The 71,749-nt window shown below is 42.7% G+C and overlaps 3 protein-coding genes across 8 annotated transcripts; 1 reads left to right on the plus strand and 2 right to left on the minus strand.

Moving 5' to 3' along the window:
• Positions 1–288: 288 nt before the first annotated feature.
• nup54 (nucleoporin 54) lies at positions 289–11,730 on the minus strand. 3 transcript variants are annotated; one of them, XM_080017475.1, is made up of 14 exons: positions 11,677–11,730; positions 10,366–10,446; positions 9,815–9,850; positions 8,604–8,687; positions 7,349–7,507; positions 6,702–6,922; positions 5,865–6,052; positions 5,448–5,644; positions 5,305–5,359; positions 3,335–3,428; positions 2,479–2,586; positions 1,858–1,977; positions 1,009–1,119; positions 289–899 (listed from the first exon to the last, which is right to left on the minus strand). In XM_080017475.1, exons 1-14 carry the CDS (start codon positions 11,717–11,719, stop codon positions 774–776), a joined length of 1,623 nt encoding a protein of 540 aa, XP_079873601.1. In that variant the 5' UTR covers positions 11,720–11,730; the 3' UTR covers positions 289–773. The 3 variants fall into 3 exon arrangements, with proteins under 3 accessions (XP_079873601.1, XP_079873602.1, XP_079873603.1); XM_080017476.1 differs by lacking the exon at positions 9,815–9,850; XM_080017477.1 differs by lacking the exons at positions 8,604–8,687; positions 9,815–9,850.
• Positions 11,731–17,371: 5,641 nt separating this feature from the next.
• On the minus strand, positions 17,372–38,190 carry LOC307242917 (lysosome membrane protein 2-like). Of its 2 annotated transcripts, none has more exons than XM_080017544.1 (13): positions 37,815–38,190; positions 37,556–37,726; positions 31,150–31,307; positions 29,927–30,074; positions 29,590–29,781; positions 28,620–28,711; positions 27,823–27,942; positions 23,562–23,740; positions 21,621–21,739; positions 20,670–20,743; positions 20,523–20,574; positions 20,312–20,365; positions 17,372–19,627 (listed from the first exon to the last, which is right to left on the minus strand). In XM_080017544.1, exons 2-13 carry the CDS (start codon positions 37,676–37,678, stop codon positions 19,484–19,486), a joined length of 1,455 nt encoding a protein of 484 aa, XP_079873670.1. In that variant the 5' UTR covers positions 37,679–37,726; positions 37,815–38,190; the 3' UTR covers positions 17,372–19,483. The 2 variants fall into 2 exon arrangements, with proteins under 2 accessions (XP_079873670.1, XP_079873669.1); XM_080017543.1 differs by having other exon boundaries at positions 20,213–20,365; positions 37,815–38,187.
• A 16,994-nt stretch (positions 38,191–55,184) lies between these two features.
• amacr (alpha-methylacyl-CoA racemase) lies at positions 55,185–63,776 on the plus strand. 3 transcript variants are annotated; one of them, XM_080017822.1, is made up of 6 exons: positions 55,185–55,274; positions 56,620–56,898; positions 58,682–58,825; positions 59,921–60,081; positions 62,653–62,839; positions 63,111–63,776. In XM_080017822.1, the coding sequence occupies exons 2-6, from the start codon at positions 56,652–56,654 to the stop codon at positions 63,515–63,517; spliced, it is 1,146 nt and encodes a 381-aa protein (XP_079873948.1). In that variant the 5' UTR covers positions 55,185–55,274; positions 56,620–56,651; the 3' UTR covers positions 63,518–63,776. The 3 variants fall into 3 exon arrangements, with proteins under 3 accessions (XP_079873948.1, XP_079873946.1, XP_079873947.1); XM_080017820.1 differs by having other exon boundaries at positions 55,215–55,325; XM_080017821.1 differs by having other exon boundaries at positions 55,220–55,329.
• The last annotated feature ends 7,973 nt before the right edge of the window (positions 63,777–71,749 follow it).

Genomic DNA, 71,749 nt, shown 5'->3' on the forward strand with positions numbered 1-71,749 from the left:
TCACTGACGACTGTTCTCATACCCATGTTGGGGAAACCAAAAAAAATTATAATTTCGCAGCAGGAAAGACTAGATTGACAATCCCTCGCATTTGAATAAAGGTAGAAATCTCAAAACGAGTCAACATGAAGACTGGGTGGCTCACGTGTTAATCAGCGGAACTTTTGACAATGGAAAATAGACAGGATTAAGAGGATGAGGGCATGTCAGATTAAGGAAGGTGTGCAAAATGCAGCAAAACAAAAAAACAAATAAAGATTCCATTCATCAGCAGTTGTTTTTTTTAACTTAACATTTTTTATTATTAAAACTATTGGGCTAGTTATGTAACCAAGGCAATGTAAACATGTATTTACAATCAATTCAACAAGACATACATTCCCTGTCCATACGCACATTATCCCGATTTGCAGCAGTGGGGAAAAGTTATGACACCATTCAATCTTTCCAGTAGAAATGAAAAGCAGTGAATAGTTTTGCTGGTGCAGATAATTTAAAGTGTGTGTGTCATGTAATTAATCGCTGGGCTGCCACCGTGGGCCTCCCTTTAAGAGACTATGAGCGGGTGTGGGGCAACTGAGGCAAATTTCACACCACAAAGAAGTAAAACCAATTCGTCCAACGACGGCGCCCTGCCCCTCTTTATTCCGTCAACGTGATGATAATGATTAGTAATAAAAGTACTTAAAAAAAAAAGAAGGAAGGAAGGAAGGAGACCCTTGTGCTTTTGAGGTGAATGCTATGTCACAGGAGGAGGCGGCGTTCCAGGGCGCTCAGCTGAGGACGCCCCCTCTGTGTCCGCTGTCGCTCAGCCCGTGCTCCACCAGCTTGATGTCCTCCAGGTCGTCTTTGATGACGCTGATCAGGTGGCTCAGCCCGTCCTGCTGCTGCTTGAGGTGCTGAGGGAAGAGAAAGGCGTTTTCACTTCATCCCGCCCAGCAGCCAGGACAAACAAAGCGCGGGCGAGCGGCCCGGGTCGGGCCGCGTCGCCGGGTTTGACGCGTTTACTTGTTTGATTTCTCGGAGGAGGTCCGCGTCCACGTTGTAGCGCTCTTCCGATCGCACGGCTCCGAAGTGGTTCTGCATCCGAATTTGGGACATCAGCTCATTCAACCGCCCCTGGGAAAATAAATAAATAAATAAATAATTATATAAATAAATAAATTAAATTAAAAAAAAAACCGGGGAGACATTTTGGGAAAATAATATTTATGCCAAGTTTAATGCTGTCTTCAGAACTGCATTACAGTAAAGCAATGCTATTTTCTGAATTCCACAGACTGCTCTCATCAATGCCTCTACCTGCTTGGACATTACTAAAGATTGTTTTTGGTTTCAGTGTAGGAAGGACTGAGCGTTCAGCTCTCTGCGCTCTGCGGGAGCAGCTTTCTGTGGACAAGTCCGACCTCATCTGGTCATTCCAGCAGTACGACCCTAAAAACACAGGTACTGGTCAACCACGCAAAACGCTAGGAAGGGCACAGCGATGGCCCCTATTTTTTTTTTTTAATGTACACATAAAGTGCATCAAATATCCAAAATAAAGCAATGCATCTATTCACGGCATAATATCAGGAAGGCCTCTTGAACTCAAGGCGATTCTAATTGCATTTTGTGTTATTAACAATAAGAGAGGAGCCGTCGCATGTGAATAATCCATTTCTCCCCGTTTCTTGTAGATCGTCTGCTGTAGTCAAAATGTTAAACGGAGCTTCTGCATTGATCTCTCACACACACACACACACACACACACACACACACACACACACACACACACACACACACACACACACACACACACACACACACACACACACACACACACACACACACACACACACACACACACACACACACCTTGAACTGTGTGGGGGCGTTGAGCTCAGACTGGATGGTGTCGAGCTGCACCCTGAGGTGCTCCTCGTCCACCTGGATGGCGTAACCACTTTTCCTCTGGATCTCCTGCTTTATAAGCACCTACCAGGAAAAGGGGAAGGAGCAAATATGAAGACAAGAAATGAAAGAAGGTGTGGCTGGGGAAACAAGGATGGGGGAGGGGGTCAAGACACTAAAATACCAGTTTATTTTCAACTGACCCAATGCACCGAAGTAAAGTGTCCATTAAGGAGCTTCACAAGTGATTTCAAGCATGTTAAACACAAACACCTACCTACATGAAAACAATTATTTGTAATTATTACTGCTTATATTTTTTTCAATCATTTGCGTGACAATCATCAACTTTTATTTCATCGAAGTGACAGACCTATGACTGGTGCGTGTGTTTTAATATGCGGCGCAAACGCTGGGAAAAGCAAACCGCAGAGAGCGCTTCCATAGAAACACACAGGCCATTTTCCTTTCCCGGGCGAAGAATTCACAGGAAACTCTGTGCTTCCGGAGGAACGCTCTTGTGAGACAACTAATTAAGTCAACGACATCTTTAAAAACGTTGCCGGGCGACGAGGCCTGGAGCACCTGCAGCACTCGATGAGAGAGGTCCATGAGCTTCCTTTTGTACTGGGCAATCTTCGCCACGGTGGTTGCCTGGTTCTTCTGCAGCTCACTGATGTCACTGGAGATGATCTGGGTTTGACAAAGAAAAAAAACCCGACACGTCAAGATCCGACACGGCAGAGGGCGCGGATGCAGAGACAAGAATTGCGTTGTCAACCGAGCTCTTCATTCTTTAGATGGGATCGATTGGTATTAAAAATACCAAGACAAAAAAAAAATGGTGAAATAGCTGAAACAGGTTCACGACAAAAAACTCGGGTGTTGATCGTTGTTGATAATTCAAAGGGCAAGCTGCCCGTGTCAAGTTGTACACAACATGGACAGAGGGGGAACAGCCAGATCCTCGTGTCACCGGTGCTACACTTTTTAAACCAAGTATTTGGAATACACACACACACGCACGCACACACGCACACACGCTCTCTGGCTAGTCAGCACGACTAGCTGGTGGTTGCTCTCAGAAGCTGGATATGAAACGCTCATGTGGGTTGTTGATTGAATAATAAATACTAAACACAATCTACTACTTTTATCACAATGTAAATTGTTGATAAAGAGGTTTATTGTATATTCAATTTCTTTTCTCTTTTCCATTTTTATTACTGTTGCCCATTGTTTTGACGTGGCAACACCGCAATTTCCCCCTGGATTGGAATAAAGCATATCCAAAGTATAGTTAGTTCGATTCAATCAAGTTATTCCAAAGACAACGCTGTATGAATCCACTGCAGAGCTGCGTTGGATGGAACCGTGGTAAATGTCCCAGAGTGTGAGGAATGTTCTGCATAATCTAGACAGTGAGTACGGCGTCACTCACGTCAACCCTGGTTTGATGCTGTTTGGTCATCTGCTCCTGGATCTTCAGTCTGCGGAGCAACTCTTTGAAACCCACCATGGGCACTGGTATCAATCTACAAAAGGGGGGACGACGACGACATAAAAAAATAAATCAATATATAAAAGTAATTTAACATATATACAACACATTATATCATAATGAGAACGCTTCTGGCTATGGTAGGGCTGTACCTCATAAGGAAAATACTATCGTCTAAGCCGCGTTTCCACCGCAAGTAGTTTTCGCAGGGACCAGGAACCTCTGGAGGAACTAAGTGGGTTTCCACCCCAGAGACCAGGGTCTTCATAGGTTCCGGGGTAGTACTTTTCAAAAGTACAGGAACTTTGGAAGTGGGGCTTGCAGCACTGAACATTTGATTGGCTGAGTACTCTCAGTACTTTATTTCAGCCATTGAAAAATAAATAAATACATCTGCAGGCACCACAAACAGACCAGTTTGTTTTTTTGTTCATCGCCTTGACGCATCGTTTGGCCGTTTAGCAGTGTACACGCTACAAGACAAAGCAGATTCTCTTCCCTTTGCCATTTTCATCACGTCCAAGAGATTTGTCTCGTGACACTTTTTTTTGAAACGTCAATCACACAATGTAACTTTTTTTTTGGAGGGTAGGGGTGGGGGGCTGTCAATTACACACCTAAGACAGCCAATGAGGGATCAATGTGATACTGGCCTGTTTCAACAGTTTTCTCGACAAGTAAGAGTAGGGAAATGACCCTCTCCATGGCACTTTAATTAAAAAAAATAATTATATATATATATATATATATATATATATATATATATATATATATATATATATATATATATATATATATATATATATATAAATAAAATAAAGATAAAATCTAGTGACTTTGAACGTAATGTTACTCAGAATGTCAGAAGCCAAATCACAGTTATGGGTGCTGCGGTGTTTGTATATTAACAGGGTTAAACCGACAAAGTTGTTATTTAGGCTACATATATAATCACAACACTGTGCAATATGATGATATCGTAAGATGATAGAAAAATGACCATCGTATATATTTTTGTAAATACCATTTGTATCACAATGTCACAAGCCAGCGGCAGAAGTGCTTTACACCAATATTTGATGACAGGGTGCTTTACGTGACTTGTTTACGCATGGGAGCAAGTGTAAACCAAATGGCGGAATGCAGCGCTCATAGGATGGATTATTACAACATTTGCTGTCGGCTCTCGCGCAGTGGCATCATAAGGTGAGGGTGAATTCAAGTTTACATCTTAAATTCTGAAACAATCTTATACCATTGGCGCAGTGATACAGGGAATGGCTTACGGTTCAAAACCGTGGTCGCTTGATACCGCCGAATACGTTAAAATGGTATAGCGTTAAATCCCTAAACACAACAGCAGCCATGGCCAAATGCCAACACTGCGAAGCATAAAGTTTGCACTAAAACATGTACAGTCTATATTCACACCTTCATCCATTGTTTATTTATCCCCTTGAGATTTTCTGTAAACAATCGTGCTAGAAATGGCATCGCTAGTTTTAGACCATTGTTGGCCATGTTTGTTTACTCTAAAGTTGCGTTTGATTGCGCAAGGTTTTCCGGTTTTGAGAGTCGGGAGTCTGTTAATCCTGCGTAGCCACAGCTCCGTGTCAACTCTTGTGTGGCTTCATGAGATTAGGACTCTGGTTGTTGGTGAATGGAATCTGTTAGCGTATGTTGGGTTGTTCAGCTCATCGTTGCTCACCACACACTATAGGAACAAGAGTGTTAAATGTATCATGATATGTCGTTATGTGTGGGGTATCTTACATTTTCACATCTATTAAAATTTGAGGAATCTTGTAGTGTGGTCCAGGCATTACCCATAAAGACCTTCGCTGTGTATGTCCGCAGACATTTACGTGTTCGTACGCAGAAGCACAAACAAGGCTTTACAACCAACTCACTTTTCAGGGTCGGGGTTATCCACCTTGGACTGCTCCCAAATGATAGGGTCCACTCCTGGGAAGGACATGCACAGCGGTGAGCTAATCTTCATTGCCCTTCGCAGGAGGGGAAAAACATTACGAGGACGCGAACACAAGCTCACCCGCAGGGGCGTTCTGCAGCAGCTGCTTCAGCTGCGTCTGAGAGAGCTCCGTGCGCGTGACCGACATGACCACGCCGAGCTGAGCGAGCTGAACCTTGACGTTGGGCTGCTCCACGTAGCTGTAGAGCGTGCTGGCGGGAATCCGCTTGGACGTGCCGTTCGGCGAACGCTCGACCACGTAAATAATAACCTCCGTCCTGCATGTGAGGACATAGGAGGAGATGAGGACAATCTACACTAAAGGTCCTTCAGTTAGTTTTGAAAAAATGTGGGCCAAAGCACAAATGGGCCTACATACATACGTATGTACGTACATACATAGATGCATGCTCTGGTAAACAAACTCGTGTTTATCTGGATACGAGTTACCAGGTCCAAGAGGTCACTTCACATCAAACATCTTATAAATTAACTCACTGGTCATCGGGCAGCGCTTTGACACCTTCTACATTGACGGAGAGCGTCTGGTTGCTTCCCATGACCTTGTGGATGGACTCAACAAGTTGCTGCTGCTGAGCACGCACGTCAGCCTCCTTTTTATTGAGAGCGAGAGCGACCAAGCCGTCCTCATCTTTACTGCCAGGGATGCAGCTGTAGCCCACTGCCTAGATGGAGACAGAGAGCATTCACAAGAAGCGGGAGAGAAACAGTGTTAAGACACCCCAAAAAGGTAGGAACCGATAAGCACCATAAAGCCAGTGAATGAGGTCTTCAAGTGATTTCAGATTTGTTGCATACACACAATATGAAGTACAATGCGTGAAAATGGTTTTGCTCTTATCGGGTTACACTCACTCATTGGAATCCTTAAATTACACCCGCAAATCGGAGCGCTAAAGACATTTAAAGATTCCCCTTTAGAAATTTCGAAGCAGGGCTGTCACATTCACAAAATTTTAGTTGAGGATCGTCACAGACATAATATCCCTTTATGCACAACCGTGACAATATAGCAAAGATGTGGACCCCAAAAAAAACAACTTGGTGATGCACGTGGCAGTCCAGATTTAGACTCAAAAAAGGAAATCCTCAGAATAAGGAAATTGTTTATCAACTACATAACTCATATCCACCTCAAGTGGTGACAGCAGTGTAAACGGTGGTATGGAGGCAACCAAAAACTGTCAAGTCTTAACGACAATTTACCATTGAAATGTTTTGAAACTGTCAATTTATTTTGGACAGCTATGTGGTTGATAATGTTGGTGTGGTCCTGCACACTAGTTCAAACCATTTGGCAATCATTGTGATTACCTTGAACCTGCAGAAGGGGTTCTCCAGAGTGAAGTCAACAGGTGGTGTGTTGTTGGTATAGTAGCCTTTGCCTGTTCCCCAGTAAGCCTGGAGTTGGTTCCATTTTGCCAAGATGGCGTCTCGCTCATCCCCCAGTAGTGTTGGAGCCGACAGAGCAGTCACCTGCTGGTAGAGCTGGGTGGGCTGAGCCTGACCCTGCTGGGCCTGCTGGCCAAATAAACCTACAACCGCGGCAGGGACAAGGACAAGAGTCAACCGGAGCGCAGGCGACCGCAAGGGGCGGCGCCACTATCGCCAAGTCAAGAGGAGGAACATATGTGTACAGCCATATTTTGTTGGAATGATTTTGAAATACTAGCTTAACGCGTTGTTTTCGTAATCGTTACGAGGCTTTAATACCATCTTAGCACCTTGCCTACAACCTCATGTCTGCTACAAAATTACAGGCGAACTTAAGTGTGATATTGCTTTTACATGATCAAGACTATTGCGGAATGAGATAGGATTATCATTTCTGTCATAAATTCACCTCCAACAAAAACAAAATAGTTCCGTGCGCATTGAAAAACAACTTAAGTGTTGTTGAACAAATGCTATGAACCTGATATCTAAGCACCAATGTCTTGTTTGTTGGTAAGGTTTCTGACCTGGCTGCTGCTGAGTTGGCTGGATGTTGAACCCTCCGAAGCCACCTAGACTGGTTGCTCCTAACACAGTTCCAAACCCTGTGGCCCCAGTAGCAGGCCCAGCACCAAGACCTGAAGGAAACCCAAACCCTTTGTTCTGGGTGTTCCCAAACAACCCTCCTACAACAGACACACACAAAAAATAAAGAAAAATCAAATCAGCTTTTGACAAAGCCACCATTTGTCACAATTATTTACACACTGAAACTTGAGACACACATCATTAAAACCTGACACCAATTTACCAAATCGATGAAATACATCTGCAAAAACAAATCAAACTTGGCGTTTAAAAAAGCAGAAAAGAAAAACGATTCTAAATATGCACATACAATCTGTGTTAATTTGGAAAGCCCCTCCCTTCCAAATGTTTAACTTAGTTACCCTATAGACCACCCAACCCAGAATCTCCCCCTCTCTCCCCCTCTCTCCCCCTCTCTCTCCCTCTCTCTCCCCCTCCCTCCCTCCCCACAGAGCTTGTTAAATTCAGGCAATGACAAACAAAAGACACAAGAGGGAGTCAGAGGGCAATAAATTATTCCCACACTTCATCTCCTTTTCCCGCTACTAATGCTGTTGATAAGATATCTTGTTTGAATTAAACCGCATGATGTGAATGATGAGCACAAATTGCCTTTTGAACAGACCAATTAAAAACAGGCAAGTTGCCTGTGCTATGCTAGGTATGGGTCTATGAAGTTTTTAACTAGGGCGTTTTAAATAGGAAGGCTACATTTAAATTAATTATGTCCGGGTATTAATTGCTCGGCCCAAACATTCAACCAATCAACTTGCCGTCAGTCCTACAGCCATGAGTAAAAAGATGAAATACAGGTACTCCTCACTTAACAGCGGAGTTCAGTTTCTACAACCAGGTCGTTAAGCGAATTGGTAGATAAGTGAGGACCCGTGTTATTTCTTGGTATGGGGCTGTGGCGTTTGTGTATACAGTGTATATAGTATATATAGACACTATATATAGTGTATACAGTATATAAAGGGTCATGAGATGCTTGACGCTGGGATGCTGCGGTATTGGACGCAGCCTACAATACCGACTGGTCGGAGAGCTGGTCGTAAGTCTGAACGGTCGTTAAACAGGTAGGCCGTTAAGTGAGGAGTACCTATATGTCTTTCATGGCTGTGCATAAATACATATTTAACCACACAAATTAACGATGGAATGAGACAGTTATTCAAGTCATCTAAAAGTTACCTGTGGTGTTGGAGGGTGCAAAACTAAAAGTGGACCCTGGCACAGCCGCAGATGTTGTATTAGTACCAAAGCCACCAAAAGCCCCTGTGTATCAGAGCACACAATACAGTAGACAAAATAGACACAAAGAGACAGAATAAGGAAAGAGAATTAAAAAAAAAAGAAAAAAGAAAAAAAGAAGACTAAAATTTCATACAAAACTATTAAAAAAGGAAGCTGAAAGTTAATATTATCCCAATCTAGCAGCAACAGCTACAGGCTTCTGACAACATTTACAATGTTCGGACACTGTATCGGATAAGGGCTGAACAATACATTTATAAGAAAATGACAAGATCAAAAATGAAATAAATACCAATATCGCTAAGACTGCAGCAGAGAATATTCATAATTTGAAAAATACTAGGACTTCAGAAGCGCAAGTAAGATCAATATGTGGTGCGGTTTAAGCAGCCACATCTGTCTTGGGTCTAGGTAATTGGGCCCAGGATCAGGGTGGCTGTCCGCCTGTTGCTTGTTAGTGCAATCTATGAGCAACAAGTATAACCCCCATCGCCATACACACGCAGGAGAGGGAGCCCCTGTGATGACATGTTTTCCATCTGCTCCAGGCTTATTCCATCTTGCCCGCTCTCTACAATAATCTGGCACTTTTTAACCCCATCTCCTGTGTCTGTGTCGGAGGGCCCTGGAAAAGCCACTCAAGTGGCGTGTGGCAGGTGGAACTGCCACATAATTGTATTCTGGAGAAATGCTTCAGTTACACCAGAATAGCAGTCTGTACATACAGATTTTTGGCTTTACTAATTACATCGAAACCACCAGGATACTCAAGCCACAATATCACCTAAATACAAATCCATATTTGATTTTTTTTATTTTATATTGTTCAGCCCCATCGGATAAGATGAAATTAAATGAATGTGGCCACAATACAACTGCACAGTTTGTCTTATCACAGGAAAACTTGAAACCAATTAAGTTAAGCGGTAAAGAAATAAATGTACCACATAAGGGTGATATGGGAAATTAAGATGCAAATTTCTTGACATTTTACTGATGAAGCAAATCGAAAGGGTCAACTACCTGTGCTAGCTAGGCTATTAACAAAAATAGAAAACAGTGTCAGTGGTGGTAGCTGTACCAATGCATCCCATATTAAAGCCATATTAAAGCGGCATTTAGGCCTAACCCCTTAAAACTAAACCCACCAGCAGCGGTGCTCCCGGCTCCCAGCCCCCCAAATCCTGCAGCCATAGAAGGCGGGCGGCAAGAAAGAGAGAAAGTGACATGGAGCAGTTAGATGGTACAATGAACAGTCCCAGAATGAGTTCACAAAAAAAATGTTGATCTGAAAGCCTTCCCATAAAAGCTTTGGTTGTATAAATTGTTAATAGGGAGTATTATGTTGTCTAGATAAAAGCTCTGGTTCTATAAATTGTTAGTAGGGAGTATTGGGTTGTCTATCTTCACATTTCACCATCTCATATACTGTACCCGACTTAATTCACACACAAAAATATTTATGATTCCCCTAATTTATAACTCCTCATTGAAATGTTATCCCCGTAGATTTTTCTGTTTTTACCTTTTATTGTAATGCACACTGACTGAAAATACAAAAAAACAAACGACTGCTCGACTTTAAGAATCAGAAGTCGACTGACAATTTGAATCATCGCCTTTAAGGGGGCAGCCCTAGTAATAGAATGTATACCAAATTGCTATTCATTGCTGATAGTGGAGATTGTGTGTGGCTCACCAGTAGTGGTGGAGCCAAACCCGAATCCTGGAGCTGCAGCAGCCGTGGTTGCGGTCGCCCCAAATCCAGAGGTTGTAAGGGCTGTGATGGAAGCAGAAGACAACAAAAACCATGTGCTCAGAAAGATCCTGATCACAGTGAAACTGTGCCAACATAGATTTATGCTCCATTATTGGTTTTGAGTGTGCAAAACAATATGAGTAATTCCATCCATAAATGGTTCAAGTTCTTTCTTCCTAAATAATGCCAGTATGCTTAATTAGCGTTAGACTGCCATTTGTTCTGAGAGCGCTTTAAAGTGGAAATCCATAAAATCGTCTGTGTTGGGTGGATTACACTACAAATCTTACCCCCTTCCCCAAATCCTAGTTTACCATTGTATTTGTTCTAAGACACTTTCGTTTCTCAAACATTTTTCTTCTTAAAAATGTCTTCCTCACTTGAGGAGGTAGGGATCGGGGGCTCTCTTTGCTGAATGTTGATCTATACAGCCAGTTTCCATACAATTTTCTGACCACGTCCAGCTATGCTGGGAGCTCAAAGCAGCTGCCTTAAAAGCAGTTTGCATTCTTGGCAGACCTGGCCGCCAGCAATTGAAACAGAATATAGAGGAGCGAGTACATACTTGAAATACATTGAATGGGTGTTTCTGGTGGCGACAAAAACAAAGATCAACAAAACACGTTATGATACAACGCCATTGCATTTCCCCATCAATATTGTTTTGCCAGGTTAGGTTTCCCAACCAGGGAGCAGGTGTGAGTGAGGGGAGGGGAAGAGGCGTGAAACACGGAGCAAAGTGGTGATCTTACTCCCGAATCCGGCGGCGGCGGTAGTGGTAGCGGCGGCGGTGCCAAAGCCAAACGCGGTGGACGCTGTGGTTTTGGCACCGAACGAACCGAACGAGAATCCAGTCGAGCCTTCATCACAGAACAGGGGGTTAGGGGCGGGGCGTCAGTACGTCAAGAGAACAGCACACAGTCGCCGCTACACGTTGTGTTTTCTTGATGGATGAAGCCGGTTCGATGAAAACAAAACAAAAACAAAACAAAACAAAGCAAAAAAAATTCCCAACTGCACGTTCGAGCCAAAGCGTCAGCGGTTAGGTCGGACATCTTGCCCAAACATTGCATTTCTCGAAGCTAAGCGTTAGCCGGCTAAGGTCGGCGTCCACTCAAGCTCACCCTTATACCCGATGTTTTCGTGGCACGTTTGTATTCTTTTTTTTTTTATGTATGCCCTTGAACATGCACACCCACGACCGACCGTCACAGCAAAATACAGATGACAAAATCCTTGAAAAAGCCGTACCTGCCGCGGGATTAGTGGTGGCGCCGCCGAAGTTGAACGCCATGTTTGTGTCCGTCCACGCGTCCCTCTTCTTCTACGGTGGTTATTTCCGGTCGGCCAACCGTCTCATTTTGTTGGGTACTGCCCCCATCTGGTCGGCCTTCGTAAGAACGTCAATTACTGTTGTAGTGTGTGTTGTATACAGCGTTCCCCTTTTTTTGTAGGTTTATTGTATTGTATTCCCTATTTTCTTGTTGTTGTTATTATTATTATTATTATTATTATTATTATTATTATTATTAATAATAATATTATTATTATTATTATATGTTTCAATTTTTTTAAGTGTTTTAGGTTGATTGTAGATTGCCATTTTTGTATTTTCTTTTTTCTATTACTTTATTATTATTATTATTATTATTATTATTATTATTATTATTATTATTATTATTATTATTATTATTATTATTATTATTATATGTTTCAATTTTTTAAAGTGTTTTAGGTTTATTGTAGATTGCTATTTTTGTATTTTCTTTTTTCTATTACTTTATTATTATTATTATTATTATTATTATTATTATATGTTTCAATTTTTTTAAGTGTTTTCGGTTTATTGTAGATTGCCATTTTTGTATTTTCTTTTTTCTATTACTTTATTATTATTAGTATTATTATTATTATTATTATTATTATATGTTTAATTTTTTTAAAGTGTTTTGGGTTTATTGTAGATTGCCATTTTTGCATTTTCTTTTTTCTATTATTTATTATTATTATTATTGTTATTATTATTATTATTATTATTATTATTATATGTTTCAATTTTTTTAAGTGTTTTCGGTTTATTGTAGATTGCCATTTTTGTATTTTCTTTTTTCTATTACTTTATTATTATTATTATTATTATTATTATTATTATTATTATTATTATTATTATTATTATTATTATATGTTTAATTTTTTTTAAGTGTTTTAGGTTTATTGTAGATTGCCATTTTTGCATTTGCTTTTTTCTATTATTTATTATTATTATTATTGTTATTGTTATTATTATTATTATTATTATTATTATTATATGTTTCATTTTTTTTAAGTGTTTTGGGTTTATTGTAGATTGCCATTTTTGTATTTTCTTTTTTCTATTACTTTATTATTATTATTATTATTATTATTATTATTATTATTATTATTATTATTATTATATGTTTAATTTTTTTTAAGTGTTTTCGGTTTATTGTAGATTGCCATTTTTGTATTTTCTTTTTTCTATTACTTTATTATTATTATTATTATTATTATTATTATTATTATTATTATTATTATTATTATTATTATTATATGTTTCATTTTTTTTAAGTGTTTTAGGTTTATTGTAGATTGCCATTTTTGTATTTTCTTTTTTCTATTACTTTATTATTATTATTATTATTATTATTATTATTATTATTATTATTATTATTATTATTATATGTTTAATTTTTTTTAAGTGTTTTAGGTTTATTGTAGATTGCCATTTTTGCATTTTCTTTTTTCTATTATTTATTATTATTATTATTATTGTTATTGTTATTATTATTATTATTATTATTATTATTATTATTATTATTATTATTATTATTATTATTGTGTGTGTGCGTGCGTGTGTGTGTGTCACTCAAGTCAACTGAAATCCCACGTCAGAATGTTGGTGACACTTCAGGGGGGGATCTCTTGTGCAATCCAAGTTAAACCATTCAGCGGAAACGTGGGTGATGGTTTTGATCCCAATCTGGGTTCGGTCGAATTTGTGCACCGTATGGTTTTATCCACGCGTCGCCATACTCTAGTGCGGACGTTCTCATTGGACTTTAATATTTGTGACCCACACAAGACGATCCACCAAACGTGCACCCCGGGCCACACATTTCTCCCTATCCACCAGCTTGTGTGTTATCGACCAAAAAATACAGAACGATTTGCATCTACGCGCGACACGCCCTGTACCCGTTCGCACACGTGGGTCACGGGGTTTTCGCACGTTCGCGCGTCGCCTCCCGTCCGTTTGTGCTCGGTTTACTTGTAGCGTCAGTGTTCTTTTCCGTTTCACAATTCGCGCCGCAGACTCTCCGCAGAACGAGGTCCGCCGACGCGGGGTGCAGTTAGCAGCCGCGCCGGCAGGCAGTGACACCGTCGTGCGGATTCGCAAACCCCTCTGTGTTTTTGTGGGGTGTGACTTTGCGCCACACCAGTCCTACAACAATAAATTAATACACGTTTGCGGACAGGGGCACGTGTGTGGATCGTCTTTGCGGATTGTCTTCCGCGGGGTTACGGATACTGAAGTCCAATAAGACCTTGCGTACCTTGGAATGCTTTTATTTTTCAGTCCCACGTCCGAAAGTCTGAAGGGGGGTCCGGGGGTCGTATACTCTACACTTGAACTGAAATGCTGAGCCGTGTCCTGGAGCTTCCTTCCTTTTTTTAAAAAAAATTCCAATTCGAATGTCTCTTAACTTTCCATATCCTTTATTCCATTCGGTATCGTAATTTAGTCACCTCTGCTGTTGGAGTTCCACATCCGACTGTTTTTAGAATTTGATAAGGGTGGTATGATGGTGTACTATTAATTTAAACTCAATGATCTTGTTAAACAAACATGTACCGCTTCAGATGTTTTCGCTGACATATGGTGTTTTTAACTGACAGGCAAGTGAGTGACCATTCAAAAATAACATGCTGCCGACCCTGCTGGGGTCATCTGGCAGCAGAGCCCTGTGTCAGCGGGTTATTAGGCCTATCCTAATAATAATAATAATAATAATAATAATAATAATAATAGCTTTATTTATATAAGACCTTTGAAAACACAGTTCACAAAGTGCTTTGACAGATGAAATAAAAGCAGAGTGTTAAAATCATGAACTTAAAAAGACAAAGGAACATTAATAAAGTAATTAATTAAAAAAAAAGGAATGAAATGAATTAATTCCGTTTTCAAGGCGGATAAAGAAACAAATAAAAAGATACAATATTATAATAAGAAATATAAATAAAAGGAAAAGAAACAAACAAACAAATCAATACATACATGTAAATAAAAACTAAAATAGACCAAGAAAGGGGGCGATGTCACGTAAAAGCAGATTTATATAAGTGGGTTTTGAGAAGTGACTTAAGAGAAGTTACTGACTCTGCCGGCCGAGTCTCCTCAGGCGGGTCGCTCCAAAGTGGAGGTGCCCTGACAGGAAGAGGCGCCAATACCGCGTATTAGGAAGGGTGACTCCGGTCGCCAACCCCTGCCCTTCACTGGAGTAGCACATGCTCTACTACGTCCGGTTCAGTACACGGAGTGTTCTGTGTATCCTGTATCGCCGATTCTCAAACGAGGTGTTATGCTTTCTCACCAGTTGGGCTCTTGACCAACATGAGCACGTACCCAAAGGATGTGTTTGCCATTAGTTGACAATATAAACAAAACATTGGCCACCAGATATACACATACATATACTGTAGATAGATACAGATGAAATCAGGCAGGAGTCTCCGTGGGCTATGATGTTCGCGGATGATATTGTGATCTGTACGAGAGTAGGGAGCAGGTTGAGGAGAGCCTGGAGAAGTGGAGGTCGTGCATTAGAGGAGAGGAATGAAAGTCAGCAGGAGTAGGACAGAACACAGGTGCCCGAATGGGAGGGAGGGCGGCGAAAAGCTGAGAATGCGAGCAGTGGAGGCGGAGGAGAAAGAAGAAAGAAGAGGAAGAAACAGTCCTTATTTGTCACACAACACACCACACTACAACACATGCTTGCACACACACATGCACATGCTTTGACGGTGGCCGGTGAAATGGTTCCTCTGCATTTAACCCATCCTGGCCTGTCCTTCCTCTGGGGCCACAGCCAGGAGCAGTGGGCAGCGTACGTGGACGCGCCCGGGGGACCAGGTGATGAATGTCCATGGCTGGTCAGACGATGATGGGTGCATGTTTTTGAGGGGGGTCCTTACTGACGTGAGGTGGAGGAAACCCCACGTGAGCACGGGGAGAACATGCAAACTCCACACAGAAAGGCTCCTATTTGGGAGATAACCCGCCGGAGCTCAAGTACTTGGGGTCAACCGTCCAAAGCAGCGGGGAGTGCGGGAGAGAGGTGAAGAAGAGAGTACAGGCAGCGTGGAGTGGGTGGAGAAGAGTGATCTGTGACAGAAGCGTTCCAGCAAGAGTGAAGGGAAAGGCCTACAGGACGGTAGTGAGAGCAGCCATGTTGTACGGTTTAGAGGCGGTGGCACTGACAACAAGGCAGGCGGCTGAACTGGAGGTGGCAGAGTTGAGGAGGTTGAGATTTTCATTGGGAGCGACAAGGACGGACAGGATTAAGAAGGAGTGCATTAGAGGCACGGCTCAGGTTGGACAGTTTGGTGGAAAAGCGAGAGATGCCAGAGTGAGATGGTTTGGACACGTGTGCAGGAGAGATGAGAGTCACGTTGGGAGGAGGAGGCTGAGGATGGGGCTGCCAGGCAAGAGGGAAAGAGGAAGGCCAAAGAGAAGCTTGATGGATGTGGTGAGGGAGGACATGCAGGCGGTTGGTGTAAGGGAGGAAGATGCGCAGAAGAGAAGGTGTTGGGAGGCAGATGATCCGCCGTGGCGACCCCTAACGGGGGCGGCCGAGAGGAGAAGAGAGATTGACCACCAAAGACCTAGTGCTTCTGCCAACACTTCAACAGCATACACAGGTGCATGATCCGATCCCCGCTTAATATACTGACGACCCTCAGCGTGGAATACTGCCGGCCCACATACACTGCAGGGTCCCTAGACCTGTCCGTAAAATTGGATCATCTTATACGGGAAAGTGCAGGTCTGTGTAGTTCTGAGCCATTTTCCCCGCGGACACGAAACCCAAGCTTTTTCTTTTCATTCCCGTCGTATATTCAAGACCGGTCGGGTGTGCGAGGGCCCCCCTGCCGCACCTTGACCTCGCACGCCTCCTCCTCGGCTCTGCGAGAGCAAACCTGACGTGGGGCCATACTTTCTGACTAATTATTGGTGGAAGTTAAAGGTAGTGGTGTTGACAAAGGAAGGTCATTCCAAGGGCGTGGCGAAGAGCGTGGGAGATTTTCATGGGTTTCGTAGAGGATCTTCGAGGTCCTGAGGGTAATGGCGCTGGTTGTTCATACGCATGAAGATGAACGGCTTAAGCGACACTTCAGTATAGAAATTGGGCTTTTTTGAGAGTTCAGAGCACACGGGTATGATTTGCCGCCGACCCCAAGCAGCCGAGGGGGAGAGAAGAGATCTCCCCCTCGGATTTCTGGATCTCGTTAACGGGACTCTTGGCACGGTGCCATATAATATGTTGTGCAAGGCTTTTATTTCCTTCGAAGGCTAATTTCAGAGGTAACGGCCTACGGCGCTGGGGGAGAATGGCAGGTTGCACTATTTTCATCCGTGGCTTTCACTTTGGCAATGAAAGTGACAATTAGGACACCAAAGGGAGTCGGTGGTGAAACGTTGGGGGGGGATATGCATCTTCCTTATATACACTGTATATGACTATGACTACAATCAGCACTTGAGAGCCATGCACATAGGCTATAAGCTAAAGACAAACGATACTGTTATCGTACAATGTTGTCTGGGTCGAGCTGTAATATGACTGAAGCAATGTTTTATTTGTTCACCGATTGTCACCCACTCCTTTGATTTTTATTTCAAATAAATCACTATACAATGCACTTTGTATGAAGACGTAACTTTTTATTTTCCTTTCCGTTGAGGCACACCGGTCATTAAAAGTATACGTCAGACACATCCTAAAATCAAATGCCGGATTGTGTCTTTAGGAAGAAAACAAAAACGAAAAAATCTCAACAGGTATCACTTCTACAGCTTGTTGGTTCAAATACATTCAGATCAATTTTGTCATATGTTGAGTAGTGCAATGGTCTGATTCATTCATTTTCATCATCTTAACTCAAGAAACTCCTGATACGCCTTTGGCATACGCAGCTATGTGAAAGGCAGAGCTGTCTTCAGAAAATGTAAATGACTAAGGCAGGCAGATTACTTTTACATTCGAATTTGAAAAAAAATAAAATAAAAATGTTTGCTTCCATTCATACAAAAGCTTCGTTTTAATTAAGCCGTTTTGCATCCTTCATTAACAACACCATGGCACACAGATGAAAAATACAACGTGTTAGGCAAGAGTAGCTCTATGCAATAAGCATCATTCAAGTAAGCATACAAAGGGTTAACGTGTCGACGATAAACAAAAACTGTTGGACCAATACCTTTAAATGCAATCCATCTCAGTTCAGTTTTGGGGCATTACGAAAGGAAACTATATTCAGCTTAAAATATAGAACATAAGGAGCCATTCCTCTCACAAAATTCTGTTTAAATCATAAAAGCTTTCTTTTTTTTTTTTTTAACAGCCATGTCTTAATATTATCAGTAACTCATTCTCTTAAGTTTAATACTTAGGTTTTGAAACTTAATACTTGACATCTGATACAACTATAAATTTATTTATTTCGCTATCTACAAACAAAAAACACAATACAAATAAAAAAAGCAAAGGAGGCTCTGACAATGATCAACAGTAGGCGCACTACTAATGTGATGGTAGATAAAGAATATACCCGGTGATAAACACGTGAAACTATATTGTCCTCCAAGGTTTATATCTCTGGATTAAATGTACTGTAAAGATATTGACTGAATATTGAATATTGTCTTTCAGGTATATAAATGTTTACGTATTTGAATGTGTAATGGCAGGACAAAAATGCTGCTTGGCTCCTACAAGCGTTGACTGTGAAAGTTCCCCCTTCGTTTGTCAAACCTCACAATACGCAGCTCGAGATAAAGGGCAAAAAGTGAGGCTCATTACGGCACCTGAAAAATGTCTTTGAGACGTTAAGATTCTACGAAACATTTCTTCCCGTAGAACTGACTATTCTACATTAAAATTACAAAAAATAAAAAATAAAAAAAAATTTTTTACTTTACAACAGTGAGGATATTGAACCTGCAAAAAGCCCTTTCTACTTGGCACGCTTCCTCGGTAAGCTGCTCGTAATGACTTATAATGTACTGTATATACAAGAATATGCAATCTGCCAACAGAGATATCTCCTTTTAAGTGCAATGTACACACAGAATTACAACGAGGCGTATGCAAACAAATATCGTAGGACGGCAACGCAATGAAACAGGGTTTTGCATAAAGTTTTACCAGGACACCGCAATCACTGAGATGTATCAAACGGACGTATCTCTAACACTTGAGTTTTTATTGCCTCAATAGCGCGGCGACACATTCCCTCGCTCGCCCCATCAAGCCGACTAGATTTGGGACACCAGCTGGTAGCTGAGATTTAAATGAAGTGGATCGCATCATCTTAAACTACTCTCGAGTCGAGAGTAGTGAGCTCTCTCGTGTTAGGTTTTAAAGGCATTTTTTTGTGGCATAGGGCCCGCGGTGTCTCACACGCCATACCTCGCCACACACGACCGATGGAAGATCCCCACAACAAGACGTCGCCTCTCCACGTGCCGATAGCAAACGTTTCTGTTGCGTAAACTAGTCCGCGGTACCGCAGAGCTGGTGTCGAATTGACCCTTAAGGTAGCCATAAGTCATTAGGAATAGTTCTTTAATTCCATGTGTTCCCACCGCTCGTCATAGGCCCTTGAACACACACACACACACACACACACACACACACACACACACACACACACACACACACACACACACTCCTGACACTCGCTATCAGTACAATTCATTTCAGTTGGGATTGCTCTGCCACGTTCAGTGTGATTTCACGCCCACCCCTCAATTTCAGTTCATTTCATTTTTATCTTCCGAATTTGTGGAAGCGGAGTAGTCGGTCATGGGTGTCATGCCCACGTACGTTCCGTTTTGGGGGTCTTCCTTCTCCTTGGCGCTCACGGCAGAGTAAGATGTTCCCTCTCCGGAGTTTGCCTGTGGACATTAAAAAATGTGTTACCAGCCCAGTCACGATAAATTCAGTTTTTATCCTTTTTATAATAGTATTTGTCTTGCTTAAATTCTTGAGGGAAAAAAAGTGTATAAATGCAAATTAAAGTTTCTGTAAAAGGCCAATTTAATATATCAGCTACATTTCTTCCAAAGTTTTGTTACACAAGATTTTACACACAGTAAACCAATGCATCTTAAAATGTAACTACTGTTATTAGGAAAACATCATGCAAATTATTAATAAATACAATAAATAATGCAGAGTTCAGACAACGTGATTCTGGCCTGATCTTTCACTCGCTAACAGGTTTTCGGAGATCGCCGCAATGACTTCAGGTGTATTTTTGGGAAATACTCCCCTTTTTTTAAGAAGAATGAAATAAAAGGTTCTATTGAGGCAGTATCGCTTCCATGAAGACCCGCACCAACCTACCTTCTTAAGCAGCGACCAACTCTTTCATCAAACCAAAGGCCTCTCTTTGAGACGTTGCAAGCTGCATTTATAAATACTTCTATTATGGTTCAGAGTGAAAGTGCTTTTTCTGCCTCACAATGTGAATGCCGTACCTTCTGTTTGTGGGCGCGGACCAGCAGGACAAGGAGGACAATGAGCATGATGCCCCCCAAAGCCACGAGGAAGAGGGGGAAGTTGGACACAAGACTCACTATGAGCAGCAGCTTCTGGAGCTTCTGCACCGACGCATCGTCTATCACCACGCTCTGAGGAGCCAAAACCAACGGGTCATTTATGGAGTCACAATTTTCCATCAAGAGTTTGCCACAACATTATTCATGTTATTATTGTACACGCTGCATTTCGTGTGAAACCAAAAACTGAATGCACGGGACGACATCTGATCTGGTGTTAACGACTCACCTCGTTGATAAACATAACAGGAAAAATGATGTCATTCAGGGGTCTTGTTTTCCTGTTAATAACGTGAAAGGGAGTTAAGGATTTACATTTGGTAGAAATCTTGAGCTTTGTTTTTTTTTTTTGTTAACGTGTAGATACGATACTAACGGGAATCCGCTGATGCGGTTGAGAAGGATGTTAATCTGGGCCCTCTTGTTGGCACGGACAAGGATTCCAGTGGTCTAAGAAGGGGGAAAATAAACCATCGAATATAAATAATTTAACAACACCGTGCCTCCTTTGATGAAAATGGTATCGCAAAAAGAAGTCAATACAGCATTATAAACGGCAGGCCTTCACTTCAATCTATCCCCCGCAAGTTGGCACAGCAATGCATTCTTCTACATCACGTCCTGTCTCAGGGAGCTGAATAAAACACAACAGGGGAACGGCCTGTGGGTACAAATCACTGCTGGTTTTCAATGGCTTTTTTTTTTTTTAGCTAGTTATAGGATAGGATAGCTTTTTTTCCGAGGCGTAACTAAAACGTTGGGTGCCCCTCATTTATACCTGTTCATAGCGTTCATGCAATCCAACGGGGTGGGAGATTAAAACATTTTCCCCATTGGACTGCATTGACACGCAGTCAGTGGAGTACATTTATAGGACGGAAACAAACTATTTAATAACGTCCGGCTTGAAAAATGGCAAACCGGTCCCCTTATAGACTACAGTGACTTGTCTATATAGAGTTATACTTCGTCTCCAAACATTCGTTTGAGTGGTTTGATTGCAACCGAATTGTCTATTACAGTAGGCAAAAAATTGTGCAAACAGGATGTTCAATTTCTCAGAATGGGATTTAGTTGGATATTTAAAGCTTCAAAGCTTCATACATCCTGCATTCAGTACTCACAGCAACCATACTGCCACTTAACCCCCGCCATAACCTTTTATTTTATCTTGTGCATGGAGCACATTCTTTGTGTTTTGCCTGATTGTGTTCAACAGTGCACCGACTCATAGCAAGTGACATTCCTCGCACCCTCCTGCGTAGTCTTGCACTTGACCGAAACGAAAAACAGATCCTTATTCCGAGAGCCGGTTACAACTCTTTACCGGGTTCAGATCCAAGAAGGTCTGGTGATGCTCTCTGACAGGGTTCAGTCCTTCAAAGGCGTCAACATAGTTTTGGTCCGCCAGATAGAAATGTGGAAAGGAAGCCACCACGGGAGCGCCTGAGTAAAGAGAGAGAGGGAGAGAGAGAGAGAGAGAGAGAGAGAGAGATGAGATGAGAGTAGAGTCGGGTGCAGGAGGACGAGGGATCAGATGATGGGAAACCGACAGAACAAAGTAGAACAGTGAAGCAGGGAAACATACAAAAAATGGGACCTTCCGATGGAGGTTGAGTAAACGTTACAAGGAATTAAAAATCAATCTTAGCTTTTTATACCGCCAAAACTGCAAACACCAAAGAAAATTGTGAATAACTGATAGAATGTTTACTATAGTTTTATCCGTAAGGATTCATCTCAAGATCTGCCGGGCCTCAGACAAATTCCTACTCATTGGCGGACCTTTGAGCGACAGCTATGAACCTGCTCAGTAGCGCCTACTACAGGCGAGAATTGAAAAGGGTCGTGTGAAGCCAGGTCATCTCAACAGGTGGTGCATCAAGTGAGTGTTTCTGATCATGAAGATCAGTATAAAAAAGTACAGAGCAGTAGGGGGCGCTCTTAAGGCTCTGAAGGCTTTTTGAGGTGAGGCATCTTGGCGTAATCAGACCTTCTGGTCCGAACGCACACGGAGTGTTCCTCTTACCTTCCCGCCTGCCTGATTAAAACAGACAATGGGTGCGCACAAATGGGCCACATCTGCGGATCAACTTAAAGGGTGCGGCGGCAGAGATCCAGAGGAACATGGGTTCTCATGCAGAGTTTCCTCCTGACATTGTCAACAGGAGACATCCTATCTCTGATATAAGGCCTGTGCGGGTGGGCTGCTTAATATGAGGGTCAAAAAAAAAAAAAGGTATTTGGCTCTATGGGCGGACTCTAAATGAGTTCCTGTTTATGACCGCATGATAACTTTCTAATCTCTGTTACTAACTAAATGATGGATGTCAGTTTTGACCATGCTTGGCTCCGGTTAGTGGGACAGAGGTGATCCTTTTCCTGCTCCTGTGTTTGGCAACAGCGGCGGGAGTAGGAACGCTGGGTAGCAACAGTCACGAGACAAAACGCAAGGTCACTTTGGCACACGGAACCCTAACTATGGGAGACACACACACACACACACACACACACACACACACACACACACACACCAAAAAATATACAACTAATTGGACACGCACCTTTTTAATTCCCCTCCGTCTCAACAGAAAATGAAACCTGCTGTGTTGTGTTGCTTTGTGAACGGGTTATCGCACACAATTCATTTGTCTCGGATGTTTTTCCTTTCCATTTTAGGACTATGGATCATGATTCCATTTTTCCTTTTGTCATAAATGCAGCCCCACTTTTGCCGTGGCGCAAGAAAGGGGGATTATGTTTCAAGTCAGGTGACAGGATTTAGTGCGCCCGGAGCCACAGGTCAGATATGGTCAGTTGAGAGGGGAGAACGCTGCCGGCATCGTCGAATGGTGAAAGAAATATGAAGACTATCCTGTTTTCAAAAGGGGAAACTCCATTGTGCTATGCTAAGATAAGAGGGTCAGACCGTGTTAGGCCCCAGTTGAACTTGGAATCACTGGAATTAATGCGCATGAAGCTCATTTTGTGGGCTTGCATGAAAAACCCAGGCAAAAACAAAAAGGGTTTTGCAAAGGGAATTGCCAGTGCGAGTGCAACAAACACCAAAAAGGGAGAAGTAAAAAAACAGGAACATGTGAAGTTGGGAGTCTCTTTATGGGTAGCAGAAATGCTGATATATATTTTTTTAAGTTTAAGGACAGACGAGCCAGGATGACGTGGATGTGTGAGCGCTTGTTATGAACTCGTGGTGAGTAAAACGTTTTGTTTTTTTTTGTTTTTGTTTTTTGGAGGGATGGCCTTTCACCTTTGCGACACGGGCTGACTTTGAGCAGGCCAGTGCCGAGGCACTCCCTGGGGCTGACGCAGAAGCCCTCATTGGCCGGGTTCTCCTCCTTGCTGGCCAGCACGTCCCGCGGTGGCGTGAAGTGGTACGCCGGGATGCCCTTCACCTCCACGTCCTTCTCAAACTCCATAAAGATCGACCTGCCGGACACACACACACGCGCACACGCACACGCACACACACACACACACACACACACACACACACACACACACACACACACACTCACACACACACACACACACACACAACAGGGTTCAGTGCAGGTTCAAAGGCTTGCTTAAATGTGTTTAAGCAACAAAAGCAAAGCGGTCCTCCCTTATCTACACATATCGATAATGTAGAGAAATTCACCTTTAAATGTTGCCCCTACTCCTGCTTTATGGCCTTGTTATTGTGTCCTAGCGTTTTCTTGTGCAATTTCCCTTTCGTACATTTTGCGCTAAAAAACAACAATAAATGACAAATGAGCAAATATAAGAAGTGAATAACAATTCTTCAAAGGCATCAATTGAGTGATACAATGTGCACTGTCCAGAGCTTGCATTTTTAACACTAAATTTGGAATCCCCATGGGCCTTATTGTAAACTTGGATCGTGTCAACTTGCTAGGACGGCGATGTGCTGGCCTCTTCGCAGCTCATCAGTGCTCCTATTGTGCAACAACACTTTGGAGACACCGACATGCTAGATTTAAAGTATAGGACCGAGGGAAAATTCCGAGGGAAAATTCAATAAAAAAAATCTTCTGGTACGAGCCTTCTTGGGAGTGATTAAAAAAAAAATAATAATAATAAAGCTGTTTGTTAACATCAATAACTTTCGACTTTTAAACTTCATGTTTCTCCTTCGGGATTTTCTAGTTCCGTTTATTGTTTATTTTTACACCATTTATCGTCCAGTTGTTTTGTTAAAAGTAATTTCATGAACTTCATAGACTGCTCTCATGAACGCTTCAAAATTTTAAATGTAAAACATTCTAAACATATAGAATTTCCACCCACACACACGCACACACACACAAACTACACTCGGACCCTACTTGCACTGACCTGTCTACCTCGGGAGGGGGTAAGACAGTGACGGAGAAAGCGTCCCCATTAAGCACGGTGCTGAATAACCCCCAATCGAAAACAGCCCCCGCTCCCTCTTATTCTGGAATATGGGAGTCATTAAAACGCTACAGTTGTGACATTATGTTACGTGTTAGGATACAGACAATCTCTGAAACCTTTTTGCCAGGAAAAAAAAAAGGTGATAAAAAGGGCACTGCGGACATCAGGGGGCAAAGGGGCAGGCGCTCGGACACCCTGGGAGCATTAAGCCAAAAAGGAAAGGCACGGGATGAACACTATCCAGATTGGCTCCATGGTAACGGCTGCGTATGGCTCAAATTTTACACGGGGATCTCTAGTTTCCAGAACTGTCCACGGCATGCTTCTAACCCGGGCCGCTCTATTTTTATGACCGCTTGAAAACACGTCGCGCACAGGACCGGTACGCCCCCCGCCCTGTCCAGAGGGCTGAATAAAAATAATCCCATTCGATCATTTGTTCGTATCTGTCACTGGGACAAGGTTGTTAAGACATGTCGGAAAAGCACGAAGGAGAAGCATGTAAACGGTAAAAGGTTAACGTATACCACTTGATGGAACCTTTTTCTATTTATATTAGGTGAAAGGAGCATGACGAGAGGGGAAGGGAAGTGTGCTGTCTCCGTCACAATAGCACAGAGGTTGACACGCTGGCCACTAGGCAATGGGTAAGTAGGTGAAAGTGTTTAGGAAACATCGGGGAGGGGGGCGGTTAGACACACATCCAATCAGGGTCAAGAGGACACAGATACCACGACAGATTCTTTCCGCGCTCAACAAAAGCTTTTGGAGGATGTTTACACCCAGTACTACATTATAGGTCAAGGTTGTCCCCTCTCCCCCTGTATGGCCGTCACGCACGCCACCGGCAGCACCACGCCTCTTTGTGTTTAAAACTTGTCACGTCGGCGGACAAACACACCAAAAATAGCCTATTATCGCCGTGCGGCAGCGGTTGGTTTTAGTAATACGTCAAGTGGCCACACTAAGTGGCTGCATTTTTTGCAGCGGCCGAGGAGCACGTCGCAGAAATTAGATGTTAGATTGGTGCTTCTTTCTCAAATTTTTGCGTTGCTCGTCAAATGGGTGCAAAATCCACCAGGATAACAAGTCACTTTGTCCAGAGAAGAGCTTATACTTAAGTGGCTTCACGATACAGTGATCTTGATTCCATCAAGATAGAGTGTAGGCAAACCACGTCAAACAGGCCATGTATGTCAATGTTAAAACGTAATTTTGGAGGTGCACTTATCTCATGCATAAGTTATTAATTATCATAGATAAGAGGTTTTAGGGATATACCGATCAGACATTCAGCATCATTTCAGGTCCAACTGGATTGGATATCGGACATAAGATACTGTGCATTGTGATCCGATACCATCATCTGATAAATATCCTCAGAAATTCTGCGGTGAAACGTGCGCATTGGGCCTGTAGCCGTTGCATTGTATACACAGCTCATTCGCGACAAGCCATAAAGTAGCAGCAACTGCAACATAGGTTGTTAGTACTATGTTAATACTATTACTACAGGAGACACTTCTTGTGGTGTGGAATTATTTAAAGAAGAAGTGCAAAGGCAACACGGAGGAACGCTATATGTGCAACGTGAGCATTTCGAGTCATTTGGAAACTGAAACTGAAGACATCATGACAAACCGCTCGCAGGTTTTTGTTATCTCATACGTTGAATTGAGCTTTGCAGAGTTGCACTTGAAAGTGATATTCGGATGTTTGAAAGCTGCTTTTCAACTGTTTGAAAGAGCACTTCAATTAAAGAAAACAGCATCATTTCACAAGTCATGCTGTGGGCTTCTTCTATTTATTTCTTTGGGAAAATGGAGAACATTTTTAGCGTGATTCTCTTTTTAAAATGGCTATCTTACTTTACAAAAGTAATTATTAATTGCGTGCTATAATATATTAGTCATGTGTGGAAAATGGTTGCAAACTTTAGAATAGGGAACCTGTACGGTATATGCTAGTAAAGTATATGTCAAACTAACCATGCATACCAGTAAGTGCTAACTTTATAATATGGACTATATTCTGATATATACTGTAATATAAATTCAATGGGTAATGAGGCAATAATAGCCATGGCAATTCTTTACTTTGTTACCCATGAATTAAATGCCATTTTATGCATTGGCAAGGGAAAGTAACTTCTCTTGTCGTACTATAAGGAGAATAACATGTTACTACACAATCTATTTATTGTCGTGTTTATTCTCTCGTCTCACTTTAAAAGATCTCCGTCAGTTATGATGGATTTGCTAAATACGGGAACAGCAGCCGTGCGATGTGATTACCACCATGTAATTCTTTTGCGCTCTCAGCCTGCCTCTTTCCCTCCTCTCCCCTATAGTTTCTCTCTCTCCATTCCATTCTTCTTAATGTACACCGTTCCCTGCCGCACTTCCTGCTGTTTGTTTGTCTTTCGAGAGTCCCTCACAGTATAGGACATAGAGGCCTGGTAAGAGAATAGTCACCTGTGGTGCAGTTTGTAAGTGATCAGGATGTTATGATAACAATTCATAGGATCCAAGGCCCACGGACATTATTCCCATACCAACCATAAAACATTTCCCCCGCCCCATTAGCCCAAAGTTCTGTGGAAGGACTGTGTCCATAAATAGACAGCCCTCATCCTCACACCCTTTAGGTGGAATAGTTCACCCGGCTACAAAGACACAATGGGTCTTATTTATATATCAATTCATATGTGCTTTGTATAGTTATGTGAACAATCCCACATAAAATCTCTCCAAAAAGACAAAAAAAAGATAGAAAGTGAGAAAGAATACTAAAAGCAACTAAAGAAATGTGTATATCTTGTCTTTATTAACATTTATTTTTGTTTTGATATTCCGACCACCATTAATAGGCTGTAGGTAGGTCCAGACAAGGTAAAAGGTTCCTCTTACTTTAAAAAAATAAAGAAAAAGAAAAATAAAAAAATAAAATGAGCTAAGCGAACCCAAATAACCTATTGAACCTATGGTTATTTGGTTTCTAATATTATCCTGTGATTATTATATAATAATAATCATAGGTTTTATGTGTCACACATCAAAGTACCACCACCACCTATGTAAAGGGAGAATTGTGTTATTCCACTGTACCTGCAGAGATCTGATGTAAAGACGTAGAGGCGTTCATCCTTGGACAACAGGGGGTGGAAAGCACTTCCATCTGTTCCATTGATGGCGTTGCTCTGGTTAGAAGTCCAGAATGACAGCTGGCTAGAAGACAGCACACAAACAACAGCCAACCTTTGAGATAATAATAAACAGGAACCGAGTGCAGCTCTCAAACAAAGGTTCAGCAAAGGGGAGATATTTGTGGGAAAATCGAAGAACTCGAAGAAGAACTCTTATGTTTCCAATAAAACCTTAAAAAAACAAAAACAAAAAAAAATAAACACTTTGGCACTGTCATTTCATTTCTTAAACAAAAAATAAAACTTCCTCTCGCGCTTCGTAAAAGTAGTGATTTAAAGAAAAGTGGACTGAAAGGCAACCGTTAAGTGCTGTCAGGTAGCGAGGGGCGCTGATACACCCTGATGGAAGCAGAAATAGAAACACAATTAAATGATTTCACTCAATGTGTTCCGATAATAATCAATAATGTCCTGGCTCTTCTCTCTCGTCATGGGTAGTGGTGATGGCTCGCCTCAAGGCAGCAGTCTCAAGACTCTTCTGAAGGCATAGCAGCAACTATAGACCGTAGCCTCGAGTCTGTTCTGAAGGCAATGTCGATTTTTAGGATTTTTCTGAAAATGAAAATACCATTCAACTGCCTGTTGTTAGCAAACACCAGATGTTTCTCAAGGCCAAATCCAGCCATTGCCCCTGGGAGTGTCCGTCATAACAGTTTGCAGTGTGTAAGAAGCTCGGGGACGCCCGCGCATAAAACCGACCTTTGACCTCTCCACGTATCGACTCGGCCGTAATCCATGTAGTTCTGCTCCCCGGTGTGGTACACAAACTCCCCGTCGTTACTTCCATTTTTCTAAAAAAACATAATAAAATAAAATAAAAGAAAGATAAAGAAAATCCACACATTAATTCACAGAGCTGAGTTAAAAGAGCCAACAAGCTGCGTAAAAATATGTGAGCAAATACTGTTTGCAATTCTGAGTCTACATTTATATAGGGGCTGCAGAAAATGGGACAAAAAGAACGACATATGTAATAAATGTGTTTATTGCGATGGCAATATGCAAAATGCAATGCAAAATGAGAGATGCAAAATGCAATGCAAAATGAGAGTGAAATTGTACCTGGAGCCCTTACAATATGAGGATATACTGCGAATATAGCATGGTTATGTCATTATAAGCTGTGCAGCAAACGTCTGTAAAAATTAAAATCGTAGTAAATGAAATATAATAGTGTTATATTAATATCATATTATTAATAAACATTTGGAGTTTGACGGCCCGAACAGTGTTGGATGGTAACACCGACTGCTCTTCACGTCAGCTCCAGGTTGCTTGTCGCAAGCAACAAGGAAGCAGCGTGTCCGAGGCATCACCTCTTTTATATCCCATGTATCTCCGCACAGCAGCCAGACAGCATTTTTTGGGCTAATAGCTCCTCTGCGTTAAGATTTTTTTTTGATCCAACAGTCATTTTGTTTGTTTGTTACCGCTTTCAACACGTCTTCTGCATAACTCCGGTCGTTATATTTTGTTGATGTCACATGTTTGAAAGTTGGTGAGTAATTTATTTTGTACAGCGTGTGGAATGCATAGCAAGGGGCGATTTTATTATAGCTGATACGCCTGCGCTTTGAGATGTGTCTTGTGCCTTTTTGTATTGCAATGACATTCTTCCTCCAATGGTGTCTCGACATCCGGCAAAGCCCTTGCAGAGCAGCTCACAAACCTTGTACATGAGGCCAAATACTTTCTCCACGTCGGGGTATGAGGGGGCGATGCGGGCCAGCAGGCGATCCTCGTAGCCCCACAGCAGCTCATCCACTGTCTGAGTCGTAAACAGATCCGACCCCAGAGAGTTCATCCATATTGACACCATCGAGGCCTTCCAGAAGTTACCTTTAACCTTGTTCATCACAGCCTGGAGGTTGGCAGTGAGGCGGGGGGGAAAGGAGGTTGAGAGAAATGCAGGCTAAGTAAGGAGTATGCAGTAAATAATAACAATGATGAGGCGTTTATATACAACATATTTGTACTTTTAAATTATTTTTTTATTAAAGACTCACCCAAGCAGGGATATTGACGGTGGTGATGGCGTCAGTGGAGGGGTCACCTACTGACTCGTCCCTCAGGAAAACGAAGGTCTTGGGGTTGTACGCAGACACTCTGGTACCATTCTCCACCATGGTGACATTGGCTTTAGGTCGGTACTCCCTTTCGCAAACACAATACACGATAATCATGTTGTGTTCATTCTACTTACTTAATGCTGTTGCTGAAGTTAAAAAAATAAATAAAAATTGAACACCCAAAGTGCATTCACCACTTTTGAGATATATTTTAGTTCCGTTTCAAACCAATGGCTCCTGCTAGATGCAACAGAAAAGGTCAAGTGTTTCACAATATTCAAGTTAATATGCCAGATTTCATCACACGCGTTATATCTTTCATCACAACATGCAGCATGTTGGGTAAGGCAGTGAAACAGTGGAATATAGGCAAGGTCATTGCACGTTACTAACCGAACAAAATCGGTAGATTTTACATTTCTACGGATTTAGTAGTGGACCTTGATATTTGCTCATGGTTTCGGTTGGAGTTTTGATTAATAATTACGCAACATAAGAGAGTAATATTCACGCATCAGTTTATCGCCTAAACCTTGTAGCCGCTTAAAGGCTGTGACACAATATCCTTCTGTATCAATCGCTATGAAGCCATCACACATCTGATATACCAAATTCCGCGTTGGCCTCTTTGAGTTTTCTGTCGCATTTACATTAGCTCACATGCTTCCTATGGTCGTGGTCCCCAAAAAGCCTTTTAAACACGTTCATACCAAGAAATAATTTTCTAAAGCCAAAAAATAAAACTAAGTGAATTTGTCGAAAGGATTACACCCCCTAACCCATCAGTAGAGTCGGTGTCATTGTATTCACGCGCAAATGTTGCGAAAATGCTAAATTAACAAGCTGTTTTTGGTGTATTTTCCTCCTAATGCCAGGCTTTTCTAACTGAGCAACAGCAGGTGACATTAACATGAAGGACAAACAAGCAAAGGGAACGGTAACATAGATAGCTCAGTATTTCTTTCTTTACAAAGCACTGAATAAATATTACAGCAGCATTACGCAACGCTTTGCTGTGAGGGAGATTTTGAGGAGAAATTACAAGCACTTTAAGAGTTTTGATGTGAACGCTTCGCACATGGATCCCTGCGATGGGTGCATGAAAAAAATAAAAGATTTGTATGAATTCCATGTGTGATTTACTCGGTAGCAGAACTGACCTGTAAGTGTAGGGTCCGACCTGGGAGAGTTTGGGCTTGCTCCCAGTCAGGAACTCATCCACATTGGTCACATTGAAGAAAAAATACTGCATGTACACAGGAGGAGGGGGGTTCTTCCATGTCTCAAACACACGGCTGCCCTCGGTCAAAGTCAACTCCTAGAAACACACAAAATACATATTTTAACAATACATAAGTAAGACCGCCAGTGTTGGATGGATTACACCGCCCGGTACTGGAATTCCATTTGAATCTGCGATGTTTAGTTGTTTTTTTTTCTTAAACTATATTTATCTGCGTTTAACCTCTCGGACCTCTTATGACTTTCTTTTCCCCGTCCCTCGGGGTGCCGGGGATTTTTTCAACCCCGGATTATGTTTTGTGGGTGTCTATTCGTATCAACAGTTTACTGACCACAACACATTAGGCTGCTGGCGGACGCCGCCACCAACAATGGACGCGGCGTATAGAAGAAGCACATGCATAACACAAATACAGTGAATGGCTGCTTCTTATCAAGGGGGCAAATAAATAAAGTATCTATTAAGTATCTAATATATTAAAGAATATAATCTTATGGATTACCACTCTAAATTCAAATTAATGCATGAACATTGCGTTAATCCGCTTACATAGGCTATAGAAAATTAAAAATGCTACAATTGCCTTATAAACACCAGTACAAGTATAACGTAAAGCAGATTTTTTCCAAGTCCGGATGCCTTCAAGATTAAGGTCACGGTCCTTCAAGCTACTATTTTAAATTATTTAACTACTTGCTTGTTTGTTTCTTTGTTTAATATGTCTATTTGTTGAAACATCTTTCAACTTTAGCACGTGTTTACAAGTATAACCACTCCCTATAGGAAAGGCGCCCTGGGAGATGTAGGTGCACTTCTTACTCCACAGAGCCTTACTTACGCACATGAATGGTATTAAGGGAGAGCCTTCCACAGTGCCATTGTCAACAGTTGCCAATGACAACCAGCTCTCTAGGAGAGCAGCTGACAGATCATGTGGTATAGGGCGCTAGATGCCCACTGGTTGGAAAGGACCGTGACCTTAATGATCTGAGCCACATTCCTCAGCTCTGAGCCCAGAGAGGCCCTGGCAATTTAGCAGAAGCACAAATCCATACCACCCTGCTACCAATACACCTGGAAATTATTTGTCGTCTGACCATAGCTTTATAAACCAGGAATAATATGAGGGAAACAGCACAGCATAAACACATCCTTTGTACCTTTGAACAACTACTCATCTACCGCATATTAAGGGGGTACCAACCCCCTTCGCCACTGGGAACCCCTTCTGCTCAGACAATGGCAAAACTTCAGCAGAGTAGTCAAGGACAATAAAGCTGTCAACTTGGATTGTGGAACAGACAGAGAAGTCTCTATGGTTCCTCTACTTTCATGGTTAGGACAAGCAATATGGTAACCCTTCCATGCATGCCCTGTGAAAAGGAAAAAAATGAAAAGAAAAAACACCACAAAAACACTCTGGCCCTCCCTCTGTTCTTACCATAACTTCTCCAGCGCCACTCCTTATATGAAAACAGTTGCAACAGGTGAATACACACACCGCTGGAACTTGATGTTCAAGCGCTTTGAACAGCTCAATACACACAATTTGGTCACATTTAATAGTCCAGTTATTTCGACTGGAGCAAAATGAGATACAATAACTTCTCACATTGAGTTAATGAGCTGCCTGTAGGAAAATGACCAGCCACCGGCTGGCCGAATGTGGATTAACACTACTAATGCAAAAAGGCAACCGGAGGACTTTTTCCAATGTAGAGGTCTCACTTCTGGACACATGCAAAACAGTAGAGCACAGAATTCTCAAACAGCCCGCTACAGATCAACTGTGACGCTAGCAGCCCGCCCCCAATGTAGCCGGGCTTTTCAATAAGCATGGCAGGGTTCAAAGAGAAAGGGCCCGCTGCTGGGAGGGTCCGCGTGAAATGAGTTCCTTTATGTCGGGGGCGAGGGAGACACTTTGTACAACCGAGATTGATCACACCGCCACGCTAGAAAACAATTATGTTCCTGCACACACACATTTTCTTTGTGATTGACAGTTTCCATTTGAAAACAACATTTTTTGTTTTAAGTCTGAACAAAGACATCGAGGTTGATTTTCTTTCCTTATGATGAGCGTAGAAGGGGTAAACTAAATCCAGTCCAAAATAACTTTTTATTTTTAGGAAATCAATTTTTTTTGGGGCAGTTTTTTAAATTTATTGTCGAGAACAGTGGCGGGAGACAGGAAATGTGGGTTGAGAGACACACAGCAAATGACTGCAGGCTAGATTTGAACCTAGGTCACTGCAGGCATTTTGCTTATATGGCCACCCACCCTAATGTCCTTGTCACATAAAATCATATTGAAGATCAACTACAACTAGAACTGAATAAACTAAAACGCTCCCCATAGATATGTCCAGAAAACTCTACCCCTCATCCATACTACACCACGGCCCGCAACCGAGCTTTGGGCACATTTTGAAGCGCGGCTTTTGATTGATATCCAACTCACACAATGTTGTCCCGCCTGAACAACTGCCTCCCATAGTTTATATTTTCACCATTCACTACGTTGTAATTATCACCATTCTGTCACCATTTGGGCGGAACAATGCTGCCTTTGAAAAAATGACAACAATAAAACCTTAGATTTCCTGCGATTTAGTGTAATTGTAAGAGTAAGATGTAAATTGGCCAACCCACAGACAAAAACGAAGGCGGGACTCTCCCAGGACACAACAGTGTCAACCTATTGTTTGATGTCACACGTTTAACAGCACATTTGACACTTCATTTTCTCTTTTAGTTCATGGACTTCTGCACTCCCCGTCCCACCCGAGCTTGTAAAACAGATCCTTCAACATGTTGGAGAATGAATAATGTACCTGCATGGAATAATTATGTTTAGCAGAGTACATAAAACTCGGGCACTCCCTATCTGAAACCCGGTTAAAAAGTGAAGGAATGTGCTGAGGGGATCCCAGCAGATGTAATGGATTGAGAAAACAGAAATCTCACCATGCTCTCTTCTCCACGCTCTTCCCTCTTTCCCCACAACATCTTGACTCAATCTACTTTGGAAAAACAAACACCTGCTACAACCCTTAACTCGGTAGGGGTCCTAACAGGCTTGGGCGATAGTGGAAAATTCCAATTGCATATCGCCGATCGCCTCTACCCAGCGCTCGACGATATGAGATTTTATCTGAGGGGCGCCCATAGAACGTAATGTAACACAGCAAATGTGGTCTCCCCGTTCCAGAAGTGCAGGATTTATTATTTACAAGTAGAATATTTACACAAAAACATCCAGCTTTAACTAAATTAAGACCCAAAGCAACCGAAAGCAACGGGGAGATGTCCCGACAGTGGGGACACACGGGGTCTTTTTGGAACAGTACGGAGCGGGAAAGAACGGGACGATCCCATAACTCAGTTGTGTTTAAAACATTTTGTTTCATGGAGGAAACAAACAAAAATAAATAGACCTACAATAAAAAGACAGGTACGGGAGACGGTGTGCACCGCTGTCTGGAGGAGAAACAAAAAAAAACTCCACTCCAATTCTCTGAGTTAGGCTTACGTTTTTCATTTTCCATACAAGTAAGAAACTGAGGAAAGAAAATAAATCGTAACCGTTCTCTAAGAGATTATATTATATTATATTATATATTGCTATATTTTAATCATAAAATTAGCATTTAGACCGGCAGGTATGTGCAGGGGAGGGGCACCCATGCACCTGCCTCTTTGCCCCACAGACCCCATGGCGGCATCTTATCAGGCAGGTTTTTATTTTTTTTTAAGCGTGAATGGGCATTGAGCTAGCGGATTGTCTGGGCGAGATATATCCATGATGAACACCTCATGAATCTCGGCGCACCGGCGATGTGTGTACAGCGACTCCGCCGTGTTGCTCCATTTGCCCAGAGCGGCAAAATGCACAGAACATGGGGTCCATGTGCCTTTTCTTTTCGTTTCAGCCAACGTACGTGACTGTAGAGGGAGAGCGAAGGGAGGTGAGCCTCGCCCCCTCTCCCTCCCTCCCCACTCCAGTTTCAGAATATGGTATACTGCACCTACACCATGTAAATGCTCAGCTTTTTCCTGGTGGATAAAAAAACATGATAAAAAAACGTCTGTCATCAATGTCAAATGCGATGGAGTCGATAGATGATTTAGTCATGAATCTGGGTTCCTCCTAGGTCCTAATAATTGCTACAGATGCTAAGACTAGAAAGTCTTTGTAGATGTATGTTCTATGATTGCATTACTTCATTGTGCTAATATTCGGGATGCAACGGTACACGGTATGTTATCGAACTGTTCCGTACGCCCCCTACGGTTCAATATGCACATGTGAACACAGGTGGTTATTACGATATCACGGTAGAAGTCCACTGGACACTGCACAGGCGTTGGTGCAGCGGTGTGCAGTCAGTGCTGCATCTTATTGAATCCACGGCTGCGGCTCCACTGGCCACGTCAGTCGTGCGGCGTCCGGGCGGAGCCACGCGACATTTCTCAATTTTGCACGAGAGGTCTATTTATTTTCAACTGCGAGCAGCCACACGTTCATTTGTATGGATGAAGGGAACCGAGTCTCACTGGGTGACGAGTGGTTCTTTTTTTTTTTTTTTTTTTTTTTTATGTTGTTTTATGTTGTGTTGTTTGTTTAAGTTGCCGTTTTCCCCCTCTGTGTAAGAGACAGCCTATGCTCCTCCCTTGCTGGGAGGTGATCTGGCAGAAGAGAGGGCGCACAAACTGTCACGTCAGGTTCACAAAGTGAAAGCACACACGCACTGGTCTAACTGTGAGGTTTTATTACAATAAGTTATTTTACTATTATCATTTACGTGTGAAAAATACTGTTTATACCTGTTCTACAAAAAAACAACTAACGATAATACTGGTTTTATATATTTTTTTATTGTAAAGCATTTTCAAAATACTGTAAATAATTAACGGAAATTAATATTTGAAATACCCACTATCCTGGACACCTCCCATCCAATTAGATAAACTTGCAAATTATACCAACCCAAAAATGAACTTGATCCCTTGCCCCCCCTACAACGCCACCTTCATACACAGAACATTACACTAGTTATTTATGGCAGACTACTATAAAAAAAAACATTTTTTACACCTTTTAACTTTCTACATGTTTTTTATAAACACACAAAAGCCATACGGTTACCGTGGCCCCCCAAAACCGTGATACATACCGAACGAGAGCCCACTGTACCCTTGCAGCCCAGCTATTAAGTAAGCTGATTCTAATGGAATGAGAATTGTATTATAAGCTTCATAAACCCTTAATTACTCATCTTAATCCATCTTCTAACTGTAAAGGGAGGAATGTGTCTGTATCTCTCTATCTGTATGTATGTCCTTTATGTCCTTTATCTCAACAACCGCTGATCCGATCTACTTCGCACTTTGCGGCTGTATTGCTGGAGACTCAGGGGTGTGCAATGTAGATTTTGGTGCGATTTGGACACGCGACATGTGTCATACGAATAGACTTCGAATAAACAGTGATAAGCCAGCCAGTGGGGGGGGGCTTCAGGGCTCTGCAACTGGGTCACAAAGAGTGTCTTTCTGTGTATGGCTCAAAGCGTTTCTCACGCCCAAGTCGTAACATTTAGAATGGGCGCGTACTAGCCTCAAAAAAATCGGCGCTACCATACCAGAGGCCATATTTTACGCTGAACAACTAACTTTAACTGGATGACAGGATTAGAATTTGAGATGTAGTGCAGTCTCAAGCCCCAAGACTAAGGGCTTGGATTTAATGAAGGCGGACACCTAAATCGCCGTTTGTCGCCTCGCTTGCTTAACTATCTCACTGTATTTGTGTCACCTTGGGAGGTGACGTTGAGAAATGACAAATATGACTGCCCAGGTCAGTTCACAACGTAAAATATCTACTGCTCGAATGCAGTGAATATTAGACATTACATTCACTACAGGGGCTGAATGACAGAATTAGTGACGAGAATAATGGAAATAAAAGTTCAGTTCAAAGTACTGGATAATGCACTGGATCCAAAGAATGAGTGTGTGGCTTGACACGACTTGGCGGTGGCGCGCCCCAGAATAAACAACTCCAACCAGTGAACTGAACAGGATCACCGGGAAAAGTGCAAATCATCAAAACTTCTGCTTCGCCCTTAAAAAAAAACCCCCAAAAAACAAAACAAAAAAAAACCCCGCCGTGTAAGTGAAAAAAAGAAACACTCAGGCATAATGTTGATGTGGTGGAGAATATATTGATGACGTGTGTGATTATCAAACGGATCTTTCCAGAGGGAAGCTTCAGATAAAGAAACAAAACAAAACCAAAAAAAAAGCGAGGCCGACGAACTCACCCTTTTCAGCCGGTTGTGGATGACTGTTTGGAAGAGCTGCACCACCGTCAGCCCGATCCCGAGGACCAGCAGCAGAGCGCACACGAGCCCCGCCGCGTAGATCCCGCACGACCTGCGCGTCATGCTGCACGGCCCGGCGAAACACAGCGCACACGGATGTCTAGCGAAAGGCTTATAAAGGTACACAACGGAAGATATGTTTATATATACATGTATAAACAACAGAAGAACCAAAAAACACAACAACAAAAGCAGCAACCTTGTTCCCGGTTCCCAGGCGTGTCCGCTCGTCCCGTTATGTGCACAAGTTCAACTTTTCTGGGGTGGGGTGGTGGGGGTGGTGGTTGGAATTGATGGTGGAGTCGCGGTCGCAACACGTGTTCTACCTTCTGGTGCCTCCGAAACGCCGCGTGTGGAGCCGAGTTTGAGCGGAGCCGAGTTGGAGCGGGGCCGAGCGAGCGCACGGCTGCGTGGGCTGCGCGGGGCTGCGTGTGTCCGCCGTCACTCGCGGTGTGAGCCCCGCGGAGCCGCCGCCGCCGCCGCCGCCGACGGCTCCGCGCCTCCACGCCCCTCGGCGGCCCCCGCGCTCGGCGCACGCTGATTGGCCGGAGGGCGCGGCGCCGGCCGCTCGGGGACGTGCCCCGCCAAGACCAAACTGTGACGCCGGCGAGCGACGGAGGGGAATGGAGGAGGAGGAGGAGGAGGAGGAGGAGGAGGAGGAGGGAAAAAAAACGTTTTTCAAACGCAGTAAAACCATCGCTTGACAAAGGCTCGAGGGGGATGAATGTCTTGCTTCCCCTCCAATGCGTTTGTTAATATTTTAAGCCCCCAATGAATAAATGAATTACTTGCACAATTACTTACTGGATACCATTTGTATATTGAGCAAAAGATGTTCACCATTTGCCATTGAAATGTCAGGACGTGGTGTGTTTCTCATAAATGGATGCATTGAAGCAGGAGCTGTTTGCCCTTTGCACACTGTAAACAATTCTTCCTTGTCGGGCACCGTACATCTCGAATCCATAACGAGCATACATACATATATATGTTTTGCTAACATTGTCGCTTTCTTGTAGATTCATTATTATCATTATTATTATTACTATTATTATAAGGGGTCCAGCTTGAAGGGCTGGAACCCTGTTGTGTTTGGCTCGGATTCTTATTCTTCTGGACACTGTCACATGTCACCGTGACAGCGGGTGTGTTGCTGTAAATAAATAGTAAATAGTGAAAAAAAACAAAACCCGCAAAACATTTAACCCTAGCCATACTGGAACTAGACAGGCCGTAACTAGAAGAGCAACGGTAGCGGGGCGAGGCCTTGTGACATCGTCATCCAATTTGGTATATCTGTTGATTCTGCTGGCTCTGAGGGGGCATGGAAGTGCCATAATCAGGCGCTCAGAAACCGCCATACCCACTAATCGGGGCAGTCCACACTCTCTGTGGTCCGAGTTGATCCAAATCGGACTATATTTGTCGGACTAGTTATGAATAAACCCTTTTTCTGGAGCTGACCTACAGGAAGTAGATAAGCAAAGGTACAGGGGGTGGTGAAGTGGGGCGCTTTGTGACATCATCACCAAATTCCATGAAGTGGGGCAATTTGCGACCTCATCGACCAATATGAAATATTGTACAGTATGTGCAGGGTGTGGCTCTGGGGCACATTTCACATGGTTCAACTCCAGCAGGAGAACGAATAGCTGCAACCAAACTGCAATGCTGCCTGCAGCCATATTTATTTATTATTTTATTTAATATTATTATTATTATTATTTATTATATTTATTATATTTATTTGCAGTACCCACAGATATGGTTGAGGTTGACGTTTCGGGGCGTCTAGTCGTTCGAGTTTGATCAATATCGATGTACATTTGAAGCAGAAATGAGTGAAATACTGTCGTAAATTTTACCAGAAGCAGAAGAATGTTGAGGCGATTTGATTAGTTTCAGGAGAGTGACATTATGAACCGATGTTATATAAGTCCGGTTTCTGTCTTGGGTGCTCATTCGCATTCGGAGAGTTGCACTGTGTTGACCGCAAAGTGGTTGCTCCGCGAGATGAGCAACCAGGAGACGACAGACCGGGAGGAGCCGATGTAGCCTTCAAATCTTGAATCAATGTAAACTTGGAAGATCGTGCTGCGAAAACTGTAATACATACCTGACATGACTAAACTCGACCCTGTTTAGTTACTGTTTAGTTACCCTATTGCTGCCTGCAGCTATATTGATAATAATATTATTATTATTATTATTATTACTATTATCATAATTTTTATTATTATTATTGTTGTTGTTGTCATCATTGTTGTTATTATAATTACATTTTTGTCATTTTAATTTTGCCCTTTAACATTTCATTGTACTAAAATTGTATGACTGCATGTGACAAACAAATCATTTAGAATCTCTCAGATGCAACCTCATCGAAATTCACTCATTGCCCCATTGCAGTCCTCAAAGCAAACTAGAACCTCCACCTGGCATTGATGGAGACCGTAGAGGCGGCCGCTAATATAATAAAAATAAATAATAAAAAGTGAGAGCAAAGCTGTCTCCTTGAAACACACACGTACACAAGTACTTATTTAAAGTGGAAATCCATAAAATCACGTGTTGTGTTGTCATCTGTGTAGGGTGGATTACACTACAAGTCCCAGATTTCATTCAGATCAGTTAGTCAGAGTTCCGCTATTTTTTTAACTTTCACTTTTAAGCTTTACCTTTCACTAAGTTAGATTCTATTTTATTCTGTTTTTATATGGTACAGTAGTTATTTTATATGTATATGTACATCTACATATGCATATGTGTGCGTATCTGTATATATGTATATATGTATATATGTGTGTATGTGTATATGTATGTGTGTGTGTGTGTGTGTGTGTGTGTGTATGTGTCTGTGTCTGTGTGTGTGTGTGTGTGTGTGTGTGTGTGTATTTATAGTAATTGATTCAAAAACAACATGTGTTTTTGTACATTATGTGTGTTTTGTCATGTATGTCATTGCTGCTGCAACAGTGGAATTTCCCTTTGGGAATTAAATAATTAAAGTATCTTTATCATATCTTATCTTAAACAAATCAATCATTAAAACAAACAAAACCTTTGTGCTATCTGAAAGTGTGCTATGCCTTTAAAAATGGGCATCAAAACTGAAAATAAATTACTGAACTGAAATGAAACTTGGAGCACCAATGACTGCAAGATTCTTGAAATGTTATTTAAATTTGCCCTTTCTTGCCCTGCGTGCGTCACTTCAACAGAGAAGTGATTTCTACGCTTGTTCAATTCAGACGATATTAAGAAAACTGTGCAGACTCTATTCTGTTCTTTACTTTCAACGCCGTGTAACCCCCCCTCCCCCGTCAGTGACGATCCAAAGTCACAAAGATGTGTGACACCGTGGAGAGTTACTCATTCGCCCCCCTGGGACCTTGACGTTCACGGCAGCTTCCGTTTTAACCAGTTTCAGCTCACAGCGGCTTCACATACGACTGTTTTGTCTCGAGAGAAAGCAATGGCGCGAGAAAGGCAGAAGCAGAGTCTAAAAAAAGTCTGAAAAAAAAAAAGGTTCTCTGAGAGGACTTTGTAGGAGCCATGAATGGATTAATTGTGACTTTAGAATGAGTTATAAATGGATAATGTTGTGATGGTTCATATTTTTGTTTATTTTGGTTGTTTATTTGGTATTGCACAATCACAGAGTGGTTGATATAATCAGGTCATGTGGATATGGGCGGGGACATTGGTATAGTTAATATATCACCTGTTCTCCTGCATGACAGCTGGTAGAAAGAGAGAGGGGAGTGGGACGCCATATTTTTTGTTGACCCCTGTTTTGTCTACAGTGTGATCACTGTGATTACGTTGAGCATACTTTCTGCACGTCATACTAAGTAGATTCCTTTAATTATTAAAAGTTATAAAAGGTATATTTTGTTCCCCGCCAATCTTTTTTTCGGTCGCGTGTCAGACAATCAGCAAACAAGGCTCTGCCACAGCCTCTTTCACTTTTAGTTGCCGCAGACTTCATTGAAGTTTAATGTATTGCCTGTTATAATGTGTGTGCAACTTCCATTGAATTGAAACTAAATCATGATGGTGTATTTAATGTCCGATAGTATTGTACCATATATATTTGAAACATTTGCGTATATTGTCAGATTTGTGTTTACCTCTGCCATTAAAAAAAAAAACAAATTATATATATATATATATATATATATATATTTATATACACTGTGCTGGCCATTCCATAATTTGAAGCCTATCGTCTTGTCCTTTTCTTATAAAGTACTTCTGACATAGCCTGGAGGTATGTTTGGGGTCATTATCTTGCTGTGAGATGAACCCCTGACCATTTAGGCGTAGAGCAAACGGCATTGCAGGGCGCGGCAAAATGCCGCACTCTGCGCTACTCGACCCCCTTCCGGTTCCAGCAAGAGAGCCCCAGACCATCACGCTTCCTCCCTCCTCCATGTTTGACAGTTAGTGTCACACACCGAGGAACCACCCTGTCGCCTGCTCGGCGGCGCGCAAAAAGAAGCCTGCGCGGTGAGACCTCAGATTTTTTCAAAAGTTCAAACTTCGATGAATCGGTCCCTGACCTTCTTCCAGTCTTCAGAAGTCCACTGGCGGTGCTCCATGGCCCAGGCACACCTCTTTTTTTCTCATTTTGCTATCTGTCAGACCTGCAGACACAAGTCTTCCCTTTACAGTTTGAAAGTGAGACTTGCTCACTTGGAGCTGCTGTCCTGTGAGCCGCCTGTCACACAAGCTGTTGATTCTCAGATGCCGGTCTTCCTGTCAGCGTTTCCTCCAGTTTCAGGAAACTACTCACTGACACCTTGGCTTTCTTTGCAATCGCTCCAGAGGAAACACCTACACTTTTAAGGGTTATTATTGTCTGTCTGTCTGTCTTCCTTTGTTAATTGCCTTTTTCTCACCATTTTGATAATAACATACTTCTTCCTGCAGCGCAATGTTGTCCAAATAATGCTTCAGAGGGTGTACTAACACAGTATGTTCCAACACTGAGTTTATAGAGACAGAGGCTTTGTAAATGCAGTACAGTAATCAACAAAAGGCAGACAACTGTAGGAACTGTTTGCATCAACTTTCAACTTAATTTACTTCCATTGTTGCAGAACAGCTGTAAGTTGTTAACCCATTACTTGTTTCCCCCAAAAGGCCTTTTTTTTTTTTTTTTCACAACTCTGAAATTTATTATTTTTCAGTTTTTGGTAACCTAAACCTAAACTTTATTTTTGTTTTTATTTTTTATCTCTGGCAGTTTTCTCGCTTATCTTTGTACCATTTCAGGTTATTCACAGGGCATGAACTCCTTAAATTTCAATAAAAACTGGAAAAATGGGAGTGTTCTAAAACTTTTGACCGGTAGTGCATACCTAATTGAATCAACAATCATAAAATAATATTGTACTTATACTACTCTAGTACTAAGGTATTTTGAGTCAATAAAGGATTGAATAAATAAATCAATAAATCCAACACAGTTTTTTTTTGGCATTTTGAACGTCATCACACTGACCTTCGCTGCACCGTAAACCAAAGTCGCAAAGTCACATAATACCCGATTGGAGGTTCTATGCTGTTCCATTGTATTCTCTTCTGTTCAGTTCCGTTCTGTTCGCTCTTCTGTTATTTTCTATCGTATTAGCTTCTATTTGTTTGTATTCTCATCTCTTCTATTCTGTTCCATTTTATTGTGTATATGCTATTCTCACCTTTACTTTTCTCTTTGTGTCCTTAAGTTTCTTCTGTTGAGGGGACGTGACATATACGTATCATCGTATCATATCCACCAGGTTGTGTTTTGACTGTGGAGCAGCAGCTTTCCTGTGTCCTTTGGCTCGGGGCCCATCCAGGATGTCGTACTATCAGCCTGATACGGGCAGGCAGACAGACATGCAGTGAAATGATAAAGTAATAAACTGTGAAGCAGAAAGATGAATGAACAAAAAACCTGACATTAAATAGAATCCTTAAACAGTTAACAAAATGTTGACAATAAGCCTATACACCAACACCAACAATTAACAATGAAGTAGTAGTACTAGTAATAGCAGTAGTAGTAGTAGTTGTAGTAGTAGTAGTAGTAGTAGTAGTAGTAGTAGTAGTAGTAATAGTAGTAGTAGTAGTAGTAGTAGTAGTAGTAGTAGTAGTAGTAGTAGTAGCAGCAGCAGCAGCAGCGGCAGCATTGGGACACTTTAACGGACAACAGTAGTTTTACCTTTATTGTCTCTTTCTAGTTAAGTATCTTTATGGCTTATAGCCGTGGTGTGTTTTGTGGTATTTTCTTTGAACGTGGACTCGTAAAGCACTTTGAGATTGTAACTGTGATAAAAAGGCTGTGCAAACAAATTGACTCATTGTGTAGAAGGAACAGATACGTATACCACAATGAACCATAGAGACAATGGGCACCCTTTGTTGTCATTTGTTCATAGTAAGTTTCTGAACTGCCACCTGAATAATGATGGTATTCCTCAGGGTACCTTACAACAAGTACCTTGTTGTACCTTGACATGTGTCATGGCAAGGGCTCCTCTCCTGAGTGTGGTGTGAGTGTGTGGGGGTGGGGGTTTTACCTGTTGCTCGTCAGACCAACCAACAAGCAACAGGTACGCAGCCACTCTGATCCTGGGCCCATAATTACCTAGACCCAGGTCAGGTGTGGCTGCTCAAACCACACCATCCCCACACCACAATGTCATCATTGGCAGAGTTTTCCTTTTAACCTGTGCTGTCAGCATGCTGGGCATACAGCACAGAGTATGTCTATGCCATTGCATCTTGGACAGAGTTAGTCTGCAAGTGAAGTTCAACTTCTCAACCTGCAATGCCATTAATGCCTCTCTATTCATTCTTTATCAAGAACTGCTATGGCTATGGCAGTAAATGAAGAAGTAAACGACAGGGATATAATTATATAGATAGATAGATGAATTATATAGTAACGCCTCAGAAGCAGCAGAAGAGGCCCCGCAGCAACCCCTGAGTCCTGCAGCCGTATAGACAATCCACAACCACAGGAAAGCCATGCTTCGCAGCCACAGGAGACCCCCTAGACCCCAGGGAAGCCGGGAGCCAGCTGAGCAACCCCCGAGGAGCATAACCCAGTCCCAGAGAGGAGATCCTGCACCCCTGAGGCGCACACATACAACCCACCCCCACGTGCAGGCATTGGACACAACCGCAGGTGCAGAACCCAGACCACGGACGCCAGGCACGGACCACAGTCCCAGAGCCAGGATCCGCGCCAACAGACTGACACCCCACCAGAACTGTCCACCTCGCAGGCGAGCCCCCATTTGCCCATGACGCCCCGTGCAAAGGCGAGGCCGGCCGTACTGCAACTGGACAGATGCCCCACCCGGCCACAAGCACCGAGCGCCCATCCGTGTAGCCGAGTGCGCTTGGCTTAGGACCCCCACCCCGGACGCCTCCAGATAGCTAGATATATCGGCCCACCACCCAGGCAGCCACGCAGTGGGAACAACGGCAACAGCCCCCCCGACGCCAATCCACACCCAAGACGGTGAGCAGCCTCCAAGGGGCCCTGGAAAGCACCCGGCGACACTCCCTGCAGCCCCGCCGGCTCTCAGCAGGCCAGAAACCACAAACCACAAGCCGCCAGGACCAGAACCCAGCAGGCAGGGGGCCATGCCCCCTGGCGAACCACCCCCCCACATCATTCCACCAGTGCCCCACCACCCTAGAAACCCCAGCGCTCAATGTGTGCTGTTGGTAATTGCAGTTAAAATTGAGAGGTGTGGAGGTGTGAGTCCTCCAAACATGTCAAACCCAAATCACACTCCACCGGACCCTGGTCTGGTGGAGTGTTGCTTTGATTAATATTTGTGTGGGAGTGTATGTGTTGTATGTGAATGCTAAGTTAATATGAGGGGTATTAAAATTGCAGAACAGATGTGCAGCATGCCAGGGCAGGAGCATGACGGGTAAGATTGCAGCTGCTCACCACATCCCTACCCACATGGATCGCACCCCACCCGCCCCGCAATCCCTAGGCCTATTGTGAAAGAAGAAGAAGAAACAGTCTTTATTCATCACACAACACACTATAACCCATGCTTGCACACACACACATGCTTTTTTTGATGGTGGCCGGTGAAATGGATTCTCTGCTTTTGACCCATCCTGGCTTGTCCTTCCTCCGGGGGCACAGCCAGGAGCAGTGGGCAGCATACGTGGACGCGCCGGGGACCAGGTGATAAATGTCCATTGCTGGTCAGACAACAATGGGTGCATGTTTTTGGTGGGGGTCCTTACTGACGTGAGGTGGAGGAAACCCCATGTGAGCACGGGGAGAACATGCAAACTCCACACAGAAAGGCTCCTACTTGGGAGATAACCCGCCGGAGCATGGTGCCAACAGCGCCCCAGGCGGGAATCGAACGCAGGACCTTCTTGCTGTGAGGCAGCAGTGCAATGCACTGCGCCACCGTGCCACCGTGTGTGGTGTATGTACTGAGTTTGAGTTGTGGCGCTGGGAGAGATAGGTGAAGCACAACCAGATCGACAAAAGGGGCGCAGTAGGTCGGACAGCGGCCACGTGGACCCCGCCCCACCCCTGCCATCCTTGGCAGAGTTATTACCTCTGTGCTGGTCTCCCCTAGTTTTATTTTTTATTGTATTTTAAATTTGTGTCCTATGTCAAACTTTAAAGGCCTTTCACTTTTTAATTTTACATCAAAATCATAACGCAAAATAGAAGGTAATTCACGTGCACAACACAATGACATGAATTTGTCTTTGTCGTTATTAGATTGTGATTGTATTGTGATTTTTATCTATCTGTGCAAAAGGTTTACGAGATCTATTTTCCTGTTGATTTCAATAACCGACGCCATTGTTCCAAGCAGCCTGTGTCTCTACTTAATGATTTTTGGCACCAACGTTTTTTCACAAATGCACTTAAATGCACGTCCCATTGAACACTCCCTGCACAAAACAATGACGTGAGGGAATGTAAGTTGGCCTGTCTCCATTCAGTACGACAACTTATGATTAGAACAACAACAAATGGAGAACTTGGCTGTGGCTTCGAAACAGGGAAACTCAGCTGACTTGTTGTCACACGCGATCCCTTACCCCTTCACCATTTCGCAGCTTGCTTGGATACAAAATCATAATGAGTGTCCAAAAAGCCAGATTTCTTCACGCGCACATTTTTTTTGATGCCCAGAAATTACACTTTATGGACGGTCCACGGTCCAACCCTTCAATGGAAAAGATTGTATAATTACAATATATTTTCAACAGTCAACCGACCATACCTTCAAGGTTATTATAAATAGTTCTCTTCGATTACAGTTGATGTTCTTTTTACACTTAAGCCCCTTTAATTGTGCAACAGAGTATACTGTATTACCACTGCCGCCCATTGTTTGCACACATTACACCGTACTTTTCCTCCTGCTCCGCCGAACAAATCCAAAGCATAGTTATAGTGCGTAGGTTTACGTATGTTTTGGCATTTCGAAGGAATGCCATTAATTGTGATTTGATCGCTCGATGCTCACCGCTAAGGCATCTACCCGAGGCATCAAATTTGGCGATTTCATCCAAGATTCAAGAGATTCAAGAGGTTCAGCTTTGCAAAATCAGTGCAGAAGCCATCAGTACCATCTGGTTTGGGAGTCGTCCACCATGTGTTTTTACATATTTGAGAAGTTTTGCCTTGAACTCCACATGACCTCCACACACCATTCTGCAGAGGAGAGTATTAATAGCATCTTATACACCAGTTGCTGCCCATACGTCACCTCTGGTTTGTGCTTTAATTGAATCATGTTAGAACATAATTTCCCGCGTTCTACATCATAATATATTTTGATTGCGTTGTTATTTTTTAGAGAAAATTGTGATAGATATGTAATAAAGTTGTACATTCTGGACAAGGGCGCGAGTGTTTATTTTAATGTGGACTGGACGGCTGGACTGAGGAGACAAAGACAGTGATTAGAAGTTAAGTATTTATTAAGTACAAATTAAATTGTATTACAGTACATTACAAAGTTTTAAGAACATGCGCCAGGGGTCTGTTCTGGGGCCGGCTGGTTGTATAGTCTCTGGTGACCTCTACTGACAGACATCACAATCGGGGCAGTTACCGTAGATAGCGTAAAAGCGGAACATTGCTTTGTGACACAAGTTTGGCATTTCAACAAAGATCATTATGTTCGGACATCGTGTGGGCCCCACGAGACCAAATAACGCAACCTTATATGGTTACATGGAAAGTCAAAAGACCACGACCCATCACTATTCACAAAAAGAATGCATCATTCTACATCAGCTGGTGAATTACCACTAGGCCTGCTGTATAATTTCCCCCTTTTAATCTTATATGCAGATAACAACAATTGTCCACAGTGTGGAGTGTGGATTGTTCATCCACACTGTGTTATGAGAACCAGGGAAGTTTGATCTTCCTCAAAGAATTTGGGTTGTTTTTGCATATGGGCTGGATTGATATGAATAATTCCAATTCTAATTGTTTTTCTATTTAACCTCGGTGTCTAAAGGAAGCTTTGCAATGCATGCATTTGAAAATTGTGACAAAATCTACCTTTTTAGACTTGACGGTAGGTGATGATTGACTGTGTACAAACCTGCACTCTCTGCGCGGTCCTGATATTAATGGTAAGGGGAGGGATTTCTTAATCTGTTAGCAATAGAGTTTAATCTAAAAAAGCATATCGTGTTCTGTTCTGTTCTCCACAATAAGGTGTTTTCCACACCTGTGACAAAGTGACCTTTGTTTCTTATTTTAATTTCCTTATGCCTTGGCAGAATTGTATTCCCTCTTAATTCCTTATTATGATTTTTTTTTTATCAGTACATTTTAATTAATATGTCGGTCAGTATTTAAAGCTTCGTGGACTTGGCTAGGAAAGCGGCTTGAACTGACAAAAAAATATATAAAAATTAAATAAATGTGTGTGGTCGACAAATGACCAAAGCCTACATTTATGTCATACGTGTAATAATAGCTCTGATATCAGTAGAATGGCTAAATTTACGTGCTGGCTTAAAGAATTGCTGAGACACAAGCAAGGTTGACATTGCCTGACATTGGACGGGCCTGATTTCAATGGTGATTACAGCATCCAATGCCGAGGCTGGGGTTTTTTATGATTTGGTATTCTATGAGTCAACACATTAGGGGTCAGGAAAGTGATTTTTTAACACACACACACACACACACACACACACACACACAAAAAAAACCAATATCCCATGCAAGATTATTGTTGACATCCACGTTATTGACCTGTACGAATGGAATAAACGCATAATATTTTCACAAAATCACCTTGCTGTACAAGGGTTATAGAATGTTATAGAATATAGATAACATTATAGAATATGATCTTGATAATTTAGTGACTTGCATCAGGCACTTTGAAGACGGCTGTCCCGAGGGATGGCAGAGTCAGACACAGGAGTCGCAGGTAGATTGAAACAAAATGAGGATTTATTGACCAAAAAATATAACTTTATATATATATATATAAGTAACTCAACTTAGGATGGTTGCAAAATAAGTGCAGGGGCAAATACTTACAAATTTCCTTCAGTACTTCAGTACAAACTAAAAATGAGGTCAACTTGAGGAATGTTGAATGTTTAATGTTTAATGTTTAATGAGGAACTGAAACAGGGGTTAACATAAAGACGACATGACACACCAGACAGACAGACCCAAATGAAACAGGAGGGAACATACATACAGTAGGGACATTGCCGAACCGAAATAGACACAAGAGGGGTGAACGACATATCAGAAACAAAAATAATTTAACTCTCAACATTATCAAACAAGGAACTAAATAACACAACTGCACATGTTTAAATAAGTGCAAAATAAACCCCAAAAACATGAATCTACAAAAAGGATCACTGTTAAACGAAATAGAAATAAGCAATCGGGCTGGAATTCAATCTCTACTTGTTTCAAATGCAGTAAACATGTCCTTCCATTAAAAAAATTAAAAATTAAAAAAATAAATAAAAAGAATGCAGACTTCTATTCTAAAGCTATGGAATGTATAGCAATAATTTTGGTTAATGCAGCATTGACATGAATTTCATTTGATTTTTCCCATATATTTCAGTCCAATGTTGGAAATACGATTGAAGTTAATTAAATCATCATTAAATCAGTCAGATTAGCTGAATTCATTGAATCTTTCATGAGTTGTCTTAAACCACATTTTTATTCTCTCACAAAATGAGTAATTAACCCGCGCTTCTCGTATTACGTCTTTTATGTACCCATCACGCTGCCCATGTTTGTAATAATTATGTATGTGAATGTATTTTAATCTATTCATCAATTTTTTTTTTATTAGGTTCCTTTGATTCTTGCCCTTGTTCTATTTGTAATCTGAATCTTTGTAATTCCTGCCCTCTGCAGTGTACTTTGGAGTTTCTTTAAGTGATCAATAAATACGATTCAAAGGGTTCCAATTATGAAGAATTAGAATCACCCCTTGTTGGGTAAACACAATGGAAAAGCAAAAACTTTTGACGCGACAACGTTTTCAGGATCACTAATGGCATTGCCAGAAAATAAGCCCGATAAATAAAGCCACGCTCACAAGCGGAGGAGGACGGAAGACGGAAAGGAAAACCAAACACCGGGAAATTTGAACCAAGACACCGGTAATATGAACCAAAACACCGGTATATGTGAACCAAAATAACGTAAGTCAGCACTGCCAAGAATGCCTTTGTGACACGGGTAAGTCAGCACCCGGTCCTCCAGGTTGGGGGTTGGGCGTGGGGTTAACAACCTCACCCTGTAAAAAAAAGCATGTTACGGAAACGACGAGAACAAGCCATTCTGGGAAGGAGCAAATGGTGGGGACTCGTCGCCCAATGTTCCAGAAGGAACAGGAGGAACTAACTACTACTAACTTTGACGAAGACCAACAGCAGTCTCATGTGTGTTTGTGCATGTGTTGTAGTGTGGTGTGTTGTGTGATAATTAAAGATTCTTCTTCTTCTTCTTCTTCTTCCATCTCCGCCGCCCAGGAGAAGGTTGGGTGGTGGAGGCGGAGTGGAAGGTCAGGAGGAGGAGGAAGAGGACAATTCCGGCTCTATGCCTCGCTGTGGCTCAACGATGACACTTGGGGAATTCACGGCTGGCGAGACGCCCTGTGGATTGATGGTTAGCGTTTGGACCGGAAGAATCCAGAGGGAGCTGGTGAACACGAGAGCGGTATTTTGCAGACGTTGTGCTTTCCTGGCTTCAGGCGGGGCCATAGCCGACTGTGCAGAGGAAGGCCTGCGCGGGAGAGAGCTTTGAGAAGCGTTGAGAAGGGTTGTGGCCTCCGTTAAGGTACTGGAAGAACGGGAACTTGTTTTCAGCGGGAACTACCTTTTGCGGTTGCCCGACAATGGAAATGGTCTGGGCACCCTGCAAGCTGTCGGCATGCTTTGACCCCATTTTTGGGAAAGCATATTGGAAAGGTTGGGAAAAAACGTATGCTGCGGGGTTTCCTATTTATCTTGCAGTATGTGAGGAGTTAAAGGAAGTCATGGTGATATATCTGAGGAATTGCCTGGTGCTGAATTACCCCTGGTTTGAGTCACGTGGATCGGCTCAGATTCATCTTTAGGTTTGAAAATGAAGAGAGGAGGGTGGCCGAATGCTTTAGGATTTGAGCCAAATACTAGTTAAACCAGGGGAAATGCTGCTGAATGTGTACGTAAGTAATCGCTGAGAACAGTCATATGACAGTGGCAGTAATATTTTGGGAAATTATTACAAGCACACCTTAAAAGAAAAGAAATCCTTGAGCCCATTCACTCAAGCAAAGGCGGTGTCAACAGCATTGAAGCCCCTAGCATCATAGTCGGCAACTAAATATTTTTTGGTAACTACTAACATTATACACTTTTGGCTTGGAAGAGGCATTGATGGTTTGTTATGTTGAGTTCAGAAAGGCTATTCTGTGTTAAAATTTCTGGCCATGTATGAATAAGAATCAATTTATTACTTGTCTCGCAGATACACTGAACTCGATGCATGCAGGGAGTGGTGGCTGGAGAAGTGCAGTCTCTGCATTTCTCCCATCCCAGCCGTCCTTCCTCCAGGGGGCAGCCAAGAGCTTTCACTACGTCGGCGCCTGGGGACCAATTTCAGGTGGAGGATCCATGTCGTGGTCAGGGACAGGACAGGAAGTGTTCTTATTTGGGGTCCTTTTTTAAGTTGGAGTTGGACCCATGTGAACACGGGGAGAACATGCAAAGTCCACACAGAAAGACCCTTAATCGGGATAACCCACTGGAGCGCGGTGCCAACAGCGCATCAGACCGGAATCGAACCCAGGACCTTCTTGCTGTGAGGCAGCAGTGCAATGCACTGTTGCCTCACAGCCTCAAGCACTGAATCATTAATCCCAAAATGATCACCTTATCACTATCGCACAAGTGGCCATGTGTTACAGTGTAATAAATGTAGCCATGCAATCATCTTATACCTGCGACTAAATGAGCATACTGTACTTGTAGTGGCCATAAAAGAGGCAATTGACAGACCTGTTTCTCTGTACAGACCTGCTTCTCTTTTGCCACTTCTAGCCAAAACACATTTAAGTGCTGTATTTACACAAACTAATCTCTTTCTCACATAGAATAACCTGTTGGAGCCGAACCAGTCTGGCTTCAAAAGCTGTCACTCCACTGAGACTGCCCTGCTGACAGTTATGGACACTCTGGGGGCAGCAAGAGTTGGTGTGAGTCTTACCTCTCGGGTAGATCCTACAGGGTGTCATGGAAAGGAGAGGTGTCCAAGTTTCACCAGGTAAAGACCGGTGTCCCACAGGGATCTGTGCTTGGCCCTCTTCTCTTCTCACTGTACGCCTCCTCACTGGGATGGGTCGTCCAACGGCATGGTTTCTCCTACCACTGACACGCTAATGACACCCAGCTCTGCCTCTCCCTTCCTCCAGGGGATACCACTGTCTCGGCGAGAATCTCGGCATGCCTCGCAGACGTCTCTGTCTGGATGAAGGAAGGCCACCTCCAACTAAATCTCTCCAAGACAGATCATCTCATCAACCTGGTACTGTAAGTCCAGCCATTCAACACCACACAAATGTTCCGCTCTGCTCGTCATCAATACCATCCAAGTCTGCTAGAAATCTCGGGGTAGGGATTGATGACCAGCTAACCTTCTCTGATCAAATTTCCTCTGTCTCCCGATCCTGCAGATTTACTCTGTACAACATCAGCAAGATCAGACGGTATCTGTCGGAGCGCTCGGCACGGCTCCTTGTCCAGGCACTTGTCATCACACAACTAGACTACTGCAACGCTGGCTGGTCTACCAGTGCGCACTGTTAACCCACGGCAGATAATTCCGAATGCAGCAGCGCACCTGGTCTTTACCAGCTAAAGCGTGCACATGACACGCCTCTCTTCTTCTCTCTCCCCTGGCTCCCTATGGCTGCCTGCATCAGGTTCAAATCCTTGATGCTGGCCTATGGGGCAGTCACTGGATCTTCACCCACACACGCAGCTGGTGGTGCCTCCACTGCGTGGAATGAGTTATCACTCCAGACTCTTCTCATGCACGGTGCCCCAATGGTGACAGGAGCGGCCCAGCTTGCTAACCACTGCAGAGACACTCACAGCCTGCAAGTTACACCTGAAGACCCTGTTCTTTCAGGAACACCTGAAAACCTGAGCCTATCTTAGCTAAGACTAACAATTTTTGTTTCTGTTGAGGTTGACTAGCTTTAAGTTGTTGTACTGACCATGCACTTAACAACATGAATACTCATCATCTTGCACTAACATACAAAAAATAAATAAAAGAAAAAATAAAAAAATACACTCTTTCATTCGGATTCCTTCCAGCATCTTGCACTTGTATCTGGTTGAATTTGGAAACGGGGGCTCAAAGAACTGTAACCTTTTCAATTTTTCCCTTTAATTTTTAGCTATTATAATTGTATGCATTTTATAATCCTTGACCTTTGTTTGAACTGGACATTAGTTAGTATTGCCTCTATGTCTCACACAGAGTACCCCTGAAGCTAAAAAGTCAGCAAACAAATACAAATACGGTTTGCCAGCTTCTGAAAAGCTGCCATCAGAATAGCTGCAACGGTTTAATTTCAGGCTCTTCGTCTACAATGATAGTTGTCCCTCGCTCTTGGCAACTTACTAAGTTAAGAGGATTTCAGTCGGGTCCAAATGACATCTCTCAAAAAGATGGGGCAATCTTGATTTTGAAGACTTTGGCATGGTTTAAGCATTTTTGTAGGTCCGATCACACATCAATATGATATGCATACAGTGATGTTTGGTGTTCCCTTTTGGTTTCAAATGGGCCTCGGTTCAGTCCAAATACAAGATTATGCATTAACATGTGTTATAAATGCATGTTCCTGTCATGCAAGTTTTAAAAACACATGTTTTATCATGTGTCCAACAAATTGTATTTCTGGGTCATTGTTTGCATGGTTTACACACCTGTCTGTTATCATTTCCGGATGGATTTCAAAAACGGCTCTTCAGGTACTTGAAAGCAAAGGTTGCCGACGACTGCTGTAATGCTGCATTCGATTGACAGAGGAACTCGGAAAAATCCAACCTCTCCTACTTGGAAAAGCGCAATGGAACGGCCATTTAAAACATTACGGAGCAAAAAGAGTTTACTGAGACAACAGACCTACCGTCATGGTAACATGGCAGAGCCACATTGTTAACTTTGAACAAAGTTCCACTTGTATAGTGTTTTAAGTTAAAAACACGTCGATCCTTCGAACAATTCTCAAACTATGTAGTTTTGACGTTACTACGATAACACGTTTTTGTTTTTTCACTGGTTGAAAGGAGAAACTTGCTGAAGAAATCCACACATTTACTGTTTCAAACAGTACATTTTTTCCTGTCCAGAGCCAACAGGGAATGTGAAGTTTGACGGTTGCTATGGGTTGCTATGGACTCCGGTCAACATTTTTGGATGATCACTTCCGTTCAATTGCATAGAGAAATAGCTAAAATATACCAAATGTCATGAAATGGAGAAAGGAAGGAAGACAAAGAAGGGTTGGGGTTCCACACAAGACGGTTGCAAGATTTTCTAACCCTAACCCTTACCCTAACCCTAACCCAAAAAAGCAGACCGACATTCACAGGCGACGCGAGTGATCCTCCAAATATGGCGGCTTGCTCCAGCAATGTGACGTGAAACTTCACATTTCCCTACAGCAGTGCTTCTCAAATGGAGGTACTCGTAGCCCTAGGGGTGCTTTTGGCTATTGCAGGGGCTACTCTGAAAATTAAAAAAAAAAAAAAAAAGTGTTAAAAAATATTGGTTACACACTTGTTACACACAGTACATAATTTATTTTAATTATCGTATGTTAATTCTTTCTATCAATGCCAGTGAAAGGGGAACTCATCTGGAAAAAAAAAAAAAAAAAAAAGGTTTGAGAACCACAGCCCGAGAGAACACATTTTATAGCGCGGAAGTGGAAACCACCGGCTCGGAATCCGCGATTTTCCGAGTTTCGATCAAACGCGGAACATACAGACATACAGAACTACGGCTCCCACAATCCCTTGCTCTGACGTAATGGGGAAGAAGACCTAAGTCGCTGCCGAAGTCTCTCCGGCCGCACTCTGGCCAAAGGTGAGCGACGCTGCGTCACCTGCGTGTGGAATTACGTGCGTTTATTACGAGGCAAGTAAGTTGTTGGCTGCAGCCCGAATCTACTCTTGTTTATTTTTTTTCTTCCTGTGCCACTCCATTCAACGCTTTGCGCGCCGCTGGACCTTGATTTGACAAGAGACGGCTTTGTTATTGTTTTTTTTTTGTGAAACCCATAACCCATCGTAGACCTGAGGGGAAGGTCGCCCCCATAGAAGTTTATTCTTAGCTTCACGGAGACGCACGTCAGCTCCAGGCCACTTGTCTCCGGTCTCGTGTGCTGTACTAACTAATGTGCTCCCCAGGACGAATTAAAACGCGGGGTGTTGCTGTTTATTATGAAGGCCAAGCTGCTGCGAACGCTTGGGGAGCTTGTGGAACTGGATGCGAGAACCCGGAGGTCGAAGCGGCGGGAGGAGTCGACGAACGTGGGATTTGACATTGGGATGAACGATACTGTATATTTGTGTATACGTCCGTCCCGTCGTCGTGGCACACCAACATCGTCAGGGTTGCGATAAAGTAAAAGAGAAAAAAGAATCGTAAAGAATGAACGGTCGTTACATCTAGTTCAGCCGCGTTCACCCGAATGAGAGCGCTGCTGCGTTCAGGTCGTGTGGGAATTACGGCCTGTCTTCTGATGACAAGAGTTTGCAATTATTGACTGAATTTGATCACTGGATTTTTTTTTTTTTTGTTATCAATTACAACTTTGTACAGTGCACTACTGAAATATGCTTAAAATTACCCGCTAAGTAACTTTCAATGACTAAATAAGTGATGTAGTCTATTAGTTATGTGTATGTTTTTCTCTTCTTTTCTTTTTTTTTTTATGGTTATCGTTTTAGATTGTAGTCCATATTAGTTCCTTCATTTGAATGTCATGTGGTTTTATCTTGGGTATTTATTTGTTTTTTTAAATGGGTGATTTAAACCCACCGCGCCTAGGATGTAGACTACACCCTCTATTGGGAGAAATTTGATTTCGTAGATAAAACCCAAGAGTTGTATTGACAACATTGAAGAAGTCTTGAAAGGTCTTTCCACCTTTTGGTTACTTACCGCCTCTCTCATGTGACAGCTAAGCCGATTTAGCTCTTAATAGGCCTTTTAGTTTTTTAAAAACAATTTGAAAATGCATTTCTTTCTTCATCTATTGTTGGTCTTACAATGCAAATATATACAAATGAATGACAAGAAAAACATTTGTTCTGCAGCTTGGTCTCCCCGAGGATAGTCGTTTGTTTGATTAACCCTAGATAGCCTACAGATCTCCGAATTTCTGTCAATCTAACCTATTGCCTTGCCCCCCCCCCCCCACACACAGGTATTTTACGTTGATCGATGTGATTTTTGACGATGGCGCTTGCGGGTGTGAGAGTCCTTGAGCTGGCAGGCCTGGCGCCAGCACCATTCTGCGGCATGATTCTGGCAGACTTTGGCGCCGACGTGATTCGCGTGGATCGGACGAGGGCTTCCATGGCATTGAGCCCCCTGGCCCGGGGGAAGCGCTCGGTGGCGCTCAACCTGAAGACCGCGGATGGTGTGGCTGTCCTGAGAAAACTCTGCCGCCACACAGATGTGGTCCTTGAGCCCTATCGCAAAGGTTGGAGAGCTTTGGGATGGTCGTTGCTATACTCTCACTGATAGAACAAGACACAGCATTCTCTATTTGCTGCCTGGCCCCGAGTCTGTTTTAGTCGTTTGAATTATCTACAAATGACAAATTAATGGGGGACCAAAGAGAGCACAGTGGTGCGTACAAAACATTGCTGGACATAGACTGTACGGCATAAAGGAAATTTGCTCACGCTGCACACCTTGATGGCCATAAATATTTATTTATCTGCATCTGCTTTTATTCATTTAAATGACTGGTGCATTATTCCGTTCTTGGGAGAAGATCCTTCTCAGTCTGCTGACTTAAACACAATCGTATGCAGTATATTGAAAAGTTTGTGTTAAGAAAGTGGTATATTTCACCCTTTTAGTTTATACTAAAGAAAAAAATTGTGAATAGTGATCACACCCGCCTTCAACATCTAAATTGAAAGCGATATGTACCTTTCATGGAATATGAAATTATACACGCTTCTTGGCTTACTTGATGCCAGACTAACTGTGTGCTTGCCGCACTGGCTCAGCATGCAATGTTGGTTTTTCTGCTTTAATGGAGTGCAAATATGCAATGTTTTGCATTGATGACATTAATGCAAAACATTATTGTTCCAAGAAAATTATTATTGACTCTATCAATAATCAAAGATCAATAATGGAAGATCAAACACAGCAGAATGGTTAGTTAAATTTTCCATTTCTTATTACCTCCATGTTTCTGTCAAGAAGACATTGTATCTGCAAACGTAACATTTGAAAACATCTGAACATGTTTTAACGTTTTCTTTTCGCTTGTGTTACTATCCAATTGTTGAAATTCTAAATCAATAAATGGGTGATATCTCATCATGACGTGAATTTGATCAGATTGAATTCTCCTAATCCTGATCATTTTGTTAAATTCCCAATTTTCTATTATCTTTCTGACAAAACGATGAGAAAAAATGCTAAAACTTTGCCCAAATCCCCATTCTAATCCACGGTGGCTAATTTGTTTAATTTTGTCTGAATATGGCCTTTTTTTTTTTTCGCAGTTATTACATTCCATCACATCACATCAATTATTATTATTTTTTTAATGACGATTGATTTAAAATTTAAATGATGAAGCTGCAGGGACAGGTGCGACTTATGTGTGGAAGTTTTTTCCAAAAGCTAAGATGAAATATCAAGCTAAAGAGGGGGAAGTTAGACCATGAAGTAAAAGGTGTGAGTTGCACGCACATTTGAAAATGTTGACTTTGCCCTGGTATGCAATGTAAAAGTGCACTTTGGCCTGAGGGTGCTGCCAAAAGCACAGAGGAATAAGCAGGTAGTAAGACTGCCATGTAGTGGCCAAGAACAACAAATATAAGACAAGTGTTAATGGACCAAATTTTCCACGTTCCATGTGTTCCATTGCAGAACATACACCTACTTCCTTGTGCTTTTGGCACATTTGTACACCTGAAGTTTGTTGAACAGAGAATTCTAAATGGTGGAAAATCTGATTGGGGGACGTCAACTTTCAACTTTGGCCTGATGGTGGCGTTAGACTCATGGTCCAATCGGTTCAGGATTTTAGATTTAGACCAACGCGCTCAATATCCATCATTGTGCCAAGCTGCAGAACATGGTGACCCGGAGAGAGTGGGTGAATAATAATAAAACTGACATTTAAAATAGGGTGCAATTACAGGAGTTATATATCCCTGTAATTAGAGATTCAGAGATAGTCAATCTGTGGTTATTTTAATAGTGTGTGATTTATCATGTCGCCATGTGTTTCCCAGGTGTGATGGAGAAACTGGGCCTCGGTCCAGGGGAACTTCTCAAGGAGAATCCTCGTCTGATCTACGCCCGGTTAACCGGCTACGGACAGAGTGGCTCTTACTCCGCTGCTGCCGGACATGATATAAACTACCTTGCCATATCGGGTAATAACGCCTAACATGAACATGCTTGATGCTGTGTCTCCCAAGTCTTCCCCGATGAAAAATTTGTGTCAAACTTCTGTTTGGCATGAAATGGTTAAATGTTTTACTTCAATGTACAATTTCGCTGTGACTCATGATTGCAAAATAAATAAATTATAATCCACTCTTTTTTTAAATCACATTTAAGAAAATAAAAAAGACATTTAATGCAATTGGGCCCATTGGAGGACGGTTAACTCTGGAAAAATTCTTGGTTCATAGTTTATGTTATTTTAAGCTACCGCGCTACATGCCTAAATTCCATGTATTATGTCACAGCAGGCTTCTGTTTACGAGTTTACTACTGGGTTATATTTTGGTCCCTTATATGGTAAATTCAGTTGTATAGCTCGTCTTTTGAGCTTCTTCTGTATTTATAATGTACATTTTTAAAAGCTTTTTTTTTTTTTTTTACATTTTGTAGGGGATTTTCTCTTTATTATTTCATTACTTCATTTTGGTTTTATCGCATACATTTTTAAGAGGTTTTTGGATCCATATATCATGAGTATTGGTGATTTAGCATAACATGTAATAGGTTATTTTCATGTGTTATGAGATCTCATAGGTTCTTTTCATTTGGGCTTACTAATTAACCACAACATCACTTTTAGGCCCATAGTCTAATTTTTTCTCATTCTGTTCCCTGGACCCATGGTTCAAATTACGGGGATTGGGGGATCTGACCCCCTAATTAAGACTTGAACACCCCCCCAAAAGACATAAAAACAACAGGTTGCGGCGGTCCAAACATCTATACATCCTTCTTACCTGTAAACATTACAATATATTTCCCATATTCATGCCTTGAAGAATCTTGTAATACGATTTCAGACACCCCTAAAGTGGACCGTACCATTACGCTGCTGTGGAGGGCTTGATCTGCAGCTCAGATCAGAGCGATCTTTCTTCCCCAAAAAAACTTAAAAACAGTGTGTTTTTATTGTAAATGCATTTATTTTCCTCCGTTTTCTAATTGAGCGAAACAAAAAGACTTGTGCGCGACGAGAATGGGCACACATTCTCAGTCACTCTGTGTTTCCCGTATTACTATAGGTTTGTTATCCAAGCTGGGTCGCAGCGGGGAGAGGCCCTACGCTCCGCTCAACCTGCTGGCAGACTTTGCAGGAGGAGGTCTGTCCTGCGCGCTGGGCATAGTGCTCGCGCTGCTGGAAAGGACCAGGTCAGGCAAGGGACAGGTCATTGACGCCAGCATGGTAGGTTGATCCCATCAAACTTATTTCCCTCTTTTTCTTTTTCTTTTTTTTTTTTTTTTTTTTAAGAAACAAATGGTATTTTAAAGTATGTATTTATATACTAATATTAAAGTTAACCCCGCTTCGGGTTGATCCCATTAAGTTACAGCCTGATCCTAGTTTGGAATGAAATCTGAAATATCTCAGATTTACTCCCAAGTGTATTTCTGTATTACTGGTTACAGGTAACTGGTTTATTAGAAATGCATGCTTCACCACATGAGCTAGTCAAACATATCCTGTAAAACCGTAATAGTTTGCTGAAGGAGTTAATTAAGCAGTATTTAATAATTGGTATTTATGCCATGTAAAGAGGATTATTAATGTTTAAATTTTTGTATAACAATTCACAACTGTTTTCGAGCCACATGTGCAAAACACTTTTTTTGGGTTAATGTTGAAAACGGTTCTTCAGTGGGAGTGCATTACTTTATGTGAACAGGCAAGGTGAACCTGGTCCAGGTGGGAGAGCGATGTGGAGTGCAGCGGCCCGTTTGGCCTCCAGGCAAACTGGAGGGGGTCTAGTAAGTTGGTGATGCTGGATGTAATTGCAACAGTGTGGTCGTCATTTCGACACTGGACCTTTGGTTTCTGGACCTTGGGTGGTGGTCTTCTTGAGACATCTGGGGACTACAGCCAGTAATAAGTTGTCAGTGAAGGAATCTGCCAGCTGGTCTGCACATACCTGGAGGACGAAGCGTGCATAGACAGTGTCAAGCTCCTCTGGTGGAGACGCAGACCATAACACTGCTGGTTTTCACTTTAGAGTCTGTTCTCAAATGTTCTATGTTTTCAAATACACAGGACGTGATGTTAAAAATCCAAAGTGCCACCTCTTATACTCCCCTGCTCCCGGTGCTGATGGAAGGCTGAAGCGCTGACCTACGCTAGACCCACGCTACTCCGATGTTGAGGAAGGCTTGTCAGACATGGCATTGGCAAATGTCGCTGACTGGGCCCACTATGTCTCCAGTAAGGCCCAGCGGTCCACCTCCCTCCGCATCTGCCTCACCTGCTTATTTGTGAGACCAGATGGGGTCTTTCCTCTTCAGCTAGAGCCATTGGCTACTCCGCTCCGCCATCCCTTAATGGTCTGGTGTAGGGTTTGTCGCCAGGTGTAGGGTTTGTCGCCACTGCTCTTTCTCTGCTGCAAGCTCTGTGTATCAATTTCTTTCTTTCAGAGGCTTCCTGCACAGCATCCTCTGAAGGGACTGTGAGCTTCACAAAGTACACCATGCGCTTAGAGTTGGGCCACAGAACCAGATCAGGCCTCAAGTTGGTGAAGGCTACAGATGATATTGGTGTCAAAAGCCAGGCATCGCCGCAGTCATTGGCAGCGGTAAATGAGTCTGTAGCCGCTAGGTGGCAGCAGAGCGCTTGAATCCGGACTATGTGCTCTACCCATGTCAGACGAATCTGAAGGCTTAGCACAAAAAGTGGGGTTTTACCAATATTTATTTATCACAAATATTTAAAAGATTATTTGTTTTCAGGAAGAAAAAAAACAGTCAGAAAAATGGCGAGTCCGATCTGAACCGTGGAGCTCGACTACAATGATGAGAACTGAAACATGTCCACTCTTTTTTATTCTTATATTTTCTTTTACTTCTTAAGAATGCCACTTAGACCCTAGACATGTCTTTTACGCCCGGTGAAGGCTCCATGACATCATTCTACATAAAGCGAGGGGACGGGGGCGGGGTAGAATGGGTGACTAGCGTTATTGCGCTGGGTGCACCTCCTCCCACCTCCTATTGCCTTGTTTATTTCAGGATTTATTTCATAGGCATATATTATTTTTATTTGCGTGCTACGTCCACAAACATCCTTTATGTGCACGCAGCTGAATGAGCTTTGTCCTTGTGTCGCTGCATACACTGCTTCTCCGCTCTCCGGCGCGGTGGCACGGACTGGGAATGCAACGGGTGACTATCATCATGGCATGTGTGGAAAGGTGCAAGATGAAAATGTTCCTGAATGTGGCTGCATGGGTGAATAGTGAAAATCCCTAGCGGTGCTGGAAAGGTTATCCCAGTAATTTACCGGAACAAGGATGGATTAGTACCCCCAGGGGCCCCTGGACACTCAAGCTCATAGATCTCTCTCATAGATCTCTATCTGTGGAATGAAGAGAAATGAATTGTTGCCATTTGCCGTTCGTCATGTTCAGGGGGAGTCAAACATTTCGTCAACATCTTAAGGAGCAGAATTTGATGTGCTACGGTATTTCACACAAATGCAGCGTGACAAGTATTTTCACCATTGACCAAATAAGCTTCTGACAACAACCGCCCCAACCCCACAAGAAATCCCTACCAAGAATGGACATTCAATAATTTTAAGAAACACTACAGTGGGCTCTCCGATCCCGACCATAATCTGTACATCTTGGGAAAAAAAAGGCACGGATGTCTAAGTATTTCACCGTTTTCGCCGTCAATATGAAAGAAATCGGACAAAATGCAATTTAGCAGAGTGAGCTGTCGATTCCCATCTGCATTTTTTGCTTACATTATGTTGCGTTCTTTTAAGGTGGAAGGAGCAGCCTATCTTGGTTCATTCATATGGAACACAGACAACACTGGCATGTGGAGCCGTGGTCGAGGAGAGAACATGTTGGACGGTGGAGCGCCGTTCTACGACACCTACAAGACCTCTGATGGGAAGTACATGGCAGTGGGATCCATCGAGCCGCAGTTCTACAAACAACTTTTACACGGTTAGTATGGACACTCCTCAACGCTTTGGTTCTTGTGTTCTTGAGACCCTCGTGTTTGTCTTAAATGCGAGTCCTTTTTAATAATGATACATTTATTTAAAATGTATCCTGCTTTTTCCTATAAAGACAATTTACATTAAGAGAACATAGTGAACAGACAGATATTTCATTCCACCCATAAAGGGACAATTTCTCACACTGCAAAACTGCATTGTTTAGAATTTTTATTTTTATTTTTTATTTTTTTTTTTTTTTCCCTCTTGTTTTCCAGGCTTGGGATTGGATGCCGCAGATTTGCCTCCTCAGATGAGCTTTGACAATTGGCCGGAGCTCAAGCAGGTCTTTACAAAGTGTTTTGCCTCCAAAACCCAAGAAGAATGGACAAAGGTTTTCGATGGGGTGGACGCTTGCATTACACCCGTGTTGTCCTTCGACCAGGTGGGCTCCAACCCCCACAACAGGGACAGGGGCTCCTTTATAAAGAATGGTCAGGAGGAGAGCCCCCGACCGGCCCCCCTGCTGTCCCGCACGCCTGCAGTGCCCTGCCTGGCCCGAAGCCCCATGATTGGTGAACACACCTGTGCAGTTCTGGAGGAGTGCGGCTTCAGATCTGCAGAGATAGAAAAAATGTTGTCAGCAGGGATCATAGAGGATAATATTCCTGAGGCAAAGTTATAGAGCACCATGGCTTTAATCATTTCTGCCCACATGTGTATCCCCCTTTGTCTCACAGGGATACATTTGGGGGTTAGCCATTTGGTGATCATGACAAGACAGTGCCAATATCAATTGTAATAAATACATTTTAACCAGGAATATTCATTGTTTATAATATGACCATCAGTTTCGTAATAGAAAAGTACCACTTGTGCCATTTGTATTGTGAAGCAATGCAACAAATATATTAAAATTCAGTTGTTTTAATTTGCACCATCCATTTCTTTTTTTTGTTTTTGTTTTTTTTTAACTGGCTTTCTTGAAATCTGGCATGTGTTGCTTTTGGCTCTTAATACAATTACAAATTAACAGTTATGTATTTACAGCTACTGTGATTTCTTGGTTATAATTTTTTATCAAAATCTAATATATTTTGAATCCTTAGGTTTAAAAATAAATAATTAAATAAATTAAAAATAAAGGCAACCTCAAATAGGTTTTCTGCTGGCCTAAGTGACCTGCCCACGGGATTGTATGTGGCAGATGTAACACCAACTGCCTGCAACTTGCGGGCACTGATAGGCATTTACCTTTCTCTCCCATCTCATAAAGAATGTCGCTCTTGATGATTAACTTCTCACCTGAGGCTCCAGTTCCAGCCCCAATGTCAACCTGATCATGCAATGAGAAGGGTCAGACATTTGTAAACGAATGTCATCCGGAATGTCCCATGTGACGTTAGTTAGATTTAGGGGACTTCACCATTTCTGAGGACCCCTGACGCTTTTCCAAGTGATGCTGGCGCCCGGACTTTTTTGGACCGTTGGAACCACCGTCATACAGATCATAGTCCAGATCTCGGAGAGGCTCCAGGCCAGCCTTAACCTGGGACCTTGTGATCACAGCACACAGTTAATGTCTCACGTCGGTGTCCCTCAGAAGGTCAAGTAAAATTGGCAAATCCTTTCCCAGTATACAGTCCACTGACAAGTGCTCCAAAACCAACTTGCATGAGAAACGCATGGCCATCAACAGTCACTTCCGATGGAGGATATATATATTTATATATATTTATTTGTCTGTATGCAATAAATGTCAGTTTGATTCACATATTCAATAATATTGTTCTCAAGAGAGACTCTGTCAGGTAGCTCTCTATTTGCTTATTGCTAGGGCTGATGGAGTCTATCTGGAGCTCCTTGCTTGCACCCACAAAGTTGGTTCTGCAATCTGACCTGAACTGCTTCACAGGACCCCTGACGGTGAAGAAGCGTCTGAGGGCGTTAATGAAGCTGGAGGAGTCCATTGATTCTAGCACTTTGATGTGTACTGCACGTGAGATCATGCATGTGAAGATGACAGCCCACCGCGTGCTGTTCGCCTTACCTCCTCGGCTTCTTCATGCGGTAACAAGCCAAGGGCCAAACATATCCAACCCTATGTACGTGAAGGGAGGGTCCATGCTAAGATGATCAATGGGTAGCTCTGCCATGATCTGCTTTCCAGTGTTACCACGCAGCCTGTGACAGGTCACGCAGCCGTAGATTGTGCTGCTGATAGTGAAGTGTCGAACCCGGTGCTGAACCTGCTTGTGGGAGCGTCTGATTATCAATGTGGTGACGTGGTGTCTGCCGGGAATCAGTAATGGGTGGGCCACCTCTGGAGCATCCTCTGCTTTTGCCAGATGACCTCTGACTCTAAGGATGCTGTGTGGGTTGATGAAAGGGCAGAGCTTGCTAAGCGCACTTTGTTTGGCGACGGGCCTACTGTTTTGGATGAAGCTGATCTACCCCTTGTAGACTTCAGTAGACTGGGTGAAGGAATAAGCTAAGCCTAGCCACGGCTCTTCTCCAGCTGGAGAAATTCCTGAACCGCGCACTGCCAAGCCTGATGGAAAGGCAGTCAGACAGTAACCTTGGGGTGTAGCTCCACATCGGTTCTAGGGTTGAAGAGGTCGAAGCCTGCATCAGGGGGTCAACACTCTTGAGCCTCTTCCTCCGTGAGGAAGGCAGGTCCATTTAGCCAAGAGGAGAGGGCTAGCAGATTGGCTGGGATGGCTCCTGTAGCCTGATGAGCAGGATTAAGGTCTGTGGGAATGTAATGCCGCTGACTCGCCTTCCGCTTAAGTCACCTTGAGGTATGTGATGACACCAATTGCCTTGGTGGATGTGTCTCAGAAGATGCATCTCTCTCCTTTGAACTCTAGAGATTGGCAGTGATGTAAACATCCTAGGGATCTTCAGTCTCTGGAGATCTTGGAGCAAGGTTCTCCTCTGGAAAAGCTCTCATGACGTCAGGGCTATTGGACACAATCTGGTGAACTCGAGGTTGGACTGGGCTAGCATGTCCTGAGTGCTTTTCAGCTCCGCGATGGCCTCAGTTGCACTGGCGGAAGACTTCGATTCTCGTCTACGTAGAAGTGCGGTACCATGTACCGGCATGCTTCGGTCCCATACTCCTTCTCTCCTTCTACACCGCGTTCCAAATTATCATGCAAATTGTATGTAAGTGTCATAAACATTCAGTTTTTTGTTTTTCGAATTAAACTCATGGATGGTATTGTATCTCAGGGCTCTTTGGATCACTGAAATCAATCTCAGACACCTGTGATAATTAGTTTGCCAGGTGAGGCCAATTAAAGGAAGACATTATTAAGCAAGCCACAGGTTTCAAGCAATATGGGAAAGAAAAAGGATCTCTCTGCTGCCAAAAAACGTCAAATAGTTCAATGCCTTGGACAAGGCATGAAAACATTCGGTATTTCACGAAAACGTAAGCGTGATCATCGTACTGTGAAGAGATTTGTGGCTGATTCAGAGCACAGACGGGTTGGTGCAGATAAAGGCATAATGAGGAAGGTTTCTGCCAGACAAATTCATGGGATTAAGAGAGCAGCTGCTAAAATGCCGTTACAAAGCAGCAAACAGGTATTTGAAGCTGCTGGTGCCTCTGGAGTCCTGCGAACCTCAAGGTGTAGGATCCTCCACAGGCTTGCAGTTGTGCATAAACCTACTATTTGGCCACCCCTTACCAATGCTAACAAGCAGAAACGGTTGCAGTGGGCCCAGAAATACATGAAAACTTATTTTCTAACAGTCTTTTTTACTGAGGAGTGCCTTGCAACCCTGGATGGTCCAGATGGATGGAGTTGTGGATGGTTGGTGGATGGCCACCATGTCCCAACAAGGCTGCGATGTCAGCAAGGAGATGGTGGAGTCATGTTTTGGGCCGGAATCATGAGGAGAGAGCTGGTAGGCCCCTTTAGTGTCCCTGAAGGTGTGAAAACGACCTCAGCAAAGTATATAGAGTTTCTTCCATGGTACAAAAAGAAGAACCGTGCCTGCAAAATCATCTTCATGCATGACAATGCACCATCTCATGCTGCAATGAATACCTCTGTGTTTTTTAGGTTTAGGTGAGGGATTAGAAACACACTGCTTATCAATGTTGTTAATGGATTCTGTTAAATATTGTAGTTGCTGCCCCTCATTTTTTTTTTTTAAATAACACATCAATTAGAATTATTTAGCCTCGTAAGAACGCTTTGAGAGTTTCCCACTGAAGGGAATTGGAGACTGTATTTGATGTATTAGTTTCAATAAAGGTATCTACAGATTTTGAAATGTTATTACAGAAGTCATTATCAGAGAGCAACAAGGGATTTAACCTCTATGGTGGATGGTCTTTCTGATTGAAGGTAAAGGAGGTTTAATTGTAAAGGAGCATGGTCCCAAATAATAATGGGTAGCTATTCCAAAGACTTAACAAATGGTATAAAAGCTCTGTCTACAAAAAAGTAGTGAATCCGGGAGAAGGAGCTGAGAACATGTGAAAAAAAGGAGAGGATTTGAGAGCCTCCAAGAGTCTATATATCCATTCTCTTTCATAAACATTGAAAAGGATTTGGGCATTTTAGTAGGAGGAATAATTTTAGAGCTTGAGCGGTTAATTAACACCACCACCAACACATGTGTTTAGCTTGGTTTTTCAGCCAACCCATATTTCTAGGAGTGTCAACTGATGCAAATAAACCAGGTAAACTTTAATAGAACTGAATTGTTGGAAAGCTACAAACTTCAAGGGCCAATATAGGCATTTATCAGGTCTATGTGAATCAGCAACCGTATGGTTACATTTATCAACAACAGATGATCCTGTCGGCATGGTCTCAACATCAGTGCCATATATGTTACGTCTGTTAGGTCAGTTATGAGTTAAGTTACTCACGATTCACCAAACCACCGATATTGTGGTCATAGTATTTTTGCGCCTCGTTGGCAGTGTTGAAGGAATGAGTCTCCCCCTTATACTCCACCTTTAGCACAGCAGGAAAGATCATGTGAAACTTCACTCCTTTCTGGTAGAGAAGAGCTTTTACAGGGTTGAATGTCGCTCACTTCTTGTTGACAGAGGCACTGTAGTCCGGGTAGAAGATTACTCGTCTCCATTAATACTCATTACTCGTCGATAGTTGAGTTTATCTCGACTCACTCTCAGTGCGCGTTCTTTGTCCTGAAAGAAGGGAAATTTCACCATCATTGGTCTCGCTTTGGAGTTGGGCCCAGAGCAAGGTGCGCTTGGTCCAGAGTCGGCGAAGTGGGGAACAAAAAGCCCGACATGAGTTTCACCAGATCAGTGACCTCCACTTTCTCTGCCACGCTTACCACTCTCAAGTTGCAGCAACTCGATCTATTTTCAAGATCATGCACTGCATCAGCAAGAAGTCTGTTACTGTTTTTAGTGAGGTATACATTTCTTCATGGTCGACAAGTCTGTAGCTGTAGCCTGATAATGCTTCCTCAAGATCAGTAATGCAACGGCCGTGGTTCTCTGTAGTTTTGTTTAGTTTTTTGACAGAGTCTTGCTACGGCACCGGAGCATTGTCGATTGCACTTTTTAGGTCATTGACCAACATGGTGCGCAATTTCTCCAGGTCTGCCGGAAGACATGAGTCAAAGCCAGCATAAGCCATCTTGGCCTTAGTAGCAATCATCTTTCTTTCTTTGTCCGCAATTTACAACTCTTTGTTCCTCAGACTTAGAGATGAAGCAGTGTAGGCAAATATATTTATCTGTTGATCCTGGTGGCATCCATACTGCAGAACTTCAGGAGATGATACAGCCAAGCCCGCATCCTGGGCGCCGCTGTACTGCTCGGCTCTGGCCGCTGGTGCGGCCAGGCCCATGTCCTGGGGGCCTCCATACCGCCAGGCTCTGGGAGATGGCAAGAGGAGGCCCACGTCCTGGGGTCCTCCACGCTGCCGGGCTCCAGGAGATGGCAAGAGAAGGCCTGTGTCCTGAGGGCCATTATACTGCTGAGCTCTGGGAGCTGGCAGGGGATGGGAGGTGGTCGGGCTTAGACAGGGGGGTGAATTAGCGTTGTGAGAATCGCTGCATTGGTCCCTGCAAGGAGTGTTGACATACTCTTTAGTGCACTGCATTGCTCCCCGTGCAAATGTGAGGAGGCGTCCGAGCATCCCGGATGATGAAAAAGATGAGGCCTAACCCTAACCCTAACCCTTAAAGAGGAAAGGGAGGTCCCTTTCCTCTTTAAGGGCTCCGAGAGCTTCTGCTTCCGCTATCGCAACCTCCACTTCTGCTTCCTTCTTAAGGGCCATTAGTGTGGCCTCAATGCGTGGCACCTTTGCCTTTTCTTCAACCGCAAAGCTTGCTCACTCCGTATGCTCTCAAAGCATGATCTCTCTGTGGACCTCTCCATGTTGATGTGTGCTCCTCCATGGACCTCTCCATTTTGGTGCGTGCCTTTATACAGTATATGGCCGTATATCTACAGTACATATACAGCCTCCGTACGTGCAACTGCGGCTCTTGTGTGGGACGCTGCAATTACACTGACTTTGGACCCCACAATATGTGAGTTCATTCATGTTATTTGTGTATGTATAAGGTGTAGGAGCTATGACAACATTATTTAGATTATTTACATGTGCATAGAGGCGGATCGCTAATCTGCTGTGGAACCCTGTTCCACAGTTTTACACTGCTTCTATTAAATATACTAAAAGTGAGCTCCTGTCTCCGGGTACTTATTGGGAGAGTGTTTAGCTTGATTCATTGCCATGGGCACCTGCAGAATAATTGATTTTGTGTCGTGTTTCATCCTAGATATATCCCATTCAAGAGCAGAGCGGCCCAAACAGCCACATCTGAAGTTTCTCTTTTTGACCCTTCAGGGGGATAGAAGACGGGGTTTCATAAAAGAGTGGTACAGTACGCATAAATGGCTGAAATACTCTGAGTAAAGACTTTGCCTATTGCTTTGCCTGCTGGCACTTCAGTCTCCCCTCCTCATGTGAATCAGTGTTTACATCTGAAGAGGGGTTTAAAAATTGCAAAAAGACACTTACAAAGGTAGAGGATTTGTTGGCAATGCCAAATCAGAATCACATATACTGGTGGTAAGTTTAGAGTAGTTTCATTTCAGAGGATTTATTATTTATAGGTATATTTAATACAACACAGACAATGAATTATATTTTATTATTATAGAACCCAGAATTGTGGCGCCGCCCCTTGCGTCCGCCGGCGCGGGCACCTTGTGTCGATTATGCACATTTTAGTATTTTTTGTATTTTTTGAGCTTAAAGAGCTTATTGTGCGTAATGCGTGTCATGACATTTCACTGCATATGTGTATGACCGTATATATATGTATGTGACAAATTATCTCTTGAACTTGAACTTGAACATGTTAATGCAATGTTAGATTGGGCTAAATATGAAATGTCGACTGCAAGCAAATGTTCTCTTTCAGCCTCCTTAAATGCAGGATTTAATAAGTAAGAGAGGGAAAATAGAAAGTAAATTTAAACCGATGGAGAAATCCTTCTCCTCACAGCTACGCAAGGTCACAATAAAATAAATGTCCTCTCTATTATGGAGCTGCTTACCAAGCATGATCACACAGTCAAAAGAAAATGAAAAGTCAAAGGAATGCAGCACACCTTGGGCATAGTATACAAAACAAAATAATAAAATTGCCTGGCTGAAATGGTCCGCACCTCAATTATTGGGCGAAGGATAACAAAGTGAGGCTTTCAGCATTATGGTAGACAAGACCAAAGACATTACCAAGAAGGAAAAGATGTCCTTTGTAATTCGTTACTATTAGAATGATGGGTAAATGGGTAAATATGTGAAAGTTCCCTCATCTTTGAAACCTCAGAGCGCCTAGGTGCAGAAGCACTTTCACAGAAAATTGTACAAATACTGTACTTCAGTATGGCCTTGGCTACAGAAACCTACGGTGGCCCTGAGGGCTCAACACACTGCAACTTAAGAAAACACATGCAAATAGACAAAACACAAGCAGAGAAAACATTTTCACCAACATGAGAAGACTTGCAAAGCGTTTAGAAAACACACTGCAAATCCATACGTGTGGAACGAACTGCATACCAAAATCCTTTCACAAACACAACCGCATTAACGAAAAACACAAACGCAAAAACCACATTACGGAAGTGAGCCACAACAGATGCACCGGTCTCCAGCTCAGTGATAGTGTGGTGCCGTTCGCGAAGGAAGTCTTTAGGGGGAACGAACTGAACTTAATCACTTCCTGAAATGATCCGTTCATCAGTCAGTTCAGTTGAGCTCTCAGTTAGTTGGTCACTCAGTGTAAGTGTATCCCTGCAAATGATTCACTGATTCACTGAATCACTGATTCGTTCGCGGGGATACACTCACATGCACTCACTTTTCAAATTTGCTAATCTTTTTGGTATGTAGTTTGTGCGACACGTTTGGATTTACAGCAGATGTAGTTGTCTCTGGAAAATCGCACTTAAATGGCTTACATAGAAACCATGGAATGGTACCATGACATCACCATGACGAGGGCTGCTTTCAAGGAGCGACGTAACAAGCCTGATGAAATGTGTTAAATTACTGGATTTTCTGGAGCACTTCTAGAGGTTTTTTTCAAAACACAATTTCCATTTTCACAACCCTTGGGAAATAATTGCAACCTCGAGGCGGGTCTGAAATGTTGACATTTTTAATTTCATGGGGAATGGAAAAACCATGTATGATGTTGGTAAAGGCCATTTTCATATATTGGTAATGAAAGGCACGATGTAAACAATTGTGAAGGGCAGATGGCATGTGTCGGACACATCTTCTCTTCTTGCTTGCCTTGTGTTGCCTTATCCTCCGCTATTTATTAATGGCACACACAAAGTAGTTGAGATGATCGCAGGGGATGTCGTTCCAGTCTCCTTTTTCTGTGGGAG

Source organism: Zeus faber, assembly GCF_960531495.2.
Source record: "Zeus faber genome assembly, chromosome: 17".
NCBI classification, from domain to species: Eukaryota; Metazoa; Chordata; class Actinopteri; order Zeiformes; family Zeidae; genus Zeus; species Zeus faber.

What these genes read in the sequence shown, in the direction of transcription:
- nup54 (XM_080017475.1), bottom strand. Translation starts at nt 11,719, where the DNA reads ATGGCGTTCAACTTCGGCGGCGCCACCACTAATCCCGCGGCAG. An exon ending in ACCCCTTCTGCAGGTTCAAG is followed by an intron (nt 6,053 to 6,701) that starts GTAATCACAATG and finishes GTCTCCATCTAG; the next exon opens with GCAGTGGGCTACAGCTGCAT. An exon ending in AAAGCGCTGCCCGATGACCA is followed by an intron (nt 5,645 to 5,864) that starts GTGAGTTAATTT and finishes CCTCACATGCAG; the next exon opens with GACGGAGGTTATTATTTACG.
- LOC307242917 (XM_080017543.1), bottom strand. Translation starts at nt 37,678, where the DNA reads ATGACGCGCAGGTCGTGCGGGATCTACGCGGCGGGGCTCGTGTGCGCT. An exon ending in TATTTGGCCTCATGTACAAG is followed by an intron (nt 28,712 to 29,589) that starts GTTTGTGAGCTG and finishes ATGTTTTTTTAG; the next exon opens with AAAAATGGAAGTAACGACGG. An exon ending in TCCGCGCCCACAAACAGAAG is followed by an intron (nt 19,628 to 20,212) that starts GTACGGCATTCA and finishes TAATGTCCACAG; the next exon opens with GCAAACTCCGGAGAGGGAAC.
- amacr (XM_080017822.1), top strand. Translation starts at nt 56,652, where the DNA reads ATGGCGCTTGCGGGTGTGAGAGTCCTTGAGCTGGCAGGCCTGGCGCCA. An exon ending in CCTTGAGCCCTATCGCAAAG is followed by an intron (nt 56,899 to 58,681) that starts GTTGGAGAGCTT and finishes TGTGTTTCCCAG; the next exon opens with GTGTGATGGAGAAACTGGGC. An exon ending in AAACTACCTTGCCATATCGG is followed by an intron (nt 58,826 to 59,920) that starts GTAATAACGCCT and finishes GTATTACTATAG; the next exon opens with GTTTGTTATCCAAGCTGGGT.